Source organism: Brassica rapa, chromosome A08 (assembly GCF_000309985.2).
Source record: "Brassica rapa cultivar Chiifu-401-42 chromosome A08, CAAS_Brap_v3.01, whole genome shotgun sequence".
NCBI lineage: Eukaryota > Viridiplantae > Streptophyta > Magnoliopsida > Brassicales > Brassicaceae > Brassica > Brassica rapa.
The window spans coordinates 573274-637543 of NC_024802.2; the positions used below are offsets into that span (position 1 = coordinate 573274).

The window sequence follows — 64270 nt, forward strand, 5'->3', positions numbered from 1 at the left end:
AGCTTGATAAATTATATTTAAACACTAACCTGTTAGTATAGTTTGCCGGAAATTGTTTTTCAAAATTTTGATTCTTAGATAGTATGTGGAGTGAAACTAATTTTTACAGATGTTCATTTTTTAAATTGACACTTATGTAATTTACCGGATTCATAGAAGAAGTTTTTTAAAAAAGTTAACTCATATCAATGAACAAAGAAGATAACGAAATAACAATTTTATAAAGGTAGAAAATGAAATCACTTATGGAGAGTCAATAGTAAACAAATCGAGAGAAAAAAAACATAATCACCTTTCGTCATTATATAGTCGATGTTGCCTATTTGGTTTTGGTGATTTATGTCATCCGCAAAACTTAATTTCTTTTTCTGTATATGAAGTCTTAAAAATAATTAAAATGAAATGTAATATGTTAACTCTTTAACAACGATGATATATTAAGAGATCAATATTTGTATTCGTCATTTTATAATCGATAAAAAATATAGTGGTGGAAAGTGTTAAAACCATTTAATAAATACATTATATAAAATCCCATCTTGCGCATGCGTGCGTGTTATCATCTAGTGTTTAGGATTTTCCGAAATAACTCACGACGTTCTACAACACACAACTCACAAGGCAATGCTTCTAGACCAAAATCCTCAAAAGTCCACATAAAATTTACAACCATTCTAGCTTGCTGAAAAAAATTGGGCCACATCATTTGATTAGTCATATTACTTTGACGTTTTTTATAAGAAATCGAAAATCAGATCATATATATAAAAGCATATAATATTAAGAAGATATTCAACTGGAAAATTATATATTACATATGCGAATAGACCACTTACAATATTCATTGTCCAACAAGTATTTTTCTTTTGGATTGAGAGGAAAAATAACTCTCTCTCCCCTCTCTCTCCCTTCTCTCTAACAAAACCCTAATTTGTTGCGCCGTTTCTCAGCCGGTGGTGGCCTCCGGTGGTCTCACTGCCCCCGCCGCCGCCGGCTGTCTCTCCTCCTCCTCTCTCTTTCCTTCTCCTCCCCTGTCTCGCCTCCTTCTTCCTCTCTTTAGCTCCGCCGATATACTTACGGTTGTGGTCTCTTTATCCTCTTGGTGTGGCTGCCCGGTGGTTAGGGTTCTGAAGCAGTGGTGAGGCGTAGCTGTGAGAGCGAGGTTCGGGGGCTATTCCGAGGATGTTTTTGAGACATCGCTTAGATCTGGCCAGATCTGATAGCAAAGGTGAGCGATGGTGCTCCGGTGGTGGTGCTCTGGGTCACCGTCGTTTCTTCCGGCGTTAGTTAGTGGTGGTTGATGACAAAACCCTCGTTCTCGTTTTGGGGTGCTCGTTTTTGGGATTTCTCTTCTGATCCATCTGTCTTTCATCACCAGTGAGAGGTGGCTGGTTAAGGAGTCAATTTTGGATCTTAAGCGGGTGCTCTGGTAGTGGTGGTGATTCTCTTCTAGCAGTTCTTCTTGCAGGTTTGTGCAGCAGCTCCTTGTGGCTAGAAGGCGTTGCTGCCTGTCTTTGAGGTAGGGCTGAGCTCTCCTTCTTCGTTAAATCAGAGTTGCCGTTCTGATGTTACGGGTTGTTGGAGCTTCTTTTTGCGGTGAAGGGTCAAGCTCCGGTTCTCGGATCTGTCGCTCGTGCGGGTTATTGTTAGCCTAGGTTGTTGTAGTCGTCCTTGGACTGCAATCCCGGTGGCAACGAGTGTTGCTAGCACCTCTGCAGATAGGGTGTAGTTCCACGGTTCCTTGCCCTGTGGTGTTAGCGTCCCTTTCCCGTGCAGAGTCTGGTGGATGTGGCGGGTTATCATCCATTGGCCTTTCCAAATAAGAGCGATTTATGTTGAAGCTGGGGTGTTGGTGGATCCGGTGGGGGTCTTAGGGTTATTGGAGTAGTCAGGGGCCTCTGAACTTCAGGTAGGAGGAGTAGAGGTGGCTGTTTGCGGTGTTTGTGAGCTTGAGCTTCGACAGGCTCTGGTTCGTCGATTCACCGCCTCGGTGCAGCCCCATTGTCGTCTACTGCGACTCCGGGTTCCCGATGGTGTCTTCGCATCAACAGGTGGTAGGGCTTTGTAGTAAGGCCATTTTTTGGAGGCGAGTGCCTGGGCAAGCCATTATATACCGGCTCGTTCTCATATGTTTACTTGTGCCTTCCCTTGAAGCTCCTGATCCTGCGTGATGTGCTCTCCAGCCAAACCCTTCAAGTGCTTCCTGTGTGGTCTTTCCTCTTGCTCTCGGCTACATTCCTAAATCGTGTTTTCCTTTCTGTTTTTTGTTGTTGTGATCTGTAGTTTCATTTTGTTGTTGTCTTCTGCTACTAGTTTGTCATTGTAAATTCTGTCACAAATTTGAAAATGGTAATACAAACTTAACATGTTTACCAAAAAAGTAATTTTCTTTTGTCCATCTGACCAAAAGAGGAAATTGCGTGTCTTTACCATATTCCATATGCTTTAGTAAATCTAGGTTTAGCTTTATTTAAATCTACACATGTGACAAAATATAGACAAGCAGAGTAATAGTTATGCTGTAAAAACTATATATTTTATTTAATATTAATTGATTGGCAGTACTTTAAATAATTTATAACATATACAAATATGTCAATAGTTGATTTCTTATTAAAAAAATTATATGAAAATATAGACAGTGAGTATTTGATTAATATTTACATTTTGGCATACTTTCTTAAATATTCTTTTTGGTAAAAACTTTCTTAATTTTTTTTTTGGTAACAAACTTTCTTAATTTTTTATTAATAGTAGTTGATTAGTTGATAAAAACTTGTTCAGACGTAAAGCTGTATATGAAAACATAGAAAATGGATTATTTGAATAATATTTACTGTTTTAAATGATTTCTTAAATATTTATTAATAGTAGTTGATTAATGATTAGTTGATAAAAACTTGTTCAATCCACACGTAAAGCTTTCAAATTTCAAATTTTGTGGACTAATATGTATAGAGAGACTTGCTAAGTAACGACGCGCCCACGACAACGAGAAGAGAAAGTGGAAGACTGGCTTTTCAGTGTACTGTTTGTATGTAGTGCTCGATCAGTTTTTGTTTTCAAATGAAATGAATTTAAAAACTAGACCAATATATTATTACCGAGTTACCGACTCACATGCATGGTTCCTACTGCCACGTTGCTTGTACATAAGCTACGACAAATTCAATAACTTTTGGTGTAAGACAAATTCAATAACTTTCCTTAGCTAAATATTTTAAATTCGAATTACGTATTGAAAGGTTCACAATTTGTCATTAATTTCGTTATATATTAAAAAGGAAATGAATTAAAACTTTTCGAAGTGAACAAGAGAAAGCGAATAAAGCAAAAGCGTGAATAATACTGCAAAGAAAATGATACCATGACCATACAATGTTTTTTTCCCGGAACTGACCAGGACCATATATATGTTTATGCTGACGGTCGTCGTCAACTAACTAAAAGTAATAAATATAACATTTCACATTTAATCGATTTATAACAAAATATAACATTTCACTTTTCACATTTCACTTTTCGTTGGTTGTTCTGTTCCGATCGGGTTACCCAGACCACCTTAAATTTGAATAATAGAATGATCGTTTGATATCAAAAAAAAATATTTTCAAAATACTTATAATACTAAATTCTGAATATATAATAATCATTGCATAATCGTCAGCGAAAAAAAGCATAACTAAATATGTATAATAAAATTAATATTGTTAGAAAAGAGTGATTGTCTCAATCTAATTATTCGATTTAGAGAACTTACCAATAACTTGTATTCGAATGATCTAATAATTAACAGTATTAGAAACCCACATTTGACTAATCCTGAAGATGAAAAGCTCCAAACAGGTTTCTGAATATCGGTCTATCGCGTTGTGTACTATTCACTACAAGATTATCGCCAAACTACTGTCCAAGAAGATGCAATCTCTGTTGCACTCCATAATTTATCCATCTCATTCGTGTGATTTCTGATAGTATTCTCATTACCCACGAGATAATCCACTATCTACGGAAATCAGGAGAAAAAAGCTTGTTTCTATGGCAGTAAAGATGGACATGAGCAAAGCGTACGATAGAATATAATGGAATTTTTTACGTGCGGTTTAACCTCGATTGGGTTTTCACGAGACACTGATCGCTTGTCTTATGGAGTGTGTCCTCGGTCTCGTATTCCTTTCTCATAAATGGGAGTCCACAAGGAAAAGTGAACCCCAAGAGAAAACTCCGCCAAAATGATCCATTGTCTCCTTAGCTATTAATCTTATGTACGTAAATATTATCGGGTTTGTGTCGCCAAGCGATGATAAGAGGAATTTTGTCAGGTGTGAAAGTTGGACGAAGCTCTCCGCCAATAAATACGATGTTCTTCGGAAAATCAAACTTTGAGAGCTGTAAGACGCTCACCTCTATTCTCAACAGATATAAAGCGGCATCGGGCCAATGTATAAACATATCTAAGTCTGCTATCACCTTCTGTTCAAAAACTAATATGGCAGCAAAGATAAGAGTCAAGGAGGAGATGAACATTAGTAGTGAGGGTGGTATTGAAAAATACTTAGGTCTACCAGAGCACTTTGCGAGGGAAAAAAGAGATACTTTCGCTAAAATTATGGACCGAATTAGGCAAAGATCACATGGCTGGACGGCTAGGTACCTCTCAAGCGCAGGAAAAAGGGTTCTTCTAAAGGCGATTTTAGCTCTGATGCCAACCTATGCAATGCTTCAAGCTCCCAAAATCTTTGTGCAAGCAAATTCAATCGGTTCTCACCCGCTTTTGGTGGGACATAAAACTGGGTGTGAGGAAAATATGTTGGGTCGCTTGGGAAAAGTCACACCTCAAAAATGCGATGGTGGACTCGGATTTAAATATATTGAGGTCTTCAATGATGCTTTACTGGCTAAACTTGCATGGAGACTGCTGAAAAACATGTCATCGCTACTAGGAAGAACTTTGTAGAGTAAGTAATATCGATACAACAACTTTCTGATTGCTCGGTCCCAAATGCAGCATCCTATGGCTGGAGGAGAATACTGGCGGAGAGAGAAATAATCAAACGAGGACTGGGCTGGACTATAGAATTTGTCAAAGTGTGGAGAGATAATTGATTATAATATAGCTAACAAATATGCTTAGTAGAACCACCGCTAGAGGAAGCTCAAGATATGCTGGTTAGCGACTTGATTGTATCTGAGTCAGCAGACTGGAATGTCGAGAAGATAAAGTTGTATCTACCTCAGTATGAGGACCTGATAATGAAGCTGGTTCCTAGCGCATGTGATATGAGCGATAATTTGGTTTGGCTGCCTGAGAACTCGGGGAATTATACTACCAAAACAGGGTATGCGTTAGCTAAGATCAATGTGGCAGAGAACCGAGATGCTTTTAATTGGCACCAGTGTGTTTGGAATGTCAAAATGCTCACCATTGATAAATAATTTCCTTTGAAACTTGAAAAACAATGTTGTAGCTATTGCACAAGCACTGCTCAAGAGAGGGATTATGGTTGTTGGAAAGTGTAAAAGGTGTGGCGAGATCGAAACCACTATCCATGCAATGTTTCTTTGTCCGTTTGTGAAAAACGTATGGGAGAAAGTCTTTGTGCTACTTGTTCCTGGTTTGTCGATTGTAAGATCAATTGATGAGTTACTAAAAGTTTGCACCTGGATGATCATTCTCCCATCAGTGGGATTGACTTCGCCCGTGTACCTGTGGATCATGTGGGTGCTATGGACAAGTAGAAAGTAAATGATGTTTGAAGACAAGTATTTCTTGGAAACAGAGGTCTTAGGAAAAGCTATGAAACATGCACTAGAGTGGCAAGACTCGACTGCAAACACCAAACCTTCCACTTTTTTGCCTAAATACTTCTCCACTATTGTGACTCAAACTCAGTCTCATGAGAATGCGATTCTTTATTTTTCTGATGCATCTTGGAATAGTTCATCTTGCGCAGGAGGAATGTGTAGAATACACTCAGACTCCGCCGATACTAGTTTCATGCAAGGCTCAACTTCTCATACAATTGTGGCCTCGACCCTAGTTGCTGAAGCATTGACCCTCAAGGTGGCGATGGAAGCTGTTATCTCTCTTAACATCAAGGACATGATCTGTTTCTCAGATTCAAAGGTCTGATCAATTTGATCACAAAAACACATCTGTAATCGATCCTCAAGGGATTCTCCACGACATCAATATGTCGAGTAAATTCTTGTCATCTATTTTCTTTAAATTTGTTTTTCGACATTGTAATATAGTTGTTGATCATACGACTAAAAATGCTATGTTTTCACTTCAAAACTCTCTTCTTGTGAAAGAAAACTTTCTGACTTAAGCTATTTTAAATGAAGTATTGTTTGAGAAAAAAAAGAATGATAAAGAAAAGAAGAATGTTTCTAATACTATTAACTATGAAAGCAACTATAGTACTACTTATTTGATTTAGAAACATATGTCAAAATTTTAGGTTGTGATAGATTTTTAACTCAAAATTAATTGACAATAAAGAAAATTAATTATAAATTTTAAATATTAGTTTTTACTGCTTCAACTACTGGTGTAAAAGTTAAATAACATCTACTAAATAATCCGAATGTGAAGCTTTGATATGGGCTATGGAGTGCATGAAGACCCTTAATTTTTCAGACGTAGTTTTTGCAACAGACTGTTCTCATTTGGTGAAGATGTGTCCTCACCAGACGAATGGCCAGCTTTTGCTACACACATGGAGGAGTTTCGACGCAGTAAGTGTTTCTTCCCTTCCTTCAAGATTCAACATATACCAAGAGCAACCAATCTAGTGGCGGACAAGCTTGCACGAGGTGCTCTGAGTTCCTCTTCAGCTGTGTTTTATGTTGATTCTACTCCACCGGTTTGGTTTTCCGAGCCGGTAGGTTTCTTATCATAGATTAGTTATTATTGTCAAAAAAAATAAAAAATAAAAAATAATCCAACATCGATCTGATACCACACTAAAGGTATGATGCAGTGCAGAGTAAATGTAGTACAAATGCAGGAAAAATTAATATACAGATTGATATGCACTTTATCTCCAATCAACATTAAAAATGCAGAAAAAATTATAATATTAAAAAATTAAGAAAACTGCATGCAAGAGAATTCATGTGATAAAAAACTGATCTGTAAGTAATGGGAATAAGTCGGCTGGTCGAACACACGAGCCCAATGAAGTGTTGTCTTTCCTTTTTTTTTTTTTTTGACAACTACTTTTTCTCCTTTAGTTATCAATATTTCATATTAATTTTTTTCTTTCCTTCACAAATTAAAATTCATCTTTAAGTATAAATAAAATATTGTAAAATTTATATAAAATATAAAATTTATATAACTTTTATATAATTCTTTAAATATATATATATATATATATATATATATATACATATAAAGGATCAATATCCATTCTTAATTTAATAAATTTATGCATGTTATTTATATTGCGTGTATTATTTGCATATAATTATAAATTTAAATATTTTTATAATTAATTATTATTTTAAAATGATTATTATACGCATTATAACACATGCATTATTTTAATCTTATGTTTAATTAGTTTTATCAATTTTTTTATATCTATGTTCATATAATTGAACTAATATTATTTTTTAATTTATAGATATGGCATCTAACCGTGGACAAAACGTAAAACTTAATACACGTCATACAGATTTGATCTGCATTTGTTCTGCATGATCTGCATTTGTTCTGATTGATCTGCGTTTTCTGTTTGATCTGCGTTTTTATGATCTGCATGTCATTCGAAGCCTAAATTTGATTCTGACTCTTTATACCTAATTCATAAATTGTCCAATTACCCATTCAAACTTTTATTTTATTAACAAATATTAATCTGTAAATGGTCTTATTTATTTTTCAGATTTTGGTTTTGAAAAAGTAACGACAACCAAAAAAAGTTTTGAGTATGACTTCACCGTAAATCATACGGCTGGATGACGCAATGATTATGATAACTAGTACTCACAGTTCACACGCCTCACACATCTTTAATCATAAAAATTTATAAACAAAAATATAAAGTTCTTCGATTCGTCGGTCAATGATGTTTGTTGTCACATTCACAAAAACATAACGAATCCACAAAGTGAATATTTTAAAATAATTCCTCTCGTAACATGTCTAAAGCTCGACATATATAAATAACGTCACACACCTTCTTGTTCAATACAAACCATCCATTATAAAAAAAAAAAAAATAACACAACATGACTAAGCTCATTTTATTCCTCGCCGTGCAAATCTTCCTCCTCATCGCCGTTTCTTCCGCCGGAGATAACGGAGAACACTTTGCAAGAACCATAGACCGTAAACTTCTCGGTCTCCACAAGAAAGAGAAACTAACACATTTCAAAGTGTATTGGCACGACATCTTAAGCGGTCCAAACCCAAGCTCCATCAGAATCCAGCCACCGGTTGCAAACTCCACTACCTACTTTGGAGGAATCACTATGATCGACAACGCCTTGACGTCCAAAGTTGAGATGAACTCAACGTTAATAGGCCAGGCACAAGGGTTTTACGCCGGTGCGGCTCAAAAGGAGTTGGGTTTTTTCATGGCGATGAACTTTGCTTTCAAGACAGGGAAGTATAATGGAAGTACCATCACGATTCTTGGTAGGAACACGGCGATGTCCGAGGTGAGAGAGATGCCGATCATCGGAGGAAGTGGGCTTTTCCGGTTTGCTAGAGGCTACGTTGAGGCTCGAACAAAATGGCTTAATTTCCAGAACGGTGATGCTACTGTTGAGTACAGTTGTTATGTTTTGCATTATTGATGCTAATCATGTCTTTGTCCTATTTTACATTTTTAGTTTGATGACGTAATAGTTATGATTTTCTTGTTGCATTTGGCTTATGGTTTGTGGCTTACTAGTGCACCTGTCTCTCATTAAAAAATCTTTCATTACAATAATATATTTTTTTTAAAGGAAAAAGACTGTAGAAAAAAGGAGAAGAGTCTCTCCCATATATAATTCTCTACGTACTTTAAGATACTCTCTTGCTATATATCCTTTGATTGATATATTTACTTTTAGATATTAAAATTAAATTACATAGATAAATTTGAAGAGACTCATTTTGAAAAACTCTCGGCTAATGATGCTTTTACAATTTAATGATACATTAATATTTGTTTTATCACAAGGAATTTTTTCTAGTTGTTATAAAGAATCTCTCACAATGAGTTTTTGAAGAAAACATAAATGAGGATCTAAGACTCATATGATTAAGATCAGACATTGGCATGAACACTACAATCTTGCCAGCAAAATGACACTGACACACTCAATTGTTGATAACCCTATATATTACGCCAGAAAGATTACTCCAAACCTGAATAACTTAAGCATATAGTTTTGAGGATGGACCAAGACCTTTCGGGCCAAATAAGAGTCTTTGAAAAAGAAACGATACAACCAGAGTTTTGTTCTCTCATGTTTTTTATACTCCTGGTGAAACTTGTTGAAAGATGAAAGACTTGTCATAAAGGCATTGAAATACCTGCAGTTTCATACTATAAAATGTTATAAAAGACATTGAGGTAAGGAAACAAGTGAACAACAAGTCCATATCAAATAAAGCGTTCCATTGTAATAGTGACGCTGATACCATAAACCAGTTACCAATTACTGTGAGTATGCCAAAGTATTATCAACTCGGAACCAGATGGTAATCATGAGACTAAAGTTGCTACTAAATGTAAACCATAAATTTTGAAGTATTTTTCACTGGAGATTCTTCCTTTTGTTTCTCTGTTTTAACTGCATCTTGATTAACGAGGTATTCTCAAAGGAAACCACTCTCCAACCTCATTTAGTGTTTAAAGGAGGTTAGAATTTTGTTGATATCCTGTTTCTTCATGAATCTTGTGATTATTATGTTAATTGTTGGAGGCATATACTGAGAATAGTTTTTTGGTCTTTTCAGGTGGGATGATGAAAGCCACCTAAGCGCTTCATCAATGATACAATAATAAGGAGTGACTTCCACATTTTGACCCAAAAAAAAAAAAAGGAATTCAAGTGATTGAACATGAGTACTATATGTGGCTACTTGTCTGTATGATGAATGATCTAAGGCTTTTTATTCTGTGTGGGATTTATAATTATCTCTTGTACCAATACAGAAGCCAACCAACAACTGTATTTATGCTTTATATCAAAAGCTCTTATGCACTTTAACTTGAATGATATTTCTCAAATTCCTAACCAAGCTCTCCTTTTTTCATCACTGGCACCTTTGACACTAACCAAAATTGGAAATACCCTGATTGATTTGGTTCTGATCTCTGTATATATATATATATATATTTATGCCACCATATCACAGTGTAGTTGCATACGTAGTACACGGTCACACAGTAAGTTTCTCACTATTGAATTGTTAGTACCATTTTATCTCAACATAATGTTGAAGAAAAGATTCGATTGAAGTGAATGAAAACATGGGGAACTAACTAAAGTTGAAACTGCAACAACACAGAGAGTAGAGTTGTTGGCTGAGAAATCGAACACTAGTCACGTAAGATTGTTGCTACCACATGATTCTTGCTCCTCCAAGGAACAACAACCTCTCCTCACAGTCACATACTTCTCAAAGCTGGGTTCCACCAAATCCGCTTTCTTCACAGTAGATCCGAATCTAAACTGGTTCAAATCAGAGCTGGAGGAGTTAAGATCCGCCACTGCTTCAACAATGGAGCAAGCTTTAGTAACACAAGAGGGAAGACGACTAAACGGATCCTCCTCCTCATCATCATTACTACTCTTCCCATGGAAATCCTTAATGTCTTTCAGCAACAGCTCCGTGTAACTGCTCTTCATGTCTTGTTCGCTTGATTGCAACAACAATGTCTCTGGACTGAAATCGAAGTCCCTAGATCTCCTCAACGACCTGCTTCTGCTTATCACTTGTGGTGTCGTTAGTTTCTTATCTTCGTTCTCTCTCTTTATCATCTTCTTCTTCTTGTCTCCTTTTGTCGCGTTCTGATCGATTTCTCCCAGTGCCTTCCTCCGAGGTTGAACATTAGTCATCGCGGCGGCGGTTCTACAAGCTTCTCCGATGCTTCTCTTAACAGTGACTCGTTTACTCGAGGGGTCCGTCGCGGGAACTGTAACAAACTTAATGTTGCTCGAAATTACTAAAGTGCCACTAGGGTTTGTGGCCTGCTCCGATCGTTTTGCGGGAGACCTGCTCGCCCGTCTGCCTCCACCGGCGCCGCCGCCTCTTTCTCTTTCTCTTTCTCTGCTCGGAGTTCGTCTTCGCCTCTCGCGGGGCGAACCGTTCGCTCTCTCTACTCCACGGTCACGATTCCTTTGAGGCGTCTTCCTTCTCTCCTCTTCCACATCTCCTTCGCCGCCGCCACGTGTCCTCTCGTTCTGGTCAAAATCGAAGCTTCTCTTTGAGCCAGAGTATCTTCTGGTTTTAGCTGCGGAGTTGCTCCGACTCAGCTTCCCGCATTCTATCAGTATCGCGTCTACTTCTTCTTTCGTACAGCTTGAGGTCCTCACGGATGACTTCTCCACCGCTACAGAAGAAGCTTCAGCTTCTTCTCTCTCTACCTTCTCGGGTATAGTTGGTTTGGCTTCCTCCACTGCTGGATTCTCCTGAAGGTCAATTACCGGTTTAACCGGCAGCTCAATCACCGGTTTAGTGGGTTTACTAACATCGGGTTTGACTGGATCTGGAGATTTAGAGAGAGGGATCGGACAAGGTTTCTTGCTGAGACAACAACCCATTTGCTATAAAGATGAGTCTGAACCCCAGAGTGAGTGATTTAGAATCAAACTTGAATTTAATTTATTTTGATAGAGAAGAGCAGTTTTTTTGAAATTTCAGGCTATGGAGCCGTTAGACATTGGAAAGAGAAAGCACTGCAGTCAATGTCGTATTACCTCTCACTCTTTTATTCCCTTTTTCAAATTAGAATGCTTTTCTTCATTTTTTTTAAACAAGTTTTTGGTTTCAAATTCCAACGGCTATTTTGTTCTATGGGTTTTGTTGTTAGGTAATGAAAACAAACTAGGGTATTGAATGGAACCATAATTAACTGCTGCAGTATGTAGTTTGAGATTAAGTTTTGAAAAAGATTTAAGTTTATAAGGTTTATGTTTACGATTTAGAATTTAAATGTAAAAGTATTATAGTCCGGGTTTGTATTTGGGATATAGTGTTTGAGGTATATAGTTTGGGTAAAAAATTAGATTTAGAGTGTAAGTGTAATATTTGAGCTTAAAATTTTAAAATATAATATTTGGACATTGGATTTAGTATTAGTATATATAATTTAAGATTGAGGTTTAGAGTATAGAAAAAAACTAATATAGTCAAAAAAATTACGTGGTAAAATCGTGGCTATTATCCCTAAACCTTAAATTTGTGGCTAATACATTAGCCAATGAAATAGCGTCGCAAAAGCGTTACTAGATATTATTTTGTAGCTAAACCATGGTAAATGTAACCATATTTTATTACCTAACCATATTGTGGCTATTTGAACCACGATTGAGCTATGTTTTTTTTTGGTAGTCGTGGCTATTTTTGAATTGTAGCTAGATCGTGGCTAAACCTTGGGTTTTTTTTTTTTAGCCATAATTTTTTGGCGGCATCAAAGTTTTTTTACTACGATAACACCGCCAGAGAAATTAACAATTACATGCTTTCAAGTTTCAATGATGCCTAATGAGAAAGAATACTTAAGCTCTGATACTATTGCAAATGAGTCAACATCTGATGGAGATTGGACGTCAAACTATATCCAAGAGTATCTTAACTTTCTCAAATTCATCGGACTGCCAAACCACAAGTCATGTCGAGAGTTGGAGCACCTTAGATGATTTTAACGGAATATAAAACAGAAAACGGTCTATGAAGTGGAACAAGGTTAGTTGTTACACGACTTGGGAACAATATCATTAAGGTTGAAATCATGACATATATACATGTCGGAAACAAAGTTCTCATTCTGAAGATTCAATTGTCACCCAACGGAAACATCCATCCATTAATGTTATGCAGGCACTAATACCTTTACGGTTGTCCTATGCAACAACAATCAATAAAATTCAAGGGAAAAGTCTTAAACAAGTTGCCCTCTATCTACCTCGAAGAGTATTCAGCCATAACCAAATATATGTAGCTCTATCAAGAGTGATCTCACGTGAAGGATTAAAAATATGAAACAAATTAGCAGGCGGAGATAACAAGCTCGGCATCAATAATATCGTTTATTTTGAAGTTTTTAAGAATCTCTAAAGTCCATAGGTTCATATAAAATCAAATAATCGGGGTACATTTTTAATAACTTATTAAAACAGCTGATTTAACATTTCTTTTCAAAAGAGCATCCTACACCAAGGTTCATCATGCATCTTATTGAACCAAATACAGGATCCAAGTGTTACCAAACATTCTTCAGCCTACTGTGGAGAAAATATGGTCGTTAAACATGACAGGTCCATAGTTGAAAAGTCTGCTAAGGTATAATGCACTAGTATATTTTTTGAAGAAAATCATCTATAGGAAATGTTTCTAAATATTTTGGATAGTGATATTCCTAATCATTTAGCTATTAGATGTACAATGAGAAAAATTTCGTTATATAGCAAAAAGGAATGAAAACTTTTCAAAGAGAACAAGAAAAAGCGAATAAAGCAGAAGCGTGAAAAATACTGCAAAGAAAACGACACCCATGATGACCATGTATGTATATGCTGGTGATTGTTGTTCACCACAGAAAAATAATAAATATAACATCCCCTATATATTAAAAGAGAAGCACTTTTAAAACTTACCATAAAAGTTTATTGGCAAGGAATATGATGTGGTGACGTGGCTTCACGAAAAGCTTTTATTTAGTAAAACGCTTAGGTGTCACGCAGAGAACGCTTCTTACCAAAACAGTAAATTTAATGCGTTCACACTAACATTACTTTAAAAAAACTTCATACTATCTTTATCATTATTTTTCTCGACGAACACTTTTACGTGATAAACCTTCAGCTTCAACTTTGATTAGTTGATTTATCAATCGTCTCAATATAATCATAGCATCAATAAAGCTTCCTTATTTCTCTAAATGTTTCTGTTAAAAATGATAACCCATTTGATCTATCACCATTAAGTCGACTGATCCGTAGAGACGACAAAACGATGAAACTTTAGCATGATGCCAAGTGTTAATGAAATAACTATTTTCTCCATACATGCCTTCATGCATTTAGTAGAGCACTCACGTTCTTGAGAACCGTTTCTCATTGCTGAAAAAGTACGTTGAAAATATATTTCTAGATAAATGTATCGTACTCGATTTTGTTACTGCTCGATGAGGTGATATCTGTTTCGAAGAGATTGAATCATTGTAAATCGTCTCACTTTAGTGTATTAGTCTTCTCGAACAAGCAATATAAGCATCCGAGTGTCACCACCTTCGCCGCCATGAGAGCTCTGCATTAGACGACTTTGAAAATGAGGAAAAAATTTTAGGAAAGAACCACCAGCAAGTCTCACATGCTGGTCGCATCCAGAACAACCTTTACAATTTAGAAGATCGAATAACCTTCATTTTTTTTATTATGCAACTATGTTTTCTGAATTTAAAAAAGCTATGCTTTTTATTTTTATTTTACACAGTTATTGTTTTGTTTATAATATGTTATTGATCCATATTTTTTTCGATTTTATTTGTTAAATCCATAAATCCATAACTATTACAACGTGATAAGCAAAATAAAAAAAAAAAATTTCCAAAGCTTCTTCTCAAATGCAAACACCATATATCAAATTTTGATATTAGTGCACCCATTATACCTTTAGTTATATCTAACTATCGCTTAAAGTATATCTTATGTTATACATAATCGTAATATATAATTTCAACATTAATATAGACATCTTATCCCGCGTAAAACGCGGGTTACTATCTAGTTGTTAATTTAATAATGGGGCAATGGAGCCGTTAGACATTGGAAAGAGAAAGCACTGCAGTCAATGTCGTATTACCTCTCACTTTTATTCCCTTTTTCAAATTAGAATGCTTTTCTTCATTTTTTTTAAACAAGAGTCTTTTGATATTGTGGTTTCAAATTCCAACGGCTATTTTGTTCTATGGGTTTTGTTGTTAGGTAATGAAAACAAACTAGGGTATTGAATGGAACCATAATTAACTGCTGCAGTATGTAGTTTGAGATTAAGTTTTGAAAAAGATTTAAGTTTATAAAGTTTATGTTTATGATTTAGAATTTAAATGTAAAAGTATTATAGTCAGGGTTTGTATTTGAGAAATAGTGTTTGAGGTATATAGTTTGGGTAAAAAATTAGGTTTAGAGTTTAACTGTAATATTTGAGCTTAAAATTTTAAAATATAATATTTGGACATTAGATTTAGTATTAGTATATATAATTTTTTTTTCCGTCTGATAATATTCATTCAAAGTGAGAACCAAGTTTTGATACAAAGTGACGGATATCAAGAGATTCCCAGAACCAACAGCCCAAGAAAAAGGCAACTAAAACCCATACCGGAGTAACTTACGATCCTAATACAACCACGACAATACATTGAAACTAAAACCCATCACTAACACATAGCAAAAGCAACCCAACTACAGAAAGGCTGAAGACGATTCAGTGCAACACACCTTCCCACATAGCAAAGAACAATAATCTGGATATATCGAAGCTGCCCTGAGCCGCTCTACGACACTCTCCACTTTCAAAACCCAAGACACCAAGTCTTGTCTCTTCGGATCTATCGCTGCCGCCTATGGCCAGCCAAACAATACCATCCCCAACTAGTAACCCAAGACGAAGACTTCATAAACCTACGAGGCAGTACCGTTTCACGATCCACGCAACTCATATGGATGGGACGCAATCACAGACGTCCGCTTTCCACCTAAAATAGAAGTCCACCATAACCTTCAAACAAACAAGCCTCATCGATCGAGCCCCAATACATATATAATTAGCACCAACCCAAAACGACGGGAGATCACTGTTACCACCACAATAGGAAGATAAAATTGCAACTGAAATAATCAACCTCCAAACACACCTAAAGAACCGTACTGCAGACTAACTTCATATAACAACTAAACTCCGACCACAAGACTCGATCGGGAGGGTCCAAGAGACACCAAGAAAGCCAAGGTAAGCTATAATCGCCACCGCTCACACCTCTAAATACAGATCTGAAAATCAAACCGCCATACTTGACCAGCTTTCAGATCTGCAAGCAAGATGACCAACAGCAACCACTTGCCACCGCTTTGAGTAAACGAGACCCAGGGAAATTGGCTCGTCAAACTTGGACAGCTAAACCCTAACAGCCGACCCGACCCGAGACCTCCTCCTCACACGACTCGCCGCCACTCCAGATCCGCGTTAGGTCTGGCTAGAGCTTAAGCCGCAGAGTCACTAGGGACCTCCGATGAAACCAGAAACCGCGAGCATCTCGCCATGGAGTAAGGAAAGCACCGAGGGGGCTAAAGGAAAATGAGAGAGAGGGAAAGAGAGAGCTACCTCCAACACCGATAGAGTCACCGGTGTCGGGGGCGTTGCCGCCACACTAAGGTTTCTGCAAGAGACGTCGGCGTTTGTCGAGAGAAAATATCAACTTTTTTTAACTCTAACGGGGCCGTGTGTATATATAATTTAAGATTAAGGTTTAGAGTATAGAAAAAAAACTAATATAGCCAAAAACAATTACGTGGCAAAATCATGGCTATTAATCCTAAACCTTAAATTTGTGGCTAATACACTAGCCAATGAAATAGCGTCACAAAAGCCTGACTAGATATATAGTCAATATTATTTTGTAGCTAAACCACGGTAAATGTAACCATATTTTATTACCTAACCATATTGTGGTTATTTGAAACACGATTGAACTACGTTTTGTTTTGTAGTCGTGGCTATTTTTGAATTGTAGCTAGATCGTGGCTAAACCTTGAGTTTTTTTTTGTTTTAGCCACGATTTTTTCGGCGGCAACAACATAATTATGTCAAATGTTTTTTACTAGGATAACACCGCCAGAGAAATTAACAGTTACATCCTTTCAAGTTTCAATGGTGCCTTAATTATGAGAAAGAATACTTAAGCTCTGATACTATTGCAATTGAGTCAACATCTGATGGAGATTGGACGTCAAACTGTATCCAAGAGTATATTAACTTTCTCAAATTCATCGGACTGCCAAACCACAAGTCATGTCGAGAGTTGGAGCACCTTAGATGATTTTAACTGGAATATAAAATTGAAAACAGTCTATGAAGTGGAACAAGGTTAGTTGTTGCACGACTTGGGAACAATATCATTAAGGTTGAAATCATGACAGATATACATGTCGGAAACAAAGTTCTCATTCTGAAGATTCAATCGTCACTCAACGGAAACATCCATCCATTAATGTTATGCAGTCACTAATACCTTTACGGTTGTCCCATGAAACAACAATCAATAAAATTCAAGAGAAAAGTCTTAAACAAGTTGCCCTCTATCTACCTCGAAGAGTATTCAGCCATAACCAAATATATGTAGCTCTATCAAGAGTGATCTCACGTGAAGGACTTAAAAATACGAAATAAATTAGTAGGCGGAGATAACAAGCTCGGCATCAATAATATCGTTTATTTTGAAGTTTTTAAGAATCTCTAAAGTCAATAGGTTCATATAAAACCAAATAATAGGGATACATTTTTAATAACTTACTAAAACAGCTAATTTAACATTTCTTTTCAAAAGAGCATCCTACACCAAGGTTCATCATGCATCTTATTGAACCAAATACAGGATCCAAGTGTTACCAAACATTCTTCAGCCTACTGTGGAGAAAATATGGTCGTTAAACATGACAGGTCCATAGCTGAAAAGTCTGCTAAGGTATAATGCACTAGTATATTTTTTGAAGAAATCATCTATAAGAAATGTTTCTGAATATTTTGGATAGTGATATTCCTAATCATTTAGCTATTAGATGTACAATGAGAAAAATATGTGGAGATATACTTTTAGCTTTGTTAAATAATAATATAATCTATTTTTTTTTTTTGATAAGTAATATAATCTATATTTATACTTCACTTTGTTTTGAACCTTAATAACTGTATTTTAGAGTTTCCAATTTTTGTGGACTAAATATGTATATAACTCGGAATGGAATAAACGAACGGATGCACCTCCTGTCCATACTTGCCACGTTGCTGGTAGGTAACCACGACAAGCTCAATAACTCTGCAAAGGTTTTAAATTGTTTTAAATTCGAATTACGTATTAAACGGTTCATAATTTGACAAAAGCTGTCTCATGAATGTCATTAAAATTTCGTTATATAGCAAAAAGGAATGAAAAACTTTTCAAAGAGAACAAGAGAAAGCGAATAAAGCAGAAGCGTGAAAAATACTGCAAAGAAAACGACACCCATGATAACCATGTATGTATATGCTGGGGATTGTTGTCCACTACAGAAAAATATTAATATAATATTGTTAATTTAATAATGGGGTAATCGTTTGATAATAAATGTTCTAAATATATTTATAATTTAAAAGTCAAAATACATAATAGTTGGCCAAATCTAAATATATATAGAGATTTACATATTGTTCGAAGGGAAAATCTTCAAAATAACACATTTCTAAGTTTATATCATAAAAATAACACTCAAAAACTAAAATGACCAAAATAGCATTTTATCTTTTGAAAATTTTAAATTTTTTTATTTTTCAAAATTTGAAATCTTATCCCCAAAACTTCACTTGTCAACTCTAAACCCTAAAACCTAAACTCTAAACCCTAAACCCTAAATTCTAAACCATAAACTCCACCCCTTGAATGTTATTTTTGTGACTTTTGACCTTGAGTGTTAGTTTTGTGACTTTTGACCTTTAGTTTGGGAACAAAAATCTGATTTAGTGCTATTTTGGTCTTTTTCTCTTGTTCGAAACTAGTCGACATAATTAAAAATATTAATTTGCAAGTATTTCTTTATTTTCAAGATTTGTCTTCAAAAAATGAAAACAAAAGCTGTATATGAATTAATAATACTACCAATCTCATTCACTCAACTATTTATCCGTAATTTAATTTGTTGACCAAATAAATGATTTGGTTTATTTTCAGATTTTGTTTTGAGAAAAATGACAACAAAAAGTTCTATTATGACTTCGCCTTAAAGCATACTAGTCAATGATGTAAAGAAAATCGTACTAGTCGATGATGCAATGATTATGATAATTTGATAACTAGTACCTCACAGTTCACACTCTTCACCCCAGACATAACCTTCCTAGCTCGTATATTTTACATTTAAATTGTTGTAAATAAAAATATATAATTTAACTGGTCATCATTAAAATAAAAATAAAAATGAATACGATAAAAATGAATAGGAACAAAATGAAATGAATGAAAATGAATATTTATTCTTTTTGTTCTATATCAATTTTGATAAGAAATATTTTTCTTCTATAATTAATTAAAATTCAAGGAATAACAAGGAATCAAACGCAACGAAAATTTTCTATGAATAGTATAATTTTTAAAGAATGAATAGGATTTGGCTACGTACTCCACTTAATTCCTATGTCACCATTTGGACCCAAAATCTTCCATTCGCGAGAATTACTGTTCTCTAAAATAAATCCACATTTAAAAAAAAAATCCACAAATAAAATAATATGAAATCATTACTCTCCAAACATCTCTAAAACTCAGCATATATAAATAACTAACACACACACACACATCTCTAAAACTCAGCATATATAAATAACTAACACACACACTGACACACACACCTTGTTTGTACACCATAATAACATAAACAAAACACATGGCTAAGCTCATTTTCTTCCTCGCCGTCCAAATTATCTTCCTCGCTGCCGTATCTTCCGCCGGAGACGACGGGGAAGACTTCGCCAGAACCATAGACCGTAAAATCCTCGGTCTTCACAAGAAAGAGAAACTAACACATTTCAAAGTGTATTGGCACGACATCTTAAGCGGTCCAAAACCAAGCTCCATCAGAATCAAGCCACCGGTTACAAACTCTACCTCCTACTTCGGAGGAGTCACTATGTTCGACAACGCTTTGACGGCAACAGTTCAGATAAACTCCACGTTGTTGGGCCAGGGTCAAGGGTTTTACTCCGGAGCTGCTCAAAAAGAGTTTAGTTTTCTAGTGGGGATGAACTTTGCTTTTAAGACAGGAAAATACAACGGAAGCACGATCACAATTCTTGGTCGTAACCCTGTGTTGTCGAAGGTTAGAGAAATGCCTATAGTCGGAGGAAGTGGGCTTTTCCGGTTTGCTAGAGGCTATGTTGAGGCTCGTACAAAACTGCTTAACCTAAAGAACGGTGATGCTATTGTTGAGTACAGTTGTTATGTTTTGCATTATTGATGTTAATGATGTTTGTGTACTAATTCTCCTTTTTGCATGTGGTGTCCCCGTGTGTGTGGTGGATTTGTTGGAGTAGGTTCGCTTATTTCAACTTAAATGATGTAATAATATTTATTCATTTGCAAGGAGCTTTTTTTCTATTTGCAAAAGAATCTCCACGATTATTTTTGAAAGAAAATGATGATATATTTCAGTTTTAAATTTCATTTTAAATATGTTGTTTATGGTTTCGGACCGACAACCTGATGTGGTCAACAAAGAGATCCAATGAAGGACACATAATGGTTTGGCATAATAAGTAAAACAATTACACCCAAAAAAAAGTAAAACAATAATTTATGCTACTGGTATATAATCCTTTTGAGGGAAAAAAAAAAGGAAAGCGCAACTCTATTGCTAGTATTAAAAATAGTATGATATAAAAAATGAATTAGAGAATGAAGAAATATGCAATTAAAACTACACTAAAATCTATAAAACACCATATCACTTGTTTATTTCCAGTTGATTTAATTCTTTAAAGTTTTCAAATTTAAATTAGTTATATTTTTTTAAGTGGTTAGATTTAATAGTATAAATAAGTTATATTTTATTATTTTAAAGTATTTAAATATAATATCACGATAATTTTAATATTACAAATTAATTATGTTTAGTTCTTTTAACATTTTACAATATTGTTTCAAATTTCAATGTAATTTTTATTGAATTTATGTTATATAATTGTTTATATTCTGCTATTTGTTTTTCTATTGACTGAAATATAGTCAGTTAAATAGTTAATGATCTTTTTATTTAGAAATTATATAAAATTAAATATTTTATCACATAAATCCAAAACATGAAGTTTGTTGTGTATACGTTGAAGGAAATATTGATAAACGCTGCATGTTTGTGAGCTTTTTAAGCGTTCTCCTTTAGCTTTCAACTCTCTCGTCCAAGAAGTAGAAGCTCCCCCCTCTCCTCTCCTCTCATAAGATCATTTAGTGTCTATTTCCATGAACAATTCTTTGCAACTTCAGAAAATTTGACTTAACCGCAGAAACAAAAACAGAAATGAAAATCTGCTTTTCACAATGGTGGTGGACTAAGATCAGACATTTGCATGAAAACTACAATCTTGCCAAATAAAATGACACTGATACACTCAATTGTTGATAACCAAGAATTGTATATTAGGCGAAAAAGATAGCTCGAGACTTGAAGCAGAGTTTTGAGGATAAACCTGTCCAAATTCAGGATCTTTCGGATTTAATAAGAGATTTAAAAAAAAGAAGCGATACAACCCACAGAGTTTTGTTCTCATGTCTTTTATCGCCCTAGTGAAACTTGTTGTAAGATGAAAGACTGTCATAAAGGCATTGAAATACCTGCAGTTTCATAATATGAAAAATGTTATAAAGACATTACGCTAAGGAAACAACATGTCCATATCAAATAAAGCGTCCAAATACTAATTACTATGAGTATGCACAAAGTAGTATCAAACAGGGAACCAGATAGTAGTCATGAAGCTACTAAATCATTTAGCCAAGTTCATCCGAAGATATAAGCAAAGCCAACATAATCTATCAGGTGCTGCTAATTTAATCAGCTGAGAACACACTATTGTACTCTCCCTATCAAAAGTAGAACGACGCCTTCTTGCCACCATATAACCCCTAACAAATGTCTAAGCAATGACACACGAAGAAAGCAAATCATTGAGGAACAAGAGAATGTGAATCTTCTTCATACACAAAATGTAACAATTCATCACTCTTTAAACGCAATAGAAACATCAATATAGGAAAAGGACAAACCTTGAGGAACTAAACCCCAGCTCATAGATTCAGCAGACAAGCTTGATACCAATCTAGCAGATGCTACAGCACTGTGTAGCGGAAACAGCGACACACAGCTACTCAGCTCCACTGGTGATCTTCTGTTACATAGATTATGACAAAACCAGAGTTTTATTAGTAGGAAGGAGACGGGTTTACTCCACTAGCACTGACCTAAAAGATTGGTTGATACGGGAAGTTGCTGCCGATGGTAACGAAGATTTAAGGGGAGAGGGTATAGACGAGGCGTGAACATTCGTCGTCTTGCTAAGCCTCTGGGTTAAAGAGTGTATCTTTGATGATAATCTGCAGACTTTAGAAGATGCCATCGTCGAGGAGTGAGGAGAAAATCAGATTGAGATCGGAGTTTTTAGGGTTTAAGATTGCTGGGGATAATTACGGGTCGGGTTGAGTCGGGTCAACCCAATTGACTAACTAACTATCCAAAATAAGGCAGCTTAACGAAACGATGTCGTATCAAGTATTAACCAAGACGATTGAGTCGGGTCAACCCAATTTGTCATTTTATTACTTGGTTAGTGTCATTTCCTGAGTGGTGCCGACATTTTGAATGGTTGATTAATAAAAAACATTATTATTTTGGTGCGGAAATTTTTCTATGGATCTCATCTGTCGATTATCATGACTGCTGAGTAGTTTCTTCGTAATCTTATTTAATTCAGTGTTGCCAGTAGTAAACGGAGCATAACTTAACAACTATCACCTAAAACACTTAATCAAATACCTATAATATTAATTAAGCGGTTTAGACATTTATAAATTATCATATATTAAATTTATATAATAATTTATTTTAAATATCATTATTCAAAAGTAATAAATTTATATTATAAAATTTTCATAAGATTTTGTACGATAATAATTATTATCATTTATAAATAATATTCTATTTTTTATTTTTAAAATTGTATTTGTCTGAGCGATAGAGTGTGATTGTTTGACACTTCTAGCGAGAACATTTCAGCTGAAAACATAATTATTCTCATTTTCACTAAAACTAAACCAATCAGGTGAAAAAGCATTTTACATATTTTACTCTGATTACTGTACATTCAAAGGTAAAATCATTTATTTTGTTCCTTACAGTTTTGGTGGAGGAAAAGTGTTGCACTGGTTTCCACTTTCTATTTGTACCTTTATTACATTTTTACTCCGCAACTTTTACTCTCATTTCTTCTACTTTTTGTTACTCTAGGTTCAGCTATAATTACCAATGACACCCTTAGAAATAATTTGTCACCATTTTAAGGGGTCTAACACATAAGTGTTTAAGAGGGGCATTTAAAATGTTTTTCGAACATTACTCCTTAAACTCTTAGATTCTGCTTATGTTTTCTTAATGAAATTATTGGTTGATCAAAAAAAAAAAAGAACATTACTAAAACTTTTCTTCAGCCCAATTATTTTTTGTAAAAAAATACCATTTAATAGCATTAAAAAAGAGTGTGACAAGACGATACTGTGATAACAGCCGTAACTGTTCAGCATCCGGAGCCGACGGACTGGTCGGAGAAACTCAGCATCAAATGGCCCAGCGATGGTGACATGTTTCCTAAACTCAAAATAGATAGTAATAAATTGGACAAATCTTCTAAAACAAGTTTTTATAACAAAAATAGCACAAAGAAGAAAATGATTCGAATAAATTTTATTAAGAAACAAAAGACTAAGTTTTCCTTAATGCATAATACATTTGATATAAATAAATATTTTTAAAACAAATATTTTTATCATTTAAAATTTTACATACTAAATTCTAAATTCTACACCATGATCCCCAAACCCTAAACTATTTCCTCCTCAAAATTTAAACTTTAAATCTACAGATTAATTTATTCAAGAGATATATGTCTTTTCTCTTTAGTGAAATTCATTTTTGTCATTTATTATTTTTTTTACTATTAGAAGATATTTCTCTAATAAATTCTTGTTAGTTATTCTGTTATTTCATCATTTTAAAAAATCCATCGAAAGTCTGCATTGGGGGTGTTATTGAAACATATATTTGGTCAAGTAACAAAAGATTTTTTTTTTGTTAATTAATGACTTTTTTTGGTTTATCAAAACATATTTTAGCATTTGTTTCTTCAAGATTATTCAAATTTGAAAGTAGATATTGAATCACGAAGTGTTACGTGTTTTCTTCTTTATGATTTTGTTATTTTAAGTTTTATACATGTTGATGATGTGTATTAAAATGATTTTTAAATCAGATATATGTATATATTATATTTTTTTACACTTAATAATATTTAAACGGAAAATTTTCTTAAAACAGTATTTCTTCTGTTTCATGAAAGTGTAATTTTGATATTTTTGCATAGAATAAGAAAGTGATTAAAATGCATTTATTTTTTTAATAAACACATTTATTAATTGAGATAACTAAATATATTTATAAAATTAAAATATTTGGTAATTTATATTTATTTTAAAATAGGTATAAATTTCATTGAAATTCTAAATTAACAATTCTTTGTATAACAAGAAAAGTTATTAATAACCGTTTTATGAGACGAGACATATGGAATATTTATTAAAAGATGATATGGCTAAATTACTCCAAATTTTAAAGCTTACTCTAATCTCAACCTTATAAATATTAAATCATAAACTCTAATAACTATACACTAAATCTAAATATTATAAATATTTATAAAAATTATATTTTTAGAATTTTTCCTTATATTAATTTTTTATAATAAAACGTTGGTTAGTTTATTTGAATGTGTTTCTATAACACTAACGCACTCATTGGTTTAAATTTCAAAATTTCAAGGATGTTTTTAAATCACAGACTGTTTTGACAAATAAAGAAGCAACCATAAAAGCTGATTTCATATTTTCGCGCTTTTTCTCCTTGTTTCTACCTGAGCAGCATTTATGCTGCCTGCTCTCTAGATTTTCTACACTGTCTTGTTATCATCTCTATAAAAGTGCTTTTGATGTTAAAAGCAGAAAATTTTCAAGTCAGACAAAACATAGCAACATCAATGCTTCAACTGAATACTACTACTAATTAATAATCTTCTGTCTTCTTCAAGTGAGATAATTAATAAACATAGCGAAACCATTGCTTGTTTTCATGGCGGTGAAATATATGAATGCTTAGCTTGGTGAGAAATTCTGAAACAAGAAATAATAGTGTCCTTGTGATGCAGGTTGTACATAATGTATACACATAGTTTATATATCTGATTCTTGATGCTTTTTTTTGTGTATTCAAGAAAGGATTTAATTTAATTTATTCATCTATTTCCATAGCTATCCATTATTTTTGCAAGTCTAGTTATTTTGGCAGTTTCTTTAAATCTTCCGTTTCAAAAAAAAAAAAAAATCATCCATTTCATTCTCTTACTGTAGGTGTGATCTTGAAGATTTGGCAGATACTGTTGAAAGTGGACTGAAGCAGAGATATTTGATTTTTTTTTTTTGTTGCCCTTTCTCTTGTGGAAAGGGTTAGATCCACCACAAGTGGAAGAGGCTTCATTTCCTCTGTCTGTTTCTTGAGAAACATTGACTCAGTGATTTGACAAAAAGAAGGATAGGTTAGAGTTATTGGAAAGAGAGGAAAAAGTGTATCTCTTTGGATCCTTTGGAGATTTCAGCCTAAATTATTGAAAGCCTACAATGAGTTTTGGATTCATATAGCTTCAAAAAGCTGGTGTGGAATCTCAAAAGAGGGAGTTTTTTGGCTGAGGGCTTTGTGTTTTATGTTTTGAGGTTAATGTGATTCAGTGAGAAGAAAGTGGTGAGTGAGAGGTCTTGTCATGTCTACAAGTTTTGTATCCATCTGCAACTCAAGCCGTGTGTTTGGTTTGGCCTTGTCTTGATGTCCAACTTGCCTTAATAATGCATTCATCATTACAAAATCTCTACAGGTTTCAGTAGAAATCAATCTTCTTAAAAGAGAGATAGGAATCTAGAGAATAGTTATTGCATTTAAGTCTTAAAATGATCAGAGGAAAACATGAGAAGAGACCAAGTTCTAATGGGACTGAGAAGGTTCTTGTTGCTGTTAAAGCATCTAGGGAGATTTCAAAGACAGCATTGGTTTGGGCTTTGACACATATTGTTCATCCTGGAGACTGCATAACTCTTGTTGTTGTTGTCACTTCTCACAATGCTGGTACTACTTTCTCTTCTTTGGTACTAAGTCATGGAGATGTACTGACCTATGTTTTAATCCATTGTCTTGTTTGTTTAGGTCGAAAGCTTTGGACTCTCCCTAAGTTTGCTGGAGACTGTGCAAGTGTTCATAGGAAACCACATTCTGATGCAATCCCTGAGATAAAAAGTGACCTCACTGATACTTGTTCTCAAATGATTCTCCAGCTTCATGATGTCTATGACCCAAACAAGGTTACTAACTTAGCCCATAACCAAAACATTAAAAAAACAGTTAATCTCATGTTTTTTTTTTGGAAGGTTAATGTTAGGATCAAAATTGTTTCTGGATCACCATGTGGAGCTGTTGCATCTGAGGCCAAGGAATCACAAGCAACTTGGGTAGTTCTGGATAAGTAAGTACATAAATAATAATTTCATTCTTCATTTGTTTAGTTTTTACTCTCTCCTTGTGTGGTTGAAATGGTTCTTTTACTGTTTTACAGGCACCTTAAGCAAGAAATGAAGCGGTGCATTGATGAGCTACAATGTAACATTGTGGCCATAAAGCGTTCTCAAGCAAAAGTTCTGCGGTTGAACTTGGTCGGTTCACCAACAACAAAAGATGCAGTGAAAGAGAACAAAAGCAGGTCGTTAGGTTCTGTTGGAGCAGTAGTTACAACTCCTTTGAGCAGTCCTGAGGTGGGCACACCATTCACAGGTACAGAAGCTGGGACATCATCAGTGGCTAGCTCTGATCTTGGAACATCATCGCCTATTTTCACAGCGGAAGTGAAAAAGGATGATACTAATGCTGCTCAAGAAACCAAGATTTCAAGGCGGAGTGATTCTGAGACTAGTGGAAACATAAGAGGAGCAGTTTCACTATCACGAAATGCTCCTCCGGTTCCACCTCCTCTCTGCTCTATATGTCAGCACAAAGCACCTGTATTTGGAAAACCACCGAGGTTTTTCTCTTACAAAGAGTTAGAGCTTGCAACAAAAGGGTTTTCACAATCTAACTTCTTGGCAGAAGGAGGGTTTGGATCTGTTCATAGAGGTGTGTTACCTGAAGGACAGATTGTAGCGGTAAAGCAACACAAACTAGCTAGTACTCAAGGAGATGTAGAGTTCTGCTCTGAAGTAGAGGTTTTGAGCTGTGCTCAGCATAGAAACGTGGTTATGCTAATTGGTTTCTGCATTGAACAAAGCAGAAGACTCTTGGTCTATGAGTACATATGCAATGGTTCATTAGACGCTCATCTATACGGTAAAAACTCTTAAACCAGAGTTCATGAGCTAGTTAACTTGTCAAACACTTAACTCAATGTTGATTCAGGTCGCCATAAGGATACTTTGGAGTGGCCTGCAAGGCAGAAAATAGCGGTTGGAGCGGCTCGAGGTCTTAGATATCTTCATGAAGAGTGTAGAGTGGGCTGCATTGTTCACAGAGACTTAAGGCCTAACAATATACTAATCACTCATGACTACGAACCACTGGTAACAACAACAAAGTGTACAATTTAGTTTCATATAGTTGCTTGATTCTTATCTTTTTCTGTAAGGTTGGAGATTTTGGTTTAGCGCGGTGGCAGCCTGATGGAGAGCTCGGTGTAGACACACGCATAATAGGAACTTTCGGGTAAAATCTAAATCAACATTCTCTATCTCAAAAGTTCTACAGCTCCTACATTACTTACTATGCTTGGTTTGTTTAGCTACTTAGCTCCAGAGTATACTCAAAGTGGTCAGATCACAGAGAAAGCTGATGTTTACTCATTTGGGGTTGTACTTATCGAGCTAATCACGGGTCGTAAAGCCATGGATATCTCCAGACCAAAAGGACAACAATGTTTAACTGAATGGGTAAACACTGCAAACTTAAAAAGGTTTCTTGTTTCTCAAGTTTTCTTTAAGCTCATTTCAGGGTTTGGTGAGCAGGCTAGGTCTAGATTAGAAGAGTATGCGGTTGAAGAGCTGGTTGATCCGAAGCTGGAGAAGAGATATTCAGAGACAGAAATTATCTGTATGATTCATACAGCTTCATTGTGTATACGCAGAGATCCGCATGTGCGTCCTCGTATGTCTCAGGTAAAGCAAATCAAACACACTCTTGAAGCTTGTTTTCATTCTTAAGTCAAGCACTCTATTCGAGACAGTGTCTCTTTTCTTTGTTGAAGGTGTTGCGTTTACTGGAAGGAGACATGTCAGTGAATGAGAGGTTTAGTGGAAGATTATCGACTGAGAGAAGTCAGAGATCAGTGAGATAGTTATGTACTAATGATGATGTTAATGACTAAATAACGTAACTAACCAACAAAACATGTTGTCAACAAATTGTTCTTATCTCTCTCAGTCACACAAAAACTATTTATGTTATCGTCGAGTGAGAGAAGTCAGAGATTAGTGATAATCTTGTACTAAATATGTTAATGATTAAAATAAAGTAATCAACCAACAAAACACACATTGTCAATAAACTGTTCTTATGTTTCTCAATAACACAAAACTAGTCATGTTTTGTGTTTTCCACTAAAGTAAGGGGTTCCTCCTTCGCCATGCAATCCCAGGAGTCAGAGTGGAAGCTACTTAGTGGAAAACTATCTACTGAGAGAAATCAGAGATTAGTGAGATAGTTATGTACCAATGATGATATAAATGACTAAAGTAACATAATTAACCAACAAAAAAACATTGTCAACAAATTGTTCTTATGCTTTTCAATCACACAGAACTAATTATGTTTTGTGTTTCCATTAAAAACATCGTTTAAAGAAGATTATCGAGTAAGAAGTCAGAGATAATTATGTACTTATAATGATATTATGACTAATAAAGTAATTAACCAAGAAAACACATTGTCAACAAACTGAACAGAGTAAAAGAACGTTCTCATGTTTCAGACAGTAACATACAAAACAAGAACAACAAGTTCGTGTTTGGTTTTATGACGAAGGGTACGAGGCAGGGCCGTGCCTGACATTTGCAAGACTAGAAGCGAGGAAAAAAAATTGGCCCCTGTAACTTTATATAAAAATACCTTAAAATAGTAATGACAAACAATATCAAAAGATAAACATAATAAAAAAACATAATATTACATTATTTTTGAAATATAGCTCTTCTTGCAGTTTTATTTGCAAACTCATCTATCAAGTATGTAGAATCAAGTTCTTTAACCATAGCTCTTTCAATCGACAATATCGATAATCCATTCAGTCTTTCTTGAGACATACTCGACCGCAGATATGACTTTATAAGTTTCAACTTTGAAAAACTTCTTTCTGCTGTAGCAACCGAAACTGGAATGGTCATCATTATACGGTATGCAGTCCATGTGTTTGGATAACATCTTTCCATCTTCTTCAAAAAATCTAATACCTCAACCTGTTTCTTTATTTCTTTTGGTAGAACATTTCTTAGAAGCTTCAACTCCATAAACAGATCATTCCCATCAATGTCAGAATGCACACCATGCTTTAGATAAGCTTCTAGGTTGGCACAAGAAGTCATCAGACTGTCATCTTTTGCAGATTTGAGTTTCTGCAAGTCGAACAAAAATCCAAAAGTCTTCTCATAGTTTTGAAGTTGATCAAACCGTGTCTCAAGGGAAACCAAACTTTGATCCACAATTTTGATGAAGTAATCAACCCTGAAATTTTCTTCTGCTGTTAGCGTTACGCTTTCTTCATCATTTTCAGGTTCTTCATCGTAATGTCGTTTTTTTCTACTAGCACGTTTTGGTTTCACTGAAAAGCCAGGATTAATCTTCATATCTATAGCAATCCGTTCAGCTTCTATTTTTGCTTCTTGAAAGCCGGTTTCTCTGTAGCTTTTCATAAAAGAAACAAGTCCTTGTACATGAGAAATAGCAATCCCAATATCCATATCTTCTGACTGCAAAATTTTGCTTACTTTATTCACAGCAAATAGAAGCTCATACCAAATGACCATTCCCAATAAGAACTCGAAATTTCCAATTCCATGAGTGTCACTCATTGCAAGAGACTCAGCTTCACTTCTTGTTCTTGGATTATCACTGTTATCTGCCAAATAAAATAAAGCTTCTCGAATCTGAGGTGCTTGATATCGTATTGCTTTCACACTGTTGACGCGACTCTCCCAGCGAGTTTGTGATAATGGTTTCACTGTAATACCATGCACGATATCTCTGAAAACTTCAGCATTATTTGTTGAAGAAGAAAACAAGCAATAAATGCGCTGAAGAATTCCAAAAAATGAAACTGCTGTCTCTGATGAAGAAGCTATATCGGAAAGTGCTAGATTCAAACTATGACAACCACATGGTGTGTAAGCTGCTCTTGGATTAATTTCCAGCAACCTTTATGCTTTCCTTTCATGTTTGACCCATTGTCATAACCTTGCCCTCTAATGTCATCAATACTCAAATCAAGATTAACCAATACATCTTGAAGGGTGTTGAAAAGCCCTTCTCCAGTTTTGTCTTTAACCACCAAAAATGTCAAAAAAAATTCTTCTATCTTTGGTGAGATCTCTGAAATATCCACGCATCGAATAACTAGGGACATCTGTTCTCTGTGACTGATATCAGGAGTACAATCAAGAATCACTGAAAAATACTTTGCCCGTTGAATCTTCTGTATGATTATCTTTTTGATCTCATTCCCAAGCATTTCTATCAACTCATTCTGGATTTTGTTGCTGAGATAATGATAATGGGTCTCACCTTTCTCAATTCTTCTAACATGCTCTATCATTACCAAATCAAAATCAGCAATCACCTCAATCATTCCCAAAAAGTTGCCAATGCCATCTTGACCAATCTTGTCTTTTACTCCACGAAATGCTATATTATTCTTAGCAAGCCCTTTTACCACAGCAATGATCCTCAACAAAACATCACTCCAATGTCTTTTCTCTTTGTTGATTTCTTCTTGGACAAACTTATCAATAGTCAAATTCTTTTGCAGCCTCACTTCTAGCTCCATCCAACTAGTCATGCAGATGATATGCTTATGACTCTTTTCATGTTTTCTAAGCATCTCTGAAACATTTCTCCAGTCACTGTAACCAGTAGTTGCCAACTGATTACTATTTTTATCTCGTGTGAATAATTTACAGCAAAAACAAAAGATTTGATCTTTTATTTTAGAGTAAATTAACCAATGTCTATCTTGCATCTCTCCATTAACTATTTCTCTGGTGTATGATGAATGAGAAAAACATCGTCCAATTTTATCTCTAGGAAAATGATAATCAGCTGGCAATCTTTTTGATGGACCTTTTTCAACCAGAAAATCTCTTGTATTGTTGTCAATATTTTTCCAGTTTGCAGGATCACTGATATCCTCACATGAATGATACTCCTGTTCCTCTTCTTTGTCATCTACATCCTCATTCTCTTTCTCTTTCTCTTTTTCATTCTCATTCCCATCCTTATTCTCATTCTCACATCCAGTCTTGCCTTCCATCTCTATCTCGATCTCATCTTGAATCACATCCTCATTCTGATCATCCTTCTTCTTATTTTCATTCTCATCATGGTCTTCACACGCAATCTCAATACCAGTCTCAGCGTCATTCTCAATTTCGTTTTCATTCTCAATAACATTCCCATCATCTCTTAAAACATCAACTGTATTAGGAGATTTAGTTATTTTGACAAACCTCAACATTGAATTTTCTTGAGTTTTGATGAATGCATCTTGATCTCTTCTTCTTTTCCGCTTTGATGCACCAGTTTCTTCACCTTTTAATGGTTTTGGAGGCATCTTTTAGTTCTGCAGCTAAATTTAAAAAAAAATCTTATCACTGACATTAAAACTGATGATCAAAAGACTAGATAAAAAAAGAGATGACTCCATGACTTTACCAATGGACAATGGTTCGTAGATGAAGTATTGATGTAGCCTGTAGGAGAAACAAAAGACTTCGTGACTTTGTTAATTGAGAATTAAGAGAATGGTTAGAAAACAATCGATTAGGTTTTGATAATTTATTTTTCTTCTTAGGAATTTATATGATTAGTGCTGATCATTATCTTATTTCCTTTTAATTTTGTTGTTACTATATTTCCTTTTTTTATAAGTAAAGTTAGTTTTATTTTTGACAAAAATAAAAAAGTTAGTTTTATTTTCGTTTTAAAATATGATAAAAAAAGGCATTAGATGGCCCTCGAACCCGGGTTGCCTAATACCTCGACTCAAACACCAGCTACTACACCATCTCTGCTACCTAAGATCTTGAAATATTGGCCCCAAAATTTTTTTAATCCTTACCGGCCCTCAAGCAAATGCTTGATGGGCCTGTATCCAGGCCCGGCCCTGGTCTCGAGATCACGTCGAAGAAACCGTGAGGGAGGGCTACAGACTCGCAATCGAACATTAGTTTCCATGGGCGGAGCTTGGCGCGTAGTTCGTCAATGGATGTGGTACTCGAGATCAATCGGGGGAGATGGATGAGACGAAGTCGGAATGGTGCCGTAGTTCGTCATTTTCGTTCACGCGTCTCTTTGAGATTGCTTGAAAAGTAAAATCCCTGAGAAACATTACAACATTGTTTTGTACACATGTCAGTTTAAGCATGAAATTCCGAATTGTTAGAAAGTTTCCAGAGTCAGAATCATTTGTTAGATTATAACATTCAGCTTGTTGATTATGATCATTTTTCAGATTTCCCAATTTTGAATTACGAAGAATCATGTTTATTGTATTATTTTTATTTACTATATTATACCATGTTTATATTCTTCTATTATTCTAAAATATATATGATCATTGGATTTGGATTTTAATTTTTAGGATTTTGATCAAATGATAGTATTATTTAATTGTTTGTATGTACATTTCTCCTTACAACAAGGTTTTATGGTAGTATTTATCTTATACCTTATGTGTAATTATCATATGTATTATTCATTATTCCATGTTTATGAATATTTGTAAATTTTAATGAAAGAATAGTGACGATTTGTACTATCACATATTAATTTACTAAATATTTAAGAAAGTACCAAATTTTCTGTCATGAATATATTCTCATATTATTTTCCAATGCACAAAATATGTCATGTACGTTTTACTATTCTATATGAACTTTTTCTATTTTTTACTGTATAATATAAACCTACTTAGATATAAACACAATGAACCTGAACTCATGAAGCACATGGTGCCTTGGTTTAGAGGTTTGAAGGACAAGTTTTGCGCCTAGATAAAGGGAGACACAAAACCAAATGTGTATTTCAAAAAATTGATGATGAGACAGTGTGTGTTACGGTCTTGCCAATGTATATGACAACGCGGGTGTATGTGAGAATCCTGGAAATGTTGGAAAAGAAGGGCTTTATCAAGGTATTTATTGTTTCTTTACTCACATAAGTAGTTTTCATGTATCTTTGTTTTAACGGTTCACCTTTCTGGAGATGTTCTCTAGAGAAATCTCTGGTACAAGCTTCCAATTTCAGATCAAATTAACACCCAATAACATGAGTACTGCTGAGGAAAATTTGCATAAAGCTTTCTGTTTCGAGTTGGCATTTTCTACAACGAGAATGTATATCTTTAGCCCGAAGGGGCTATAGCAGGATAGAAGTCTCCACTAGAAAGTAAGCAAAAATCCAGATTCTTCTTACTCATTTCTTTCTTAACCATAAATATATAATAACTTCTACATCAGATTTCTTGTAGTAATTGAGGAGTTTTACAAGTACAAGGTTACTCAATATTTGTTTTTTTTTCCTCGTTGCTAACAATGATTTTTTTGTTTTTCCTCGTTACTCAATATTTGTTTTTTTCCTCGTTGCTAACAAGGTTACTCAATATTTGTTTTACAAGTACAAGGTTACAAAGTAAGAAAAAGCCAATGATTTTGTTTTTTTTTCCTCATTGCTAACAATGATTTTTTCATCATGTGTTATAGACTTGTTAGATTTACCTTTCTTTCATCATGTGTTAGATTTGGTAGAGTACAATTTTTTTTACAAAACTTTATGTTAGCAATATGCTAGAATTAGATTAGAAACTTTTTAAAGTAATATACTAGTGATCTATGTTAATTTATTAATTATCAATTAGTTTGGATAAATTTTAAGTTAGAATTCCTTAAAAGTGATAAAGAAAAATAAGCATTGTAGTTTTGATTATGCTATAATTTGATTAAGTAATGGTACATAATTTAATTCACACGATGCATACAACTCATGGATAAATCAATTCCCAATTTATAAATGAAAGCTCTTGAAACCTTCAGAAAAGAATATTTTATTTAGTATACAACGTTTCACCTTTCCAAAAAGCTGTGATGGGAAATTTTATAGAAGAACCATTAAAATTTATATTTACTTAGATAATCATATCAATTTGTTGCATAGAATATTAAGGGTGTAATATAGATTATAGTTAAATGGAAGACTTTATTCTGTTTTTCTCATTTCACCAGGTGTTCAAGATTTTTATTTTTCTTTACATTTTAAGATTCTTATATTAGTTTCAACTTCCAAGTATTTTTTTCTTTCTAATTTCTCTTTTGGTTTAATCAAATAATCATCAAACATTACAAGAATATAATTAAAATTCTGACACAAGAAAACGTGTAGACGTACTTAAAGAATCTATCAGTCATATTTTCTTACAGCCATCATAAATATGTGTTAACTATGAAGAGTTCTAGGTTCACTTTCTCATCCATTTGAATCGCCACCTCCATTTTTGGTGTTGCTTAGCAGATCATTTTTTTTTCATATTTTCCCAATTTTGAATTACGAATAATCATGTTTATTGTATTATTTTTATTTACTATGTTATACCATGTTCACTCCTTACAGATTCATTTATTCCTTTTAATAATATGATACGAAATAGTGGCTTATTAGAATTTCCGGCTCGCGGAAATAAATTGTCATGGCAAGGGAGAAGAGGAAAACGGAAAGGGGTAGTGATGGTCCGATGTCGTTTGGATCGCGCTTTAGCAAATGAAGAGTGGCATACGTTATTTCCTTGCTCTTTTACAGAATACCTGGGGATGGTGGCCTCTGATCATCGGCCGGTGGTGGCTTATCTAGACGACAAAGTTCCCAGGAAGAAAGGACAATTTCGGTTTGATAAAAGATGGATTGGACAAGCGGGCCTACTGGATTCGATTACAATGGGTTGGGCAGAATCCAACGACGGAGGAGTAGAAGGGAGAACAGAGGGTATTGTGGAAAAAATTAGCAATTGTCGCCATGAAATTGCTAAATGGCGGAAAAATAATACACTTTATGGGAAAGAAAAAATAAATGAGTTACAACAAGCGCTTGAAGAAGTCCAAACAGATAATGCCAGGTCACAAGAGGATATTTTAGAGGTGTCTAGGAAATTACAAGAGGCATATAAGGATGAAGAAGACTACTGGCACCAGAAAAGTAGGAACATGTGGTACTCATCTGGGGATCTCAACACAAAATTTTATCACGCTTTGACCAAGCAAAGACGGGTTCGTAATAGAATTGTTGGTTTACATGATGTTGATGGAAATTGGATTACAGAGGATAATGGTGTGGAAAAGGTGGCAATAGATTATTTCGAAGATCTTTTTAGTACAACCTCCCCATCAGAATTTGATAGTTTTCTGGCAGAGGTTACACCCGGAATTACTCCTCAGATGAATCAGCGATTATTACGGCTAGCGACGGAGGAGGAGGTCAAAGAGGCGTTGTTTATGATGCATCCCGAAAAGGCACCAGGACTAGACGGCATGACCGCCCTTTTTTTCCAACACTCCTGGCATATTATTAAGAATGATTTGGTAGAAATGGTCAATAATTTTTTGGTTTCGGGAGAAATGGATGCAAGATTAAATATTACTAATATTTGTATGATTCCAAAGATGGAGAGACCCACAAGGATGACGGAGCTCAGACCAATCAGTCTATGTAATGTGGGATATAAAATTATTTCGAAGGTTTTGTGTCAGCGGTTGAAAATTCATCTTCCCTTACTTATATCCGAAACTCAATCGGCATTCGTGGCAGGACGGTTAATCTCGGATAATATTCTCATCGCTTAGGAAATGTTCCACGGACTACGGACCAATAAAGCATGTCAAGGAAAGTATATGGCAATTAAAACAGACATGAGCAAAGCGTATGATAGGGTGGAATGAGACTTTATTAAGGCCTTATTGCAGAAAATGGGTTTTGATCTACATTGGATCAAATTGATGATGGAATGTATTTCCTCGGTTCAATATCAGGTTCTTATAAATGGTCAACCACGTGGTCTCATTGTTCCACATAGAGGCTTACGTCAAGGAGATCCTTTATCACCGTATTTATTTATTCTCTGCACTGAGGCTTTGATTACAAATATAAAAAAGGCAGAGAGAGGGAAACAACTAACGGGAATGAAAGTGGCTAGAGCGTGCCCATCGATATCTCATTTGCTTTTTGCGGATGATAGTCTATTCTTCTGCAAAGCTCAAAAGGAAGAGTGTCAAACCATCCTCAGGATTTTAAAGGAATATGAGGTAGTTTCAGGGCAGCTAATAAATTTTGATAAGTCTTCAATTCAATTTGGACATAAAATCGAAGAATCCGTCAGACAGGAATTAAGGGATATTTTGGGCATTCAGAATCTTGGAGGAATGGGATCCTACCTTGGTTTACCAGAAAACTTGGGGGGATCAAAGATCCAAGTTTTTAGCTTTGTCCAAGATCGCTTAAACAATAGAGTTAATGGGTGGACTTTTAAATTTTTCACAAAAGGCGGAAAGGAAGTGATCATTAAATCAGTGATTACGGCTTTACCTAATCATACAATGTCTTGCTATCGGTTACCTAGGGCAACTGTGAAAAAATTGACGAGCGCGGTCTCACAATTCTGGTGGAGTCCGGGGGGAAGTACAAGAGGTCTGCACTGGAAATCATGGGACAAGGTATGTGTAGACAAGGATGAAGGCGGTTTGGGGTTTAAAGACATCATTGATTTCAACACAGCGATGCTTGGTAAGCAGTTATGGCGTCTGGTAGAGAAGCCAAACACTTTATTCTCTCGTGTCTTCAAAGGGCGGTAATTCAGAAATGCTTCACCTTTGGAACCGATTCGTTCATACTCTCCGTCATATGGCTGGCGGAGTATTGTTTCTGCTAGATCTCTGGTAAGCAAATGACTAATTAAACGGGTTGGATCAGGTTCTTCTATTTCTGTATGGAATGATCCATGGCTCCCAACCACTCGCCCGAGACCAGCAAATAAAAATCAACACAATTTATATCCGGACCTCAAAGTGGAGTCTCTCATAGACTCTACCTCACACACTTGGAATTCACAGGCAATTCGGGCTTTGGTGGATCCACAGGATGCAAAACTTATAGAAAGCATACCATTGAGCAGGACTCAGAGGATAGATAGAGATGGATGACACTTCACAAAGAATGGAAAATATACAGTCAAATAAGGATATCATGTCGAACGGATTTATCCAGATAGAGAAAGGCCACCATTATTAATTGGTCCCACTGTAGATGTTCTGAAGGCTAACTGCTGGAAAATACGTTGCCCACCAAAGTTAAAACATTTCCTATGGCAATTAGTGACATGATGTATAGCAGTAAAGAAGAACTTACATGCAAGGGGGATACAAGGAGATATTTGTTGTGGAAGATGTGGAGCCCAGGAGGAATCCATAAACCATGTATTTTTTGAATGCCCTCCAGCAATTCAGGTTTGGGCGCTATCGAAGATACCATCAAACCCAGTTATCTTTCCGACAAGTGCTCTCTTCACAAATTTGGATCATCTGTTCTAGAGAGTTGTTCCGCAGATGGAAGATCATCAGTTTGCATGGATACTATGCTATATCTGGAAAGCTAGGAATAATAAAGTTTTCAGTAATCTGGACATTGATCCTTTGGATACAATTAAATTGGCAGAAACAGAATCAACACTATGGGCTGAGGCACAGATTTTGAATGAGCAGAGGACAGTACCACAAATAGCAGATACGACCCTGCCGTCAATTCCAGGAAGATGGTGTTTTGTGGATGGCTCATGGAAAGAGGGTGATACTTTTTCAGGACAAGGTTGGTACAGTACTTTAGAAGGATTCGATGGATTATTGGGGGCAAGAAATGTTTGGGCTAGTCTCTCTCCCCTTCATGCGGAGATGGAAGCGCTACTTTGGGCAATGGTATGTATGAGGAATTTACGTCAATTTCAGGTCACGTTTGCAACGGATTGTTCTCAATTGGTGAAGATGGTTTCTGAACCAGAAGAATGACCAGCTTTTGCAAATTATTTGGAAGATGTCAAGAACCTGAAAGAGAGTTTCACCCGATCAGAGATTATCTATGTACCACGGACGCAAAATACAAAGGCGGATAGAATAGCACGCAGTGTTAGGAAGCAGCCGTCTTTCGTCGTTCACATGGATATAGATCACCCGGTTTGGTTTACAGAGTCAGTATGAGTCTGTATAAGTCGATGACAAAAAAAAAAATGTTATACCATGTTATACCTATTATTCTAAAATATATGTGATCATTGGATTTGGATTTTAATTTTTATGATATTGATCAAAATGATAGTAAACAACTTCTGGAGCCAAAAGCTAACAAATTGAAATTCAATTCCTAAGAAACAAACTACAGCAACAAGGCTATCTTAATTAAACCAGAAAACAGATCAAAGACTAAAAATCAACACAAGGGGCGAAGGCAGACTGATAGATGTGGGGGCATGTGCACCCATAATAACTTTACTATTTATAAATTCTATCCAAAATCATTAAAACTTTGGTGTAAGAGATGACAAAAATCTACCTGTGCACCCGTAATAATTCAAGTTTGATGCCTTATTATATTTTTTGTTATATCTTTTTAGCACTAGTGCACCGATTACATTTATATTCGAGCTTCGTCAACACCCCAGGATTAGAGATGCCAACAAGTATAAATGGTGGAGACAATGTCGAAATTTACTGTGGTTGAGGCCCAAAACTCATTATATTTCTCCAACAACTAAGAGGAGCCACGAGCAGTCCGTATGGATACAAACAAGGGAGACGAGGATGAGAACCTGATTTGACCTAGCGTCTACTACGACACGGAGCAAGGAGAACTGAAGCTCTGAATCATGTGACTTTAGCCGGAGAATCTGAGCGAAGGCAAAGATTACCACACAGTCATCAAAGAGACCGATTTTATAATCGATATTTTCACCTACACCTATGAATTAAGATTTAACCAATGATATTAAACTCTAATATTGTTATAATCGAGAGAAACAGATAATTTAGATAAAAATATGAATAAAGTAACAAGAAAAACAACACAAAAAATTATTGTGGCTTACCAATTTAAAAACATCTAGAGAGAAATTTCTTATTTTTACTAAAATCTAATTTTTAAATTACATCAAAACTATAAAAACGAAAAAAAAAGTTTATCGCATCAATGAATATAAAATTGTGACAATAAGCATGATAAAGACATTTTCTATTATAAAAAAATATAGAACCTATATTTTATTTTGAAATATAATCTAGGATACAAGTTCTATAAAAATCATTAGTAATTACTTTGGAAAAGAATATATGTCCCTCACAAAAAAATAACAAACTAATTCTTCAGTCATTTTAAGTATAAACTTTCAAAATTTCAGTTTAAACTATCTTTCATGGTACATGAGCATCGTTTAAATTTTTTGTCAATTAATTTAGTAAAACTTCATAATACTCCTTAAATTGGTTAACTAACCACTATGAAATCGTTATTCTCTAGAAAAACGGAGACAAAAAATGTTACAAACCTCTTTGTCCTTCATAATATGTTAGTGAATGATGCAAATATACATTAAAATAGAACTTTCATTTTATTTTTTATTTTTTCTAAAAATCTATGGTTTAACCCCTATGAAAATATTTAACTTTTCGGTAAATGCTCAATATACTGAGGCCTATGATTTATATTGTAGTTTTAAAATTGTTAAACACATTCTACATTTGTACTAATGTATATTAAACTCTCTTTAATAGTACATGGACATCGTTTAAAGGTTTTATCAATTAATTTAGTAAAACTTCATAATACTCCCGAAATTAGTTGACTAACCACTTAAAATCACTATTTTCTAGAAAAACGGAGACAACAAATGTTCCAAACCTCTTGACCGTCATCATATGTTAGTGAAGGATGTAACTATGTATTAAAATATAATTTTTATTTTTTTTAATTTTTCTCAAAATCTATGAGTTAATTCTTACGAAAATATTTAATTTTTCAGTAAATGTTCTATATACTGAAAGCTTATGATTTTTATTGTAGTTTTAAAATTTTTAAACACATTCTACATTTGTATTCATGTATATTAAACTCTCTTTAATGGTACATGGACATTATTTAAACCTTTTTGTCAATTAATTTAGTAAAACTTCGTAATACTCCCTAAATTGGTCGACTAACCACTATAAAACCGCTATTCCCTAGAAAAACGGAGACAACAAAGGTTCCAAACGTCTTTGACCTTCATCATATGTTAGTGAAGGATGCAACGATGCACTAAAATATAATTTTCAATTTTTTGATTTTTTTTCTCAAAATCTATGGGTTAACCCATACGAAAATATTTAATTTTTCTGTAAATGCTCTATATATCGAAGCCTATGATTTTTAGTGTAGTTTTAAAATTTTTAAACACATTATACATTTGTATTAATGTATATTAAACTCTCTTTAATGGTTCATGGACATAGTTTAAATTTGTTGTCAATTAATTTAGTAAAACTTCATAATACTCCCTAAATTGGTTTACTAACCACTATGAAATCGCTATTCTTTAGAAAAACGGAGACAACAAAGGTTCCAAACCTCTTTGTCCTTCATCATATATAAGTGAAGGATGTAACTATGCATTAAAATAGAATTTTCATTTTTTTCAATTTTCTAAAACTATATGGGTTAACCCCTACGAAAATATTAATGTTTTCGGTAAATGCTCTTTATACTGAAGCCTATGATTTTTAGAGTTGTTTTAAAAATTTTAAACACATTCTACATTTTAATTAATATATATTACACACTCTTTAATGGTACATGGGCATCGTTTAAACTTTTTTGTCAGTTAATTTAGTAAAACTTCGTAAAACTCCGTAAATTGGTCGACTAACCACTATAAAATCGCTATTCCCTAGAAAAATGGAGACAACAAAGGTTCCAAACCTCTTTGACCTTTATCATATGTTAATAAAGGATGCAACGATACACTAAAATATAATTTTCAATTTTTTGATTTTTTTCTCAAAATCTATGGGTTAACCCCTACGAAAATATTTAATTTTTCTGTAAATGCTCTATATACTGAAGCTTATGATTTTTAGTGTAGTTTTAAAATTTTTAAACACATTCTACATTTGTATTAATGTATATTAAACTCTCTTTTATTGTACATGGGCATTTTTTAAATTTTTTGTCAATTAATTTAGTAAAAATTCATAAAACTCCCTAAATTGGTTGACTACCACAATAAATTGCTATTCTCTAGAAAAACAGCGACAACAATGATTCCAAACCTCTTTGACCTTCATCATATATTAGTGAATGATGCAACTATGCATTAAAATATAATTTTCTTTTTTTTTTTGAATTTTTTTTTTCAAAATCAATGGGTTAACCCCTACGAAAATATTTAATGTTTTGGTAAATGCTTTATATACTGAAGCCTATGATCTTCAGTGTTGTTTTAAATTTTCTAAACACATTCTAAATTTGTATTAATATATATTAAACTCTCTTTAATGGTTGATGGGCATAGTTTAAATTTTCTGTCAATTAATTTAGTAAAACTTTATAATACTCGCTAAATTGGTTGACTAACCACTATAAAAAACCTCTATTCTCTAGAAAAACGGAGACCACAAAGGTTCCAACCCTCTTTGACCTTCATCATATGTTAGTGAATGATGCAACTATGCATTAAAATATAATTTTCATTTTTTTGAATTTTTCGCAAAATCTATGGGTCCCTACGAAAATATTTATTTTTTCTGTAAATGTTCTATATACTGAAGCCCATGATCTTTTGTGTTGTTTTAAAACTTCTAAACACATTCTAAATTTGTATTAATTTATATTAAACTCTCTTTCATGGTACATGGACATAGTTTAAATTGTTTGTCAATTAATTTAATAAAACTACATAATACACCCTAAATTGGTTGACTAACCACTATAAAATCGCTATTCCCTAGAAAAACGGAGACAACAAAGTTTCCAAACCTCTTTGACCTTCATCATATGTTAGTGAATGATGCAACTATGCATTAAAATATAATTTACATTTTTTTGAATTTTTCTCAAAATCAATGGGTCCCTACGAAAATATTTATTTTTCGGTAAATGCTCTATATACTAAAGCCTATGATCTTTAGTGTTGTTTCAAAATTTCTAAACACATTCTACAATTGTATAAATGTATATTAAACTCTCTTTCATGGTACATGGGCATAGTTTAAATTTTATGTCAATTAGTTTAGTAAAATTTCATAATACTCCCTAAATTGGTTGACTAACCACTATAAAATCGCTATTCTCTAGAAAAACAAAGACAACAAAGGTTCCAAACCTCTTTGACCTTCATCATATGTTAGTGAGAGATGTAACTATGAATTAAAATAGAATTTTCATTTTTTTGAATTTTTCTCAAAATCTATGGGTTAACGCTCTATATACCGATGCCTGGGATTTTTATTGTAGTTTTAAAAATTTTAAACACATATTACTTTTGTATTAATGTATATTAAACTCTCTTTCATGATACATGGGCATGGTTTAAATGTTTTGTCAATTATTTTAGTAAGACTTCATAATAATTTCTAAATTGGTTGACTAACCACTATAAAATCGCTATTCTCAGGAAAAATAGAGACAACAAAGGTTCCAAACCTCTTTGACCTTCATCATATGTTAGTGAAGGATGTAACTATGTATTAAAATAGAATCTTCATTTCTTTGAATTTTTCTCAAAATATATGGGTTAACTTCTACGACAATATTTAATTTTTCAGTAAATGCTTTATATACTGAAGCCTATGTTTTTTAGTGTAGTTTTAAAATTTTTAAACACATTCTACATTCGTATTAATGTATATTAAACTATCTTTAATGGTACATGGACATCGTTTAATTTTTTTGTCAACTAATTTAGTAAAACTTCATAGTACTCTATAAATTGGTTGACTAACCACTATAAAACCACTATTCCCTAGAAAAACGGAGACAACAAATGTTTCAAACGTCTTTGACCTTCATCATATGTTAGTGAAGGATTCAAGTATGCATTAAAACAGAATTTTATTTTTTTAATTTTTCTCAAAATTTATGGGTTAACTCCTACGAAAATATTTAATTTTTCGGTAAATGCTCTATATACTGAAGCCTATGATCTTTAGTGTTGTTTCAAAATTTCTCAACATATTATACAATTGTATTAATGTATATTAAACTGTCTATCATGGTACATGGGAATAGTTAATTTTTTTGTCAATTAGTTTAGTAAAAGATCATAATACTCCATAAATTGGTTGACTAACCACTATAAAATCGCTATTCTCTAGAAAAACAGAGACAACAAAGCTTCCAAACCTCTTTGACCTTCATCATATGTTAGTAAAGGATGCAACTATGAATTAAAATAAAATTTTCATTTTTTTGAATTTTTCTCAAAATCTATGAGTTAACCCCTTACGAAAATATTTAATGTTTCTGTAAATGCTCTATATACTGAAGCCTATGATTTTTAGTGTAGTTTTAAAAATTTTAAACACATTCTACATTCGTATTAATGTATATTAAACTATCTTTAATGGTACATGGGCATCGTTTAATTTTTTTGTCAACTAATTTAGTAAAACTTCATAGTACTCCATAAATTGGTTGACTAACCACTATAAAACCACTATTCCCTAGAAAAACGGAGACAACAAAGGTTTCAAACGTCTTTGACCTTCATCATATGTTAGTGAAGGATGCAAGTATGCATTAAAACAGAATTTTCATTTTTTTTTTAATTTTTCTCAAAATTTATGGGTTAACCCCTACGAAAATATTTAATTTTTCGGTAAATGCTCTATATACTGAAGCCTATGATCTTTAGTGTTGTTTCAAAATTTCTAAACATATTATACAATTGTATTAATGTATATTAAAATGTTTTTCATGGTACATGAGAATAGTTAATATTTTTGTCAATTAGTTTAGTAAAAGATCATAATACTCCATAAGTTGGTTGACTAACCACTATAAAATCTCTATTCTCTAGAAAAATAGAGACAACAAAAGTTCCAAACCTCTTTGACCTTCATCATATGTTAGTGTAGGATGCAACTATGAATTAAAATAGAATTTTCATTTTTTTTATTTTTTCTCAAAATCTATGAGTTAACCCCCTACGAAAATATTTAACTAAAGGAAAACTTTCTCAAAACTGAACAACCAAATTAAGATAAATCGACATTCAAACAAAGTGTACAAAACATTGCTTAGCATAAAGCTTCATTTGCACATATAGTACGCAATAATGAAACATAATATTAATGCTTTTATATGAGCACAACAAAACAACCATATCCAACCGACAATCTAGAGAACCATCATGCTAACATAATCACAATCGTAAGAGAAAGAATGCAAGATCCAAGAGTTTGAGAGAGAACAAACCGTGATTGACCTTTCAGGAAGCTGGAGGCACTGAGAATTGAGGTTTTCTGCAAAAATATCATTACAGAGGTTTTCTTGAGTGCATCCAATTCAACTGGACCAACATGCACATTAGCCTACTTCAAATACACCTGCTCAGCAAAGCATTCTGGGATTTGAAGATCTTCACCCGGTAAAATTTAAGCATTCAGCGGTTCGGAAATGTCTACATCTTACCGGAAGAAGATCTGCATATCCCATAACGCTTGCCTTAGCAGTCGCTGAAGCAGGCTAAGGAGCAAGTTGGTCAAGCAACAGATTGTCTCTACAGATATACACCTTGGAGATATATCCAAAAAATAAAATTTCAAATGATTTTGAGAAAATAAAAATCTTAAAAAGATAAGAACAATAGAATCTCTATCTGGGTAAATATCTTGATGCTTGATCAATGCAACTATATGTTTTGTTTTATTTGTCTTGCCTTTACTTCAATTTTGTTTTCTAATACTAAAATCTTTGGAAAGAGGAACTCTACTACAAGAATATTTGACCTTTTCCCCTAAAAATTGATAGTTTCCTAATTAATTATTTTGTTATTAATTGACCAAATTATTATTGCATATTAGGAATGATTGAAAAAATTTCTTCTTTTTTATTGGTAACATTAAAAATTTATTGAAAACTTTATATTTTCTTTTTAAAAAATTGGGTCAATATTTTTCCATCACAGTCAACTATAAGAAATTGTTAACATGTAATCTCCAATAAAATGTATTTAAAAATTGAATGAAATAAAAATATACATAAAATTTTCAAACTCAGCGAACGAAAGAATTACAAAACTAAAACATGATTGTCCCTCTTACAAAGGCAAACTTTCTTAGAACTGAACAGCCAAATTAAGATAGATCGACAGGCAAACAAAGTTTACAAAACATTGCCTACATGAAGCTCAATTGGCACAATAGTAAGCAAAAATGAAACCTAATATTAATGCTCTTATAAGCACAACAAATACTGGTTCTAGATATAAAGTAAGGTTTTAATGTGATTTCACAATATTAAATGAAAACATTAAATACAACCACATCCAACAGCGAGATTACAATCTAGGAGAATCACAATTGATACATCAAGTTATAATCACAAGCATAAGAGCAAGATGATCAGAGAGTTTAAGTGAAAACACACCATGAGTGGGGATTTGTGGTATGAGAAAAATGTTGAGAGAGAGAGAGAGAGGTGTTTCTCGAATTTGTGATGTGACAAAGACAGAGATGAGGGATATATATATTAAACTTGGGGCCGTCCGGCGCTGCGCGCCGGGTTCGAATATCTTGATGTGTGAATTGTTGGATATGTTGTGTGCCACAAATGATGTCATGGATCGTATGCTTAATAGGGAAGTTGCTGTTGCATTTTATTTGGTTTTTGGTATTATAATAAACTTTAATATAGGGATGAATACAATAGAGTGTATTTATTATTTAGAAGCCATTTTTTCGTAAATGAATTTAGAAGAAACCAAATTGAAAGAAAAAATGAACGAAAGAAACAATTTATCTATGATGTATGTATTGTACAAATTTCTCCACTCTCAAAAAGTAGTAGCAATCCTTGCATAGATGATTATTGTTTTGAAGGTCGCAGCTTCTAGGGAGCTTGATTCTGGCCATATTCAGTGGCGGATGCAGCCTAAAATCCTGGTGGGGGCAAATCATATATAAGTACGTGTGTTGATCCACCATCCGGAGTGGTTCAGATGCAAAATACTTTAGGCTTAGGTTGCGGAAATAGGTTGCAGGTTCTGCGTCCGAACTGTCTCCATCTGATTTATCGTCGGTTTGTTTGATCTCCGGCTCGGATTCCATTGGAATGGAAAAGTCGTTAGAATCTTGTTGAGATGAAGGATCACGGGGATCTGGAGAGCTATTCATTTTTTGTTTTAACTCTGAGTGTTTGATAGTGATGTAAGTGAATATGTGTCGAAGGTAATTTATAATATTTGGCTAGTTTTCGTCTTGATTTTTCTTGTTTTGGGATTTTTTCCCTGTAATTGTCGTCTGATTGATTTTAATCAGGGATCGCTAATGTTGTTATTTAATTTAGTCGTATAGTAATCGTAACTGATTTGATATTCCCAAATGTATTTGTGATTTTTGATATTTGAAAGTTAATATGGTAAGAATAATGAGATAATAACGGTACTGAATTTTGCGGTGCATGCTTTTTTGTGCATGTTCTTCTTCTTGTTTGCGTGTGTGAGACGTAAGGTATGGTTTTCAATGTGTTGGTTATTGAACGGTTTGCGGAAGACCAGAGATTGTATTTTTTGGTATGATTCCGGAGTTGTTGGTATTTGGGCTGGAGAATTATTTAAGCCCATGACGTATATAGTCAGAAAACCTTAAGTTATTGATCGCAGTATCAGTTGTAGTTAAATTGTAAGAAATGATAGACTAAACATTAAGACTAACAGACATTGAAATGGAAAACTGTAAAGAAGTGATTGCTCTTGTTTTTAAAAAGGTTTTAGATTTTAATAATTGAAATTTAGAACTCGAGACAAAGCAAGGGCTGCAAAGTCTAAACGAAACAAAGCAAGAGCTGAAACAGAAACACAAACTGAAAACTGAAATAGAAATAGAAATGCAAAACGCAAACGGCAAAACGACATGAACAGATAACGTAAAGGTCGTTTTAGATATCCAGGAGATTAGTTGAGACTTATCATTGTCTCGAAGAACTCGGTCATCAAAAAGAAGTGGTAAATTTGAAAAGGAAAATTGTGTAGAAAAGAATCAAACAATTGCATCTTATAATATCTTATACAATAAGATTCTAGAGGAGCACTTCAATAAGATTTGAGGACAAACTGGTTCAGCTCAGCAGGCGGGCCTCCGCAGTGTTTGAGCATCGGCTGGCTCTCAAGCTCTGAAGAAGCGTGTACGAATTCGCCATCGAGATCGGTTGATAGGAAAGTGTTTGCTTCGAAATTTTGCTTTGCTTCTGATTCGCTTTGAAAAGACTGTGCATCGCAAGAATGATGAGTACAGTATTTATAACTGGAGCTGAAACCGGTTACAGGGATAGACGAAGAGGTTTATTGATGGCTTCAAATGAAATAAGTGGAGGAATAATGTGGAGAACGAAGTTAAGAACGCATTTATGGAAATCTGAGGCGTTATGTATATCGGAACGGCGATCTGAGCCTAACTGTGGCTTCGTCGGTGTGTTCGAGCCGCGTGAAGAAAACGGGAGAAAACCCTAAAGCACTTGTGTTGAGACAGCGTGAAGAAGCCCAGTCAGAAAGAAACAAAACTTGGGTTGAGACAGCGTGAAGAAGCCCAGTCAGAAAGAAACAAAACTATAAAGCCCAGTTCAAATTTCCCGTATCAGACAACGTTAGAAACAAAACCAGAAAAATAAACACGGAATGACTCAGGTGCCGCCACGTGTCGAGATTTGCCCTCTCCTATCTGATGATGTGGCTTAATGAGGAGAGAGGCAAGTCTGTTTTATTGTATAAGATGATGACAGAAAATAGAAACTGTATATGCCGGTCTCTAAAAATTTAAAGCTTTCAAATTAATTTGGGAAGAAATAAAATAAAGAAAATGTAAAGAGATAAGACCAATAAAATCTCCCAATCGGGTAAATATCTTGATTTTTCACCAATGACAACTGTATGTTCATTTTATTTTTCCATACTTTATTTTGATTTTTTTTCAAAAACTGAAATCTTAGTTAAGGGGAAAATATTATTACTGTATTAGAATATATTTTTTTATTTTTTTAACAGAGATATTTAAAATAATTGTTAAGTTATATATTTTCTTCTTAATTTGATTAATTTTTTATTGTGTATTTGGAACTGTATATTTATTTACTGGTCAACACTAAAATCTATTTCAAAATTTCCAACTTTCATAAAAAGTCCTTTGCGGTGTAGATTTGTTTCCATCCTAGTCAAGTTTTGAAATTGTTAACATATTATCTTTAGTGCAATGTTTTTTTTAAAATAAAAAAATGTTTCATATACCAGAATGGTAGATTAGTGAAAATAAATATTATAATTGTATATTATATTTAAAGTTTCATATACATGTTAGTTGTTCATTTACAAATTTCTTAGAATTTAAGTTATGCTTACCTAGTTGTCTATGATGTGTATGTAAATGTGTATGCAAGTGCTTTGTTTTTATTGCTTGCTAAAGAGTGGTGTTTTAAATAATAACGTCTAAGAAGTAATTTTGAAATTTGTCTTCATGTAAAGATAATCTGTCAAATTTTGGGGTGTTAATCCACTAGTCTAGATAGAAAATAAATTCCAAAACATTAATCCTCCAACTCCAAAGCCCCATCACAAAAAGGACATTGTGCATTATCCTCCAAAGCCTCAAGATATTATGGTTTACACAATGAAGATATCACATGCTTGATGATCATTATTGTGCCTGAAGTTTGCCAAGGTGTCATGTTCCATATGTACTAACGACTTCTACCAACTTGTGATGCTTAGATTATGGATCATTTTCATATGTTTCATATTTATTCTGCCATAGTTCCTCACCTCCCATGTAACTGACGTTGTTTGCAACAAGCACTCCCTCAGTATCTTGCATAGATGTAGTAGAGAAGTTACATCATCCTCCGAGAACCTCGATGTTAACACCATTCTCCGTGCACCTTCTCTAGCATATATAACTGAATGCATAAACTTGACATGGAGAGCATTCAAATGACAGTTTCATGGACTAAGGATTAGCAGTACAACTTCTCTTGAATAATACCAGTTAAATAATATGATTATGAAATGTAGTAAGTCACGATTCCTGAGGTTATTTAATCAATTCAGATTTATTTAGTCACACGTCTATAAAATCTTTCTGGAGTATCCTCCCCTAGATTGTGAATATCAAGGAGAGGGCAACCATTTTATCACACCAAACCATTGTATAACTAGATTGACAATAACAAATTTGAACAACTTTTAGCTTCATTTCTGTTTTCTGTATAACTAGATTGTAAGCATGTCGCAAAACTAAGAAGGTAGAGAAACAAACTTACAATTACATATCCTTCTAGCATTGATAATGTGTTGAACACTTGATCTCTACAAGGATAAACTTACCAAGTCAACATTAATATTAAGCACTAGCTAGTTGCTCAAATCAAGATTTACTCAAACTAAAATTCAGCCATCCTTCAAGACGATGAGAGGATTTCAATACTAATCATACTTGTTTCCTTCAAGAATTGGGTTAAGATATCTTAATCATTGGATCAACATGACTAGTGCTAGTGAAGTGATCACGTTCATGCAATCTGTTTGACTTTTAATTTGATGGTATTTTTTTGACATCAAACTGTTATTTTATTACTCAAACAAGATGTGCTACGGAAAGACATGTTGGAATAGAACAACCAACAAATCAAATTTCTCGATGGAAAGATCTTACAGTCCTAACCTTTTTTTTGTTATGCGGTCCTATCTCGAAAATCAGAAATCGAATTTTACCTTCAAAGAGTGTAAGATAGCTTAAATAATTGAAATCACTTTTGAAGATTCTTTACTTCCGTCAGCCTAGTCGAGAAGTTTGGCCATGCATGAGGTTATGTAATCATGGAGAACATGTCCCTGCAGTCTGTTCCAAAATTATGACAATTTGAGTAACTTAACATACTATCCATCATCCAAGAAAGCGCTGCTAACTCCGAGTGCAAAACAGACTCTCGTCGTCTTAATTTCCTCGTCCCCATTAATTGATTTTGTCCAGGCGTGTCTTTCTAAACCTATCCAAAACCACTGAATTGTGATATGAAAGTCTATAAACCATCAACCAAACATATGTACTTTTAAAGAGCGTGTTAGGCATGATGCATATCAGCATATATATTTTTTCAGATGCAAATCCTTTGTTAGTTCTGCTGGTTGATCAGTAGTCAATCTTATCTCCTCTGTCATTGAAACTCTAGCCGTCAAGAGAGAAAGAGAGAATTTTTTTAGTTTAAAGCCGATGGTCGGATGCTTCTATAGCTCCGAAATCGGCTTGTTTGATTCGCTTTGCTTCGTTTTCTTTGATTTGCTTTACTTTCTATCACTTGGTATGTTTGATTGCACATTTATTTTAAATCAGGCAAAGTTTTTTTATGGTTCTTTTGTATGTTTCTTCCAATGGATTTGGTAAGAAAAATACTTCGGTTCAATTGAACCATTTGGAAAAGGTAATTGACAGTTCTGCTGCGGATGGTGACGCCGGGTCTTACCGGCCTCAATCGTTGATGGTTCTTCATTTGACGGTGATGAAGCTCTTGCTGCAAACTATGGTTACTTCAAAAGGCATCATGAAATTCTATGGAATGGTAATCTCTGTGACTCTATTATTTTCAATAGAGAAATACAAAGAGTTGTTTTGTCTCGGTGACTCATACTGGAGTATTAAAAAGAGAGTATCAATCGTTCCCAATTAAATTTGAAGCGTGGTGTTTTTGGATTAATACGAAGATTATTTCCCTTGAAATTCAACTATTCCAGAAGCAAATATAGAGCTTTTATATGAAAAATCTTTAGTCATCCACACGTAAGATAGATGTGTGTTAGTTTACTTTGAATTCCTACTGGTTTATCACTTTTCTATATTTGTTTTGCAAGTCTATAATTATTCCAGAAGGCTCAATAATTCAATTAACAAAAAAAAAAGATCAGTTTCTGTTCATCAGAAAATATTGGAATTTATTTAGGATTTTTATTGTGGTAATACTATTATGTGCATACAATAGAATATTCAAAGATATTAAAATATTTTTTTAATTAATTTGAATTATTTTTCTCCAAAATAATTATTTTATTCTTAAATTGGGCGATTTTTGTGATATGGAAACTGTGAATTCTATTATTTTTGCTAGTCAACAATATAATTCTATTTGAATTTTTAAAACTTTCTTAAAAGGTTTTTGATATGTATTTTTTCATCCGAGTCAATCATATATAACTGTTGCATCTTATCTCCAATGATTTTATATTTCAAAAAGAGTTGTTTAGTGAAAGTAATGATTAAAATAATTCTATATTAAATTTTAAAAAAGTATATGTGTAAAATTCGTAGATATTTCTTTTAAAAAATGAAATTATGCTTATATGTGATGTATATGGATATGCATTTTCATACATATGCAAATGTTTTGTCTGTATTTGCTGGATTAACAATTGTGTGCTTTGATTAAATTAGCAAAAGCAAAAGAGGCATAAGAGCAGAAGACAGAAAAATACAAAGAACAAGACATAAAGCTAAATGTTATGTTACAAGAAGTTACAAATCAATAAGAATAAGACTTACTTGGTTAGATTTAGCTAAACCCTAAAAATGTGGTTAAGAGTAGCCAATAGTTGTTAAGAGTTGTTTACAACTCAAGCAAGTTGTTTAGCTTTGCTTGTAAACTTAATCTAGTTCCTAAAGTATAGACATGAACAAGTGGTACGCTAGAAGTTTAAGTGAGTGTGTTGCAAATAGAATAAAACTGCTATAAATGTGTCTATGTGTAATGTTTTAAAAACAAAAAAATCCAAGAAAGAAATCCATAGAGAAAAGATAGATAGAATGAAATTCAGCATCAAATTTTTAACATTCTTACAACACCAAATCTACCAATATATGTTTCTTGCATCTTTCATTCCCATGTGTAGGAGAGCTTGTTGTCAATTGATATAATATTCTCATACTTTCAATCTCTCATTTTCACCATGGTATCAAAGCTGAGTCAAACATGGTACAAAAGTAGAATGTCAAAAAAATTAATCATATGATTATAAAAGATGGTAATTGTCATGAATCTTGAAGTTATATTATTATCTTAAACACAACTAATATTAAATAAACCAACCAAAGTTAGGTAATAGCGATAAATACAAACACAACTTTTATTTCACTAATGCAAGTTTATTAGGCCACCTGGTTTTAAAATATCTATGTATCTCCTCCTATAGATTGTGAATATCAAGAGTAGCCTTAGCACTGCAGCCAACCCATGCAAACATTTGCAACATAAGCAAAATTTTAGGAAGTTTAATGGCTGCATTCAAATCATTTACAAGGATCTAAATATGAAGTTGACAATAACAAATTTGAACATTTAGCCCGACTAGAAGACATCATTTTGTTATGTATAGAACCATAACTAAGAAGGATTTAGATTAAAAAAATTGTCGCTGCTTTCAGCATTGATAATGTCTTGAGCACCTTGACCTCTGCTGGAATAAACTTACTAAGCCAATATTCTTATTAAACATGAATTATTCAGATCAAGACATACTCAAACAAACATCCTTCAAAATAAGTTTTATATTAATCATACTTGTTTCGTTCAGGAACCAGGTTGGGTTAGTCACTGGACAAACATGACTAGTACTAGTGAAGTGATCGGACTGTCTCATGCAACATGTTAATTTGCTTTATAAATTGATGGTATCTTGAAAGAGCGTGTTACGCATGATGCATATGTCATTTTGATACAAATGCAATGCTTTGTTGGTAATATCATGATAAACCTGAAATATAGACCTCTCTTTTTGTCAATAAAAAAATTTAAGTTGTTTAAAAAAATTGACTGTGACACTATTCTTCAACTCTTTTCATTTAGATTTTACTTACCTAGAGAGAGGTTTAGATATACGGGTTTATCAAGATATTACATAACATGAAAATTGGAAATATTTTCCTAGCAATTTCCACATCTGCTCATAGTGATTATTCTCCTCTTTAATAGAAATAATATACATCAAAATGAAAGAAAGAACAATAACTGATATTGTTTGTGCTTGAACGTACTACAACAACAATAAGAAGAAAATGAAAAAAAAATGGCATACGAATAAAGAAACATGATGAAAATCCTAGTGTTAGGTAGATATAAATTTGCTAGAATCTACAATTTTTACAACAATTTATGTTAGCAATATGCTAGAATCTAGATAAGAAATTAATTAGAAATTATTTAAAATAATATATTAGTGTTTTTAGGTTAATTGATTTATTATCAATTAGTGTGAAGTAATTTGAAGTTAGAATGCCTTAAAAGTAAGAAAGAAAAAAAGCATCATAGTTTTGATTAAGCAATAAATATATTTAAGTAATGACACTTAATCTAAATCATCTGATGCATACATCACATAGATAAATCCATGCATGGATCTTCTTTTTGAACATACTCTATCAAGACTCTACTAATTAAACTAGGGATTCCGTGTATATGTGAAAAAAATAAGACGGTTGGTTTTGATCATTGTGTGCAAAATTGTCCGTCCCATTTTTTTTGTGTATGGGGTATGTGTTTGATATCAAACATGTTGAAATTTTTCATTAATCTTTGTATATCTTCCAAATAAGTTGTAAAATCAGGTAATTCTTCAAGTTCTGATACCATCTTCATCAATTTGGAACAATCTTTCGTAAATATCACTTAAAATTACGAGAAAGATTTCATACATTCAATTGCCCAAATAGAGGTTTCAAATTCCGCATGCAAGGGTGAGAGGCTACCTCTTGTGTTTCTTTTCTCCATCAAACTCTCATAGCTTTCTAAGTTACTATACAAACCTTACCCAGAGAATACATTATTTTCCTTCTAAGATCCATCAGTGAAACACCATCTTCCTGATTTTGGTGGTATATTTTGTGTAATATCATACATAATGGCCAGTAGTTGTGTTTTTCTGATGTATTACCACATGTGCTTTACTCCAATATATTATTGATAGCTCAAAATTTTAACCTTTGAATACCGCAATTGCGCACCAAATCACAGTAGTATAAAATGAATCAAATCTACAGAGACCAAGGAGAATAAAGTTAAGCTAAGACAAAAAGAGAGATTGTTGTTTTCCTAAAGCTAAGCAGAATTAAAATATATAATAAAAGCTAAAACATATAAACAAAAAGTGTTAAGCATTATAGAAATTATAGCAAATGACATGAATGTTAACAGTTTATCAGAGAATTAATTAAGCATCATTCTAGAACTCAAAACACATTTGTATAATCTTCCACTCCCGTTGACTCCAGCCACTATGTCTAACAATCTAGAAAACTAGCTCTCGTTGAACCTAAGAGATTAGACACACATTAAGTTCGAGTTTGATCAATAGGTTCACAAAGTACAGTAACATCAACTCATGTTGGGTAAGGACACTTTGCTCACAGAGATTATGTTCAAGAAATCAAATCAACTCCTGATGCATAAATTAAGTTAACCTAAGATCGTGAACTAGGTGATAAATCCAATTCAATCGTTAAAATAGTCAACGAGAAAAACTCTAATAAAGATTCTCTAATCAACCAACCTTAAACATTCATTCTCAGCAATTCTTTTGAAACCTTAAAACCTAACTACTTAGACATAACCAGATAACACAAGATCAATGACAAACTCTGAATAATTAGATTAAAGAGATAAAAATAGGGTTCAAAAATATTATATCATCTCTCATGAGCTCTAAAACCTAAAATTCTGATATAAAATAAATATTTAACTTATACAAAGACTCGGAAAAGTAGATATACAGTAGAAACTCTATGAATAAATAATTCATAAACTGATTACGATAAATTAAGAAATTTCATCTGTTCCAATTTGAGCAAGGTCAAAATATGACACAAATCAAGAAGATAATAAGATAATAAGTTTTAAGAAAATCAATCATATGTAAATATATGGTCCAATTAGAATCACAAAGTAATATTTTGTATATATCAGAGAGGTCGATAGGAGAGAAAAGTAATAGATATTTGATGTTCTCAACCATTTGTTAAAAATATGGTCCAATTAAAATCAATCAATGATAATAAGTTTTTAATAAAATCAATCATATGTAAATATTTTGTATAAAAAGTTTGCTTTATTTTTTTTTTGTAGCTTTAGAAATAAAGTTAATGCATGATTGGTAAAAACTAATAGAAATTTGATGTAGACTTTTAACTTTTAAAAATAAAGCTACAACATGATTAGTAAAATTTAATGATATATAAAACTCAACCAGTCACCTCCCATAATTCCATATATAATTTTCAAAATAGTACACAACTGTTGTTATATGTTTTATATACATTTGTGTCATATTGGCTTTCACCTAAAGATATGTATTTGGCATTTAACAATGATACTGAACTCTAATAACTGATAGAAGAAGATATGCAGATAAATAGGTGACTAACGTGATTACATAAATAAATAGGTGACTAACGTGATTAGTTGTTGTAGGGTAAAATTTCTGTTTCAAAATAAGTGTCGTTTTATAATTTTAATGCAAAATTTATTGATTATAAATATCAATCTATTTTTCTATTGGTTGAAATGTGGTTAGGTGTGGTAATGATGTCTGTCACATGTGCGTAGTGGGATCTGCAGCATGGGATGTTTTGAAGAACTTCGAGCAGAGATGGATGAAATAGTCCTAACCCTTCGGTGTTAGCCAACACTTCAGGGATTAGAAACAGTAGGCAGAACTTGACCAGCAACCACTAACTAATATAACTGGAAATGGAATGCTCAAGTTCTGAGATCGATAGATCACGTGTGAGCAACAGAGATGCTAATACGAAAGGACAAGAACAATTATTTTAAAATTCTATAGCATAATTCTGAACTAATTTGTTTTTCATTTTCTTCTAATATTATAGAATATGCAACGGATGCACAAAGTGAATACTGGTTGAAAAAGCTTTATTTAGAGCAATTCCATGGTGAGTTATCACCATTGTGTTCTTTATGTATACACATATAAATATGTATTTGTGATAACACAATGGTGAAAACTCTCCATTAAGGTTTCTCTAAGATACGAGCAAGGGAGACATATTTGCAGTGTGCATAGTGATGCCAATGTGGCCGGACGGGCCACCGGAGAGAGAAACGATCAGTAATGTATAGGATCATTTAGAAAGGCGATATGGGAAACTGGAAACAGGCTGCATCCTAGGGACTATCTAAATTTATTTGTTTCGCCGCCGCATCGAAGAACGTATTATTGGAATGCGCAGAGGAACCAGAGATTCATAGTCTATGTCCACTCCAAGATCATGATATGTTAGTTATAACTCCTAATCAAGATCATGATAGGTTTTTTTGGTTGTCGTGAGATAGCAATAGGTTGCTACCAAACTGATAAAACCAACACCAATGAATTTCGAGCGTACCGGTTATCTCTATGCTACGACCATACGGCCAGATCACATTGGATGAGTTAACCTTGTCTGGACCAGAGAGTCTTGAATGCACCAAGGGTTGCAGACAATGTGAGAGATTTACAGCAGAGTCAAGGTCGTGGAAATGAATGGTTTCCATTTGGTTGCACACCCAATTCGGGTGACGAGGGATGGTGCGGTTGAGGACATCCTGATACCAAAACAATTGGTGGAAGGGAAAGTCTAAGATGTTGCCTCCGGTTCTAACAACTTGAAAGAAGTTTTCAGAGTCAGAATCATTTGTTAAATTATTATAACATTCAGCTTGTTGATTATGATCATTTTTCACATTTTTCCCAATTTTGAATTACGAAGAATCATGTTTATTGTATTATTTTTATTTACTATGTTATACCATGTTTATATTCTCCTATTATTCTAAAATATATATGATCATTGGATTTGGATTTTAATTTTTAGGATTTTGATCAAAATGATAGTATTGTTTAATCGTTTGTATGTACATTTCTCCTTACAACGAGGTTTTATGGTAGTATTTATCTTATACCTTATGTGTAATTTTTTTTTGTAACATACCTTATGTGTAATTATCATATGTATTATTCATTATTTCATGTTTATGAATATTTGTAAATTTTAATGAAAGAATAGTGACGATTTGTACTATCACATATTAATTTACTAAATATTTAATAAGCATTGTAGTTTTGATTATGCTATAAATTGATTGATTAAGTAATGGTACATAATTTAATTCACACGATGCATACAACTCATGGATAAATCCATTCCCAATTTATAAATGAAAGCTCTTGAAACCTTCAGAAAATAATATTTTATTTAGTATACAACGTTTCACCTTTCCAAAAAAGCTGTGATGGGAAATTTTATAGAAGAACCATTAAAATTTATATTTACTTAGATAATCATATCAATTTGTTGCATAGAATATTAAGGGTGTAATATAGATTATAGTTAAATGGAAGACTTTATTATGTTTTTCTCATTTCATTTGGTGTTCAAGATTTTTATTTTTCTTTACATTTTAAGATTCTTAGGCTCTGAATGGAGAAAGCGGATCAAGCGGATCGAGCGAAAAAAGAGCGGATCGAGCGGAACAAGAGCGGATCAAACGTTTTGAGTGGTGCGAGTGTGGATCGAGCGGAACTAGCGGTTTCAAAACATATGTTTGAATAGAGGTGTCAAAATGGGTAATCCAACCCAAACCAAACCATATCCATATGGATTAAGTTTCTTATGGGTCATGAGTCAACCCAATCCATTAAGCAAATGGATCGAATAAAACCATAACTCATATAAATTAATGGATTAATGGTTTTAATGGGTTGACCCATAAACAATATTCCGATAATTGAAAAATGCTCATTTTTTTGGATATAATGGGATGAAACCCAGAAACTTATTGATGCAACACGAATGCAAGATTAACTGAAGTTGAAATGATTTCAATCAATCACAAAAATCCAAAAGGCAAAATCTATCGCTAAATCAAGTTTAAAAAAATTAATTATGTGACGGGATCCAAATTGAAAAACAAAAACAATTTTAATTCACTAGCAAGATGATGATATCGTCTTTTTAAAGTTGATATGAGGATTGGGTACATCAAGGAATAGAATCTGCACAAAATAGAAGGATGATGTGGAATACTTTCACAGTGGCTATGGACATATGGTGGTGAAGACGGCGGCAGACACAGGTGGTGGTGAAACGCCATTGATTCTACGAGAGAGAGGTCGTGGTGAAGCTCAATTGATTCTGCAAGAGTGAGAGGTCGTTGTGAAGCGCAATTGATTCTGCGAGACAAAGAGAAAAAAAATTTGGTTTGGATTGGATAATCCATTAACCCACTTTAATCCAAACCATATTAACCCAACTCATTAAATCCATTAGCCCATTAAACCCATTAATCCATTAACAACCAAATTTCTAATTCATTAATATCCATGGATTGGTTTGGTTTGGATATATCCATTAATTTTTACCCATTTTGACACCTCTGTGGTGATTGTGGATAAAAAGTGGTCTATATTACTGTACAAATTTAAATTAATATATATAAAATATTATATTATTAATTATTTTTTCATAGATAAAATTATTATATTAATTTATAAACGTAATATATTAAAAATTTATATACATATTATTATTATTATTTATATAAGTATTATTATAACTTGTATTAAACTAAAAATTCATTTATTATTTACTCATATTATTTAGTTTTTATGTACTACATATTTAAATAAAAATACTACTAAAAAAATACTAATATTTTAAGATTCTATATAAATAAGCTAACGAAAAAATAAACATATTACATTTTAAATAAAATTGTTAATAAAATAATAAAAAGTTTGATAAAACATTAGATAAATAGAAGTAACATACATATAAAAGTGTGTTTCTTTTTTTTTAAGTAGTTCATTATATATATATATATATATATTTTTTTTGTAACTGAGTAGTTCATTATATTTCTATAAAATAAATGAAACTAAAATATAAAACAGTATAAACATACTTGGAACACTCCATATTATTGGCATATCTACTGTAGATAGCAGTTCTTTAGTTTTTGTTCATAATATAGAACCACTAGTGGTTCTTTATTAAATTATTATTTTAAAAGCAGTCTAATTTTAACTAGAAACAAAATAGTGAACGGATAAGAGAAGGTGGTGCATCTGTTTGGGGTGGGTGATCCACTTTTTATATGCTCTCCATTCCTAGCCTCAATATGAACTGCTAGCAGTCTATTATTATTTTAAAAATTCGCTTAATCTACTTTTGAACCGCTAGATCCGCTAGAACAACTCTTGTTCCGTTCAATCTACTTGTTCCGCTAGATCTGCAACGCTTGATCCACTTTTCTCATTCAAAACTTAATTGTTGAACTGCTTGTGCTTATTAATTATCATGAATGGATAGGAACGTGGTGGAGGATCCACTCAGGTGGGAGAACCACCTAATTTACGCATTCCATTCGAACACTTATATTAGTTTCAACTTCCAAGTATTTTTTTTTTCCTAATTTCTCTTTTGGTTTCATCAAACATTACAAGAATATAATTAAATTCTGACATAAGAAAATGTGTAGACGTACTTAAAGAATCAATCAGTCATATCATCTTACAGCCATCATAAATATGTGTTGACTATGAAGATTTATAGGGTCACTTTCTCATCCATTAGAATCGCCACCTCCATTTTTGGTGTTCCTTAGCAGATCATTTTTTTTTCATATTTTCTCAATTTTGAATAAAGAAGAATCATGTTTATTGTATTATTTTTATTACTATGTTATACCATGTTTATATTCTCCTACTATTCTAAAATATATCTGATAATTGGATTTGGATTTTAATTTTTATGATTTTGATCAAAATGATATTAAACAACTTCTGGAGCCAAAAGCTAACAGATTTAAATTCAATTCCTAAGAAACAAACTACAGCAACAAGGCTATCTTAATTAAACCAGAAAACATATGAAAGACTAAAAATCAAAACAAGGGGCGAAGGCAGACTGATAGATGTGGGGCATGTGCACCCATAATAATTTTACTATTTATAAATTCTATACAAAATCATTAAAACTTTGGTGTAAGAGATGACAAAATTCCACCTTTGCACTTGTAATAATTCAAGTTTGATGCCTTATTATATTTTTTGTTATATCCTTTTAGCACTAGTGCACCCATTACATTTATATTCGAGCTTCGTCAACACCCCAGGATTAGAGATGCCAACAAGTAGAAGAGATGGAGACAATGTCGAAATTTACTGTGGTTGAGGCCCGAAACTCATTATATTTCTCCAACAACTAAGAGGAGCCACGAGCAGTCCGTATGGATACAAACAAGGGACACGAGGATAAGAACCTGATTTGACCTAGCGTCTACTACGACACGGAGCAAGGAGAACTGAAGCTCTGAATCATGTGACTTTAGCCGGAGAATCTGAGCGAAGGAAAAGATAACCACACAGTCATCGAAGAGACCCGGTTTTATAATCGATATTTTCACCTACACCTATGAATTAAAATTTAACCAATGATATTAAACTCTAATATTGTTATAATCGATAGAAGCAGATAATTTAGATAAAAATATGAATAAAGGTAACAGAAAAAACAACACAAAAATCTACTGTGGCTTACCAATTTGAAAATATCTAGAGATAAATTTCTTATTTTTACTAAAATCTAATTTTTAAATTACATCAAAACTATAAAACAGAAAAATAAAAAAAGTTTATCGCATCAAAGAATATAAAATTGTGACAATAAGCATGATAAAGACATTTTCTCTTGTAAAAAAATATAGAACCAATATTTTATTTTGCAATATAATCTGGGATACAAGTTCTATAAAAATCATTAGTAATTACTTTGGAAAATAATATATTTCCCTCACAAAAAATAACAAATTAATTCTTCAGTCATTTTCAATATAAACTTTCAAAATTTCAGTTTCAAGGATTAGTTTTTGTTTTGACACAACTGAAAGGATTATTTTGTGATGAGCCACAGAGTGTTCATTTGAAAATACCAAACAGCTTTTGCTTATTTTAAAGACACAAATGTTGATTTTTTTTCTAATACTAAAATCTTTGGAAAGAGGGACTCAATACCTACTGGAAAACTTGATTTTCCCCCTAAAATTTGATTTTTTCCTAATTAATTATTTTGTTATTAATTGACCAAATTTTTATTGCATTTTTGGAAACATTGAAACAAATTCTTCTTTTATATTGGTCAACATTATAAATTTATTGAAACTTTTCAACTTTCTTTTAAAAAAATTGGGCCAATATTTTTCCATCCCAATCAACTTTATAAAACTGTAAACATGTTATCTCCAATAAAATTATTTTAAAATATTTGTTTTATATACCAAAAGAGCAATTTAGTAAACATAAAATAATTGAATATAAAATATAAATATCAGTAGCTATGTACAGTAAAACCTCTATAAATTAATAATGTCTAAACTTTGGAATTTTATTAATTTATAGAGTTATTAATTTACAAAAAATTTCTTATTTAAATTTATTATTTTAAGATATATTTATTCTAAGAGAATAACTTAGTAAATAAATACGTTTGAGTTTGCAGCATGTGGTACTTCTGATTATGATGGTATCACAACAGGATCACCATTATCCATGTAATTATATTTCTCATCACATCCTCTTTCTATTGAAATCATGTTCGTTCTTTGAGTTATTCAATCGAGACCATAATAAAGTTTATTCAGTGATGCATGACCCTCTTTTGGGTTTAACCCTCTCATGCAGCTACTAATCATAATGATTCAAACACTGTCCGTATTTAATGTTGAACCCATTTGAGTCTCTTTTTTTTTCGCTAACAAACCCATTTGAGTCGCTCTCTCTTCCTCTCTCAGATATGACAGGAAAAACAACAAAGGAGTAGTGAAATGCTACTTCCCGTGGTTGATGTTTGGTTACGGACTTGGACTATTCTTAACATACTTGGGAGTTGGGACTATATATATTATGAACGGACACGGTCAACCTGCACTGCTCTAATCTAGTGCCTTGCACTGTTCAGGTGACCAAAGAACTAAATGGCTAAAAGGAGAGGCTAATCTTATATCAACAATTCGAGATAACTCAGGTTTTAATGTGATTATGTGAAGAACAGTTTTTTTCTACTCCAAGGTTTTTAGACTTTAGTAACATCATAGGCTTTTTAAAATCGGATTTTTGTTTTAGATTTTAATGTGAAACTTAAATACAAGTTGACCAGAAAAAATCTTTAATACACGTAGGATAGAGTGGAACGTGAGGTGTTTGAACATTTTTACAGTGGGTAATAAATTATTTTGGTGCACTAAAAATAAATTCAATAAAAAGTAATATATTTATGTTTCCAACGGCTAGTATTTTATTGGATTGTGGTAAGCAACGGCACAATGTTGGGAGTGTTGCAAAAATGGACATTGGGAGTGTTGCAAAAAAAAGAAAACTGGGGTCTATTTATATTTGTTATCAGAGAGGATGAATCAATTATTTCATTTCTCTTCCTTCTTCAGATTATTTCTCCGATTACTTGCGACAAAGAAAAGATTTAGCCGGAGGTGGAGTGCTTCAGCTTTTAGAGAAGAGTTCGTACGGTTTAATGTTGATCACATCAGTGACAACTAACTCCAGTCATCGGCGGGATAAAGAGTTGCTTGAAAAGGAGACGATTTCCATGGAAACAGAGTCTACACGGACGGTACGTTTCTCTTTTATTGAAACTTTTTTAAATAGAAACAAAATGTTTTTTTTTACTAACCATGAACTGTTTTGTAAATTTTGTTTTCACTGCAATTTTTTTTAAAAAAAACTTTCAAACTTGGGGAAAATTTCTATATTATTTGGTTGATAATGAAAACTTAATGTGTAATTTGTGAAAAGTATTAGGAGTTACATCCGGTTAGTGATAGTTAGAGATTGTATATTTCTAACATCCGGTTAGCGATTGTATATTTCTTTTGTCTTGGCACTTATGAGCATTTAGTTCTTCGTAATCAATCTCCTAATGAAGCAATTTTCCCTCTTGTTTTGTGTGTAGATTCTTTCTTACTTGCTTTTATGTTTTTGTTTCCTTTGATCCTTTTGTTTGTTTTAACTTTTTTCTTGTATTTGTTTCTTTTATTGGCTAAGAGACAAATCTGCTAGTGGAAAGGCGAATGATGTTAATAATGCAAAGAAGATCAAAGCTTATATGGACAAAGTCTACACGGGTACGTACGCTCCTCTTTTCTCAAACTTTTTTTAAATAACCATAAACTGATTTTGTAAAGTTATTTTCACTACAATATTAAAAAAAAACTTTCAAACTTGGGGGAAAATGTATATATTATTTGGTTGATAATGAAAACTTAATGTGTAATTTGTGAAAAGTATTAGAAGTAACATCCGGTCAGTGATAGTTAGCGATTGTATATTTCTAACATCCGGTTAGCGATTGTATATTTCTTTTGTCTT

General features: G+C 33.3%; 6 protein-coding genes and 2 long non-coding RNA genes across 16 annotated transcripts in view; 4 read left to right on the plus strand and 4 right to left on the minus strand.

Annotated features, from left to right (window-relative positions):
* Nucleotides 1–7830: 7830 nt before the first annotated feature.
* On the plus strand, nt 7831–8970 carry LOC103832603 (dirigent protein 20). Its single transcript, XM_009108646.3, has one exon. It carries the CDS (start codon nt 8242–8244, stop codon nt 8809–8811), a length of 570 nt encoding a protein of 189 aa, XP_009106894.1. The 5' UTR covers nt 7831–8241; the 3' UTR covers nt 8812–8970.
* Nucleotides 8971–10406: 1436 nt separating this feature from the next.
* On the minus strand, nt 10407–13500 carry LOC103832604 (uncharacterized protein At1g65710). Its single transcript, XM_009108647.3, has one exon. The coding sequence runs from the start codon at nt 11773–11775 to the stop codon at nt 10555–10557; it is 1221 nt and encodes a 406-aa protein (XP_009106895.1). The 5' UTR covers nt 11776–13500; the 3' UTR covers nt 10407–10554.
* Nucleotides 13501–19642: 6142 nt separating this feature from the next.
* Nucleotides 19643–21703, plus strand: LOC103832605 (dirigent protein 20-like). The gene has a single exon (XM_009108648.2). The coding sequence runs from the start codon at nt 19870–19872 to the stop codon at nt 20437–20439; it is 570 nt and encodes a 189-aa protein (XP_009106896.1). The 5' UTR covers nt 19643–19869; the 3' UTR covers nt 20440–21703.
* LOC103832606 lies at nt 21540–22628 on the minus strand. Of its 2 annotated transcripts, none has more exons than XM_009108651.3 (3): nt 22437–22628; nt 22242–22360; nt 21540–21809 (listed from the first exon to the last, which is right to left on the minus strand). In XM_009108651.3, the coding sequence occupies exons 1-3, from the start codon at nt 22589–22591 to the stop codon at nt 21790–21792; spliced, it is 294 nt and encodes a 97-aa protein (XP_009106899.1). In that variant the 5' UTR covers nt 22592–22628; the 3' UTR covers nt 21540–21789. The 2 variants fall into 2 exon arrangements, with proteins under 2 accessions (XP_009106899.1, XP_009106898.1); XM_009108650.2 differs by having other exon boundaries at nt 22242–22363.
* Nucleotides 22629–22776: 148 nt separating this feature from the next.
* On the plus strand, nt 22777–28853 carry LOC103832607 (inactive protein kinase SELMODRAFT_444075). Of its 7 annotated transcripts, XM_033277553.1 has the most exons (9): nt 23625–26412; nt 26491–26645; nt 26712–26806; nt 26897–27660; nt 27730–27890; nt 27956–28032; nt 28109–28256; nt 28332–28481; nt 28571–28853. In XM_033277553.1, the coding sequence occupies exons 1-9, from the start codon at nt 26238–26240 to the stop codon at nt 28658–28660; spliced, it is 1815 nt and encodes a 604-aa protein (XP_033133444.1). In that variant the 5' UTR covers nt 23625–26237; the 3' UTR covers nt 28661–28853. The 7 variants fall into 7 exon arrangements, with proteins under 7 accessions (XP_033133439.1, XP_033133438.1, XP_033133440.1 ...); XM_033277552.1 differs by having other exon boundaries at nt 23608–26412; nt 28109–28481; XM_033277548.1 differs by having other exon boundaries at nt 22777–25444; nt 25647–26806; nt 28109–28481.
* Nucleotides 28854–29264: 411 nt separating this feature from the next.
* LOC103832728 (zinc finger MYM-type protein 1) lies at nt 29265–32201 on the minus strand. Its single transcript, XM_033277554.1, is given in 6 exon segments — nt 29265–29993; nt 30042–30464; nt 30509; nt 30570–30652; nt 30654–30730; nt 30733–32201. Coding segments are annotated over 6 exon segments (2496 nt in total). The 5' UTR covers nt 32144–32201; the 3' UTR covers nt 29265–29492.
* An 8733-nt stretch (nt 32202–40934) lies between these two features.
* On the minus strand, nt 40935–43715 carry LOC117127304. Its single transcript, XR_004450240.1, has 2 exons — nt 43651–43715; nt 40935–41226 (listed from the first exon to the last, which is right to left on the minus strand). It is a non-coding gene; the product is annotated as an uncharacterized LOC117127304 (long non-coding RNA).
* A 15977-nt stretch (nt 43716–59692) lies between these two features.
* Nucleotides 59693–64270, plus strand: part of LOC103832608 — a 16909-nt gene continuing 12331 nt past the window's right edge. For both annotated transcript variants that reach the window (XR_004450421.1, XR_004450422.1), the window contains exon 1: nt 59693–64270. This exon is cut by the window's right edge. This is a non-coding gene — a long non-coding RNA (uncharacterized LOC103832608).

Bases quoted from the DNA above. Each gene is read 5' to 3' on its own strand.
- LOC103832604 (XM_009108647.3), bottom strand. From the start codon at position 11,775: ATGGGTTGTTGTCTCAGCAAGAAACCTTGTCCGATCCCTCTCTCTAAA.
- LOC103832606 (XM_009108650.2), bottom strand. From the start codon at position 22,591: ATGGCATCTTCTAAAGTCTGCAGATTATCATCAAAGATACACTCTTTA. The intron at 22,364-22,436 runs GTCAGTGCTAGT...TCTATGTAACAG, and splicing joins CGTATCAACCAATCTTTTAG to AAGATCACCAGTGGAGCTGA. The intron at 21,810-22,241 runs GTTTGTCCTTTT...ATGAAACTGCAG, and splicing joins CTGGGGTTTAGTTCCTCAAG to GTATTTCAATGCCTTTATGA.
- LOC103832605 (XM_009108648.2), top strand. From the start codon at position 19,870: ATGGCTAAGCTCATTTTCTTCCTCGCCGTCCAAATTATCTTCCTCGCT.
- LOC103832607 (XM_033277547.1), top strand. From the start codon at position 26,238: ATGATCAGAGGAAAACATGAGAAGAGACCAAGTTCTAATGGGACTGAG. The intron at 27,661-27,729 runs GTAAAAACTCTT...ATGTTGATTCAG, and splicing joins ATTAGACGCTCATCTATACG to GTCGCCATAAGGATACTTTG. The intron at 28,033-28,108 runs GTAAAATCTAAA...TGGTTTGTTTAG, and splicing joins CGCATAATAGGAACTTTCGG to CTACTTAGCTCCAGAGTATA.
- LOC103832603 (XM_009108646.3), top strand. From the start codon at position 8,242: ATGACTAAGCTCATTTTATTCCTCGCCGTGCAAATCTTCCTCCTCATC.